General features: G+C 41.1%; 1 protein-coding gene across 5 annotated transcripts; it reads right to left on the reverse strand.

Moving 5' to 3' along the window:
• Positions 1 to 13,697: 13,697 nt before the first annotated feature.
• Positions 13,698 to 56,114, reverse strand: LOC140650567 (chondroitin sulfate proteoglycan 4-like). Of its 5 annotated transcripts, none has more exons than XM_072859072.1 (11): positions 55,419 to 55,658; positions 44,317 to 44,480; positions 43,338 to 43,710; positions 40,141 to 42,047; positions 38,964 to 39,434; positions 37,950 to 38,126; positions 31,649 to 31,847; positions 27,956 to 28,087; positions 23,654 to 23,826; positions 19,775 to 19,958; positions 13,698 to 19,272 (listed from the first exon to the last, which is right to left on the reverse strand). In XM_072859072.1, exons 1-11 carry the CDS (start codon positions 55,501 to 55,503, stop codon positions 17,219 to 17,221), a joined length of 5,919 nt encoding a protein of 1,972 aa, XP_072715173.1. In that variant the 5' UTR covers positions 55,504 to 55,658; the 3' UTR covers positions 13,698 to 17,218. The 5 variants fall into 5 exon arrangements, with proteins under 5 accessions (XP_072715173.1, XP_072715172.1, XP_072715169.1 ...); XM_072859071.1 differs by having other exon boundaries at positions 40,141 to 40,984; positions 41,843 to 43,710; XM_072859068.1 differs by lacking the exon at positions 55,419 to 55,658 and adding an exon at positions 55,987 to 56,114 and having other exon boundaries at positions 40,141 to 43,710.
• Between the last annotated feature and the right edge of the window lie 4,834 nt (positions 56,115 to 60,948).

Genomic DNA, 60,948 nt, shown 5'->3' on the forward strand with positions numbered 1-60,948 from the left:
TGATAACTGCACAGGCGGGACTTGGAAACCCCAGCACACAGCTTCTGGACAGCTAACACAGGAAAATGGAACTTGCCTTTGGAAAAAAATAGAAGCACTGACAAGTTCTTGTGCTTTTGGAATGAAATTTAAAACTCATTTTTCCTGGATGGGAAGAGAACAAATAGAGTCAACAGCAGCTCAATCCAAAGAAGCCAATAGAGTTTTGTTGTTGATATTTTTATGAGCAGACTGCATATATGAAATGAACCACTCTTACGAAAATTGGTTGGATAGTTGCTTTTTTTTTTCAAATTTTGCTCTTCAGCTACAATTGTACCAAACACTCTTTTAACAATCTCTCTTATGTCAGAATACAGCAAAGGGGTGCAAGTTTCAGAAAAAGTGAATAGCATGTAGGCAGTCATCTTTAGTCATTGCATCATTCACCTAAGTCAACAAGGGTGCTCTAGAAATAAATAACTTTAAAAAAAAAAAAAAGAAAACGACTACCTTATTCTCTGTTCACTTTTTAGAGTGCCTTGTTATTTAAGCACTTGGGCAATGATCTTTTCCTGATGTTTTCCACTGTCATTTTTTCCCCGCTGTGTGTCCCTTACATTCTTTAACCCTACATCAGACCACAGAAAAATAAAATTGAAAAGGGGAGGTGCCCGTGGAACAAAAGGGAAAACAAAACACCATGGGTGTGGAGGACAGAGGGAATCTGCAACAGCAGATTCAGTTGTAATTTAGTGTAGTTTGTAGCCTTATCTTTCCAGACTGCCCAGCAAGAGGCCACATTGCCCAACTCGTCGTGTTTCAATGAAAGAGAAACCCATGACTACTGCAACCAGGAAATGTTGACATTATGGAGTTACTAAGAAAACCTGAATGTTAGTCACTCTCCATGTTGGACACACTGCAGGCAAGGTCACAGAAGCTTTACTCACATTAATACCACTGCTTTTTTGTCTTGACAGGATCTATGACAATCAGGCAAAATGCTTTTTTTTGTCAGTGCACAAAATGAAACAGCATTTTCCACAAAAATTTTGAAAAGAAACATGTTGAGCCTGTAGCATGGTTGTATTCTGTGAATAGAGAACGGCTTTATTGCAAGGAAAGGGGCATTGCAGAGAATTGACGGGACAGATTCAGACACGTGTGGGTATCTTCCTCCTCCAGTTGCTACCATTAGTACGCTTCTAATGCCCATGAAGGGACATTGATACTGTATTCAAGAATTCTCTCTTAACATTGAAAAATATGGACAATGAACTGTCTATGAGACTATGTCAAGACTACACCACACTTTGAAAAAGTCATTACTGGAAGCAGCAGTAGCTGGATATATGGAAGACTGAACCAGTTAAATTCAATTAAAGGGAGTTACTATTATAGGCGAGGGCTGTGTAGCATGAACGCATGATGAGAAAAGCACAGTTAGCTGTATAACTTGAGCAGGATTAACAAGGCAAGAAGAGGGATGGAAAAAGGCATGAGCAGGTGTGGGACCTCATACAGTTGTGGTGGTATGGGTGGGTTCTTCCCCCTGTGGTGGGAAAGGAGGGGGTGGGTGCCACTGCAGGCCATGGGACCATGCTGCACGCCTGCTGCACGCCAGGGCAGTTTGCATGAGAGACAGTGAGAATGCGAGTTGCAAAGGCAGTACAGCTGAGCCTGTACACCTGCCTTTGCACCTCAGACTGCTGCTAAGTCCCTTCCAGGGACCTTTGCTTTCAGACCAGTTTTTATTCTCACTCTTATGTTCCCCTATTAGCAGCAACGCATTTTCCAGATCTCCCACCTTCCCAAGACTGGAATATGGCTGAATTCCATTGCTTTATTCAAAATAAAGAACTCCAAAATCCTTTTAAAAACATGAATATAAAACTTCGTGTCAGTTCAGTGAAGAGGAAGATTACTGCTCAGAGTCAAGAAATTTGGGGCAAACAGAAGATAAAGCATAGGTGTTTATTTAGCCATTGTTTTTTGATAGCTTTATTTTTAGGCCCTGAAGATGTGTGCAAATGGTCCCCCCACTAAAGCAGTTTACCTAAAGACATTGACTAAATCAGTGCCAGTTAGATTAGAAGCCAGGATTTCTAAAATTTTGATCTCCATATTTAGCTACCTTTTATTATCTATTTCCTCCTTTTCAGAGCAAGTGATCACAGAGGAACCATAGATCTACAAATTTTGCAAATGATGTTAAAGTTGTGAAAATATTTGGGTTTATATCAAACTGATATGTGAGGAGTGTATGGACAAAATTTGAGTTGCTTCCCTTAACGTTCCTGCATGCTGCTAAGCTTGAATCCTTGAATACTCTGCTCTCTTAATTGATGTTAGAATACAAAATGTCCCTTTTGTTTAAGAAGTCACTAGTGCATCAACTTCAACTGAAGTAAGCATGAGTGAAACAGAAGCTTATATTTTCTTGTGAAAGCAGGTGACCGTCAGTAATTTCTGGGTAATGAAAGGGGTAGGTTTCACGACAGAGAGATCTCAGGCAGAACTAACCACAAGTATGTATCATTCATTATTCACTGTGAAGTTGAGAGGGGAAATCTAGTTTGCCTTTCAAATCTGAAAGCTAAAGATCACATTCAAAATATTTTCAAGTTATTAGTAAAATTAAGGTTCTTACCTCCTCTGCTATAACCCCCCAAATATATAAATACTCTGCTTTGAATATGTACCTCAAAAATACAGCACTTGCCATTACCAATGTAATCTGAGTATTTCAGGGTGTTGAAAAACACCCCATTTGGAGTCGCTTATCTTTCTAACTGAACTGCAAACAGGTTTCTGCTGGGATGGTATTATCATCTAATGACTCTAAGAAGCATAAAACTACTGAATTACTCAATCTAATTTAAATTCCACTCACAGAAAAGGTAGAAAACCCACTACAAATCTGTTCTTGCTCAAAATAATTTTTTGTTGTTGATTTGTGATTTAAAAGTTAAAAGAATTTTCTCAGACCCAATTTTATTTATTTTGCTGACATAACATGCTTATTAAGACACTGCATATTTTTATCCTGGGAAAGGCTCACCATTTTTACTTCTTAGGCTGCAACCTAACAGTGTCCTTCCCCTGTTATTTCCCCTGTTGCAATAATTCGCATTGTTTTCACACTAACAGTTTAACTATCACAATTCAAAATAGCAGTGTTGAAGGATAAGTGAACTTTTTCAAAAGGAATCAGCTTGGTTTTATTTGTATTTTGTCCCATTTAATTTGACAAGTGCATTTATTTCCAGACTAAGAATCTCAGGACAGGCATACAGCACCCATCATGTGGGGCTTAATATTAGAAATACAGCAATACTGAAAAATTGATACTAGGCAGTCTCACAACACTTTTGTCTGGGAAAAAAAAACAAACAAAAAAACAAAAAACAAACCACCAGAAACCCTCCAGAGTTTAATGGTCTAAAAAATTAAATTAAGTCCATTCATTAGGGAAAGGTTACTTAGGATGCATATCCCCCAGACATTCTGGCCTCTTTACCAATTACTCTAGTAATTTCCAATGATACGGACACCTGTTCTCTGGATACACAGTTCAGACTACCATCCTTATTTCACTGAGGACACTAAACAGCAGCCAGACGGCTGCTTATTATAAGCCTTTTAGGAATTTGAACCCGAAGTGAGAAACAAAGTGTGATTTTCTCCATTTTCCAAGAGCGTGAGCTGCATACATACTGTGAAAATGCAGGACAAAACAGCTATAACATTTTCCTCCAGTGTCGTAGACATTTCTTTGCCTTACTCTTTAACGTAAGATAAGAATTTCATTCAGGAACAAATGGCAGTGTCATTTCCTTTTGAAAAGGAATATTAACTTCTTCCTTTTAGAAATGGGGAAGCACCTAAAGCGTCTCCACATTGGGCAGTAGAACTGCTGTGCTCTCGGAGCATGTCACTGTGAGGACCGCCCTTGCTGGGCTTTGCACAGGCAACCGGCTGCAGCCAGATGGTTACTTGACTCTTCCAATAAAAGTATTAGTTAACAAAAGCCTAAGGAAGTATAAGGCAACCCTTCCTGCTCTGCTCTTTCCTCCCAACCCTTTAACTCTCATCCCAAACCAAAGCCTCACTAGACTTTGAGAAAAACATCTGTGGTGACACAGACTGAGTGCACTGGGGCTAACATTTAAAATCTAAGGTATCTTCGGTTAGACTCCAAAATGCCTAGAAGGATACTTATCTAATAGCCTAATTCAAAGAGGTAAAGAGCATACTATAGCTCTTTTGTTATTTTAGGAGAACTGTAGGCACCAGCCTTCCTGTCAGAGCAAGACGTGAGGTAGGCAAGAGCCTAATGATCAACCCACCACCTCAGAAGCCTGTGTATTCAGGCAGGCAGTACACACCACCCCTGGAGCCAGAGACTGGAGATCATTGGGATAGCAGAAAGTGAAGGCCAAGAAGGAGAGACTCCATGTGCTATCCCCAGGAGGATGTGCTCAGGCATCAAGATAAGCCAGCCCGTTCATTTCCCCTTCCCCAAGGAGATGAGGTTGGTAGGATCCCTTTGCTTGGCTGCTGGCATTCCTTTTTTACCTCATTATTTCACCAGGGCACTTCTGCTTGACAAGGCTGGCTTGACCCAATCCTTAAGTTCGCAAATTTTCAGACTTAAGTCTGTTTAAGCCTATTAATGTCTTTGTGTTACAATACATATTTAAGAAAGACTTTCGGGCTCAATTTGAAGACTTCCAAATAAACAAAAGCATGGTGATGTTCCCAAGTACGTTTTTGCAATAGTTAAGCTGTGCACTCAAAAATGTTTCCTGTTATTTCTAAATTTCTTCACAGTCAGCATCAAAGTTCACTCTGCCTTTTTTTGTTACCTGTGTTACCTGTTACCTGTTAACCTTCCATAAGCCATCATCAAGCCAGATCTTGGTCATTCTTTTGTAAAGCAAAATAATTGCAGCTTATTAGTCTTCTCATAAGAGGGAGAGGTTTGATTTCGTCAAATATTCCCCCTCACCAAATCACCGTTTTAGGTTCCTTTCCTACTTCAAAAACTTTTCCGAACATGGACATCAGCACTGAAAAACCTGCTCCTGTTTGATCCCATCAATGCAGTACCGTGATAATACTTCTTCCTTAAGCCACTAGAGCCAAGGATTATCCTCTTGGATCCAAAGCATTGGGCTGCAGATCAGGCTGAACTGGTTTTCTGCTGTCATCTGTAGTAATTTGTAGTTCCTGTTCAGTGTCACTGCTTTTTAGGAGGAGGTAAACTCCAATTTAACTTACAGTCTTTTCCTTCAGCTATAGTTGCGTGTGAAGGTGGTTGGAGGTTTTTCGGAAGCCCAGTCTCCCATTACAACTGAAGTACAGCAAAGAAAAAAGGGGGTCAAAAGGACAAAAAAAAGCCCAATAACTAACAGTACTAGAAGGAAGAGGAGAGGGAGGAGAAACTGTAGCAGCGTACTAATAGCATTTATCGTTGACAATCGCAGGACATGTTTTAAAACATAATTCATCATTCTTCAGTTATCTACAAAACATCATTTTACCAGATTGCTTCCGTGTAGCTGTTTTACACATTTCAGTCTTTCAATATATACAACACTGAAAACTTCTTTGAACTCTGAATTGTTCTTCTTCCTTTCTAGCCTGATTTTCTAAGGGAACAACCCCTGTGCAACTATGCCATCTGCCTGTCTGCTTCCCAACTCCAATTTCAGTGCAACAGCCAGCTTGAGCCAACTTTGAAAGAGGTGCGAAGTTCTCAAAGATGCTAAGTTCTTACAAGTTCATTGAAAATTGGCAGCCAAAAAGAGGAAAGAAGCCCAATTTACTATCTCATGGTGAGTGAAAGACAGACCCAACTCAGCATCTTCTCTATTTGAAGAGGCAGCAGCCATCTGGCCAGTATATGGGCACATTTTGGCTGGTTTGTCAGGACACATGTAGCTCTGAATCAGCCACAGGACATTCTGAAGCTTTTCTGTGTAAATATGCGGGAAGGAGCTGAAGGTGAACCTGAGGAAGGGCAAGACAAGGGCCTATAAAACACACATCCAAGGGAAGCTTCATTCATCTTGCTGCTCCTCATCTTCCAGTGATTCCTCTTAAAGAAATGACCACCTTTTTAATAAGGACAAGGAAAGGAGAACCACTGATAACTTTTGGGCTCGGTGCCAGATCATCAGTGGTTTTAGTTAGGTATTTGACAACAATAAGGAGTATCAGCACAGCTGAGACACTAGGAAACCCCATGAGATCCCACAGAACTCAATGAAGAGATGACGGCATCATACTAGTACACGTTTTGTACCATCTTGTCTCAATGCAGTCATCACCTCACACCATCCTTACCATATGTAAAAGATGACTGTTCAGACTGCATGAAATATTTGAGTTGATTAAATTTTACACCAGCTTCCTATTAAATATTGTTCTTATTTATACTTGATGAGGGGCCTTTCTTTGTGCTTAGTAATATTGTCCCTAACTTATTGGTAGCTTAGACACGTGCAGCTGTTTGTATCACTTTCAGATGAATACAGAACCAGGTTTTGAAATGCCCTGACCTGAGAAACCTGTTGGCAAATAACAAGGGATTTTGAAGTTGAATCCCGCACCCTTATATTATTATTCCTACACTCTTAAAAAGAAGTATTTAATAAAAGTTAGTTCTGCAGCAAGTTCGAGCAGTGTTCTGTGAAGGTTGTCTCCTGCATTTTTAAAAACAAGCCAAACCACCTTCTTGTAAAGTGTTTCCAAAACAGCATGGGTTATAAGAAAAAGTGTGATTTTGTGTTGTACACATCTGAGATAGAGACTCTGTCATGGTAGATTCACATCTGCTGCCAGCTAGGCTCTTTTATCGGATGTTAGAATAATAGTAGAAGCTGGAGCAGCAACAGGGAAACAACTTGTCAAGACAGAGCAGACATAGATGAATATAACTCATCAAAACTTGAAAACAAAGTAAGCATTGTTGCAAAAGCAGTGGGAAAATGTGTCTGTCGGGTAACTGCTGTGTGACAGTAAAATGTCAGAAAATTTGCTTTGCCTGAGAATGCAGAGAAAGATGATATGATTTCTGAGGGACTGTTTATCTGAGAACTGAAAACAAGAAAATAAAAAGTTGTAGAACAATAGGAAAAAAACCTAGTCATTAACATCTAAGGGCAGTTCTCTGGAGAAGAAAATTTATGCAATGCCTTTGTCCTAGAGGATTTGAATGCTTAGACAACACCATGCTGGGAGTCAGTGTCTGTATATAAAAAAATTAAAAATTAAAATTGCAAGCTAGTGAGCTAGACACGCAAACTCATCCACACAGTATGAAGGAGCATTAGATATCTGAAAAAGGTTTTCACAGTAGCTAGTGAAATGTGCCTGGCGCTGCCTGAGCCAACCAGAAGGAAGGAACAAGGTCTGGATCACGAAAGGGAGGTTGGTTCCCAGCCTCAGGCTGCAGGACAGGGCCAGTCTAACACTCAGCACGGTCTCCCAACACTCCTCAGTCAGTGACTCAGGTAACAGGTAAACCAGCTCAGCTGTTTTCCCTAGAAAGCCTGGAAGGTTCCCCTGTAGGGGAACATACTTTTCCCTTGCTCTTTGCACACAGTAATGGAAAGGGCAGAGCATTCACCCGACTTACTGTAGTGTTGACCCTAGTTCTCTGGGGAGCACCCTAAATGATGGTTTAGTCTCCACCTCCTTGTTCAGTCGGTATTTTTGCAAAGAGCACCTATGGCTCACAGCTTTGCACTCTCTCCTGGGAGTGGAGGGGGACACCTTTCTCAGTCAGAGAGGAAGAAGGTTTAAGCCTGGTTTTCCCCAATATTGTACGAATGCCCCAGTCACCATCCCTACCTGCCACCACCAAGTCTTTCCCACAGCGTGTGGGGTTTGCAAACACAGTGGCAAGGAAACATGTCGTTTAGCCAAGGTGTAGGCTAGAGCCAGATCATTTGCTGCCCTGAACTGCCAGCCCTGGCTGCCTACTCCATCACTGAGGAGAGTGTAAATCCAAGGCAAGCCCAAAGAATGGCCATTCTGATTTCGGCATCTTCCGGTCAAACCAGGCACTGCCAGGACTCCAGCTTCTGGAAGTGTTGAAGTTCGCAAATGCTGATGTATGTCATCAGCTGAGCGGGTGCAGTGATACCCAGGTCCTTGCTGTGATTTACCTCAGAGTGAAAGAGCTCACTAGATGTTCTTCCTTTTTATCAGTGGCCATGGCCAACACACTGGATTTCACATGCAGAGCAACATCCTGGTGCCAACAGTGTTTGCTCCCATTACAGCCCCTGTGAGAGATCCCTCTAGTCTAGGTTTGAAGGAGCAAATTGGCACAGAGAAGTCACTTGAACCAGCCAGGCTACAGATCCTCTGTGTAACCATCTGTGTTTCCAACACTTGCGTTATTTTCAAAGGATGTAGGAGTCCTGTGTGTCTGCCCCAAAAGCAAGAGAGGCCATGCCATTTCCTGTGCCTGGGGACTCTTCAAAGGCAGATTGCAGAGACTTTGAGTCAGGCATCTCCTTCTCTCCAAATCACATGCTTGTGTGGAAGCTATTAGTCACTTGTGTCATTCATTCTAGCATGGGATAAAAACTTGAGCTCAGTGGAGTACTTTGTAAATATAAATCTCTCCTAATAAGAAAACAACAACTTCTGTTCCTCTGTGGAAACTGTAAACAAGAAAATAAAATACCTTCTTGAGATACTTGCTAGATCCACCTTTGGTATTTCTTAAGCACGTGCGTAAGTGTAACCAGTTGGATGATTTCCCCATACAGCATCCAAAACACATTTCCAGCTACAGCTGGTCTTCACTTGCTAGAGAAAGACAGTTGTAGTCTCAGTGGACTCTGCACTGGAAGCACAAACAACCAGCCTCATCATTTTTGCTGTCTTTTGTTTATGATATCAATAGCTAAGAAAGAAACAGGTCCGTGTCTCACATCATCAAAAAAGAGTGTGAAGAAGGTAGGGCAAAATATATTTTGCTATTCATTTTAAACTATTCTACAGAGTTACCCATATGTAGCAGGGTTGGTTTGTTTTTTCCCAAAGCAATAAAAGTTGGAGAAGTTGCCAACAGCAGCCATGCTATTCCTTTAAATACAGTTATCAGCTCCAAGAGCTCTGGAGTTACAAAGAGTTTCAACCATTTGAAGTACTAGAAACTTTCTGTTCCAAAAGCTATGTACTGGAATGCCTTCTCATCAAACTTTCCCATAAACTAAAGAAACACATATTGGTGACTTGTGACCAGTGAGCATTAAACCATGTAAAAGTTCCATAACAGGGACAAGTAAATCTCCTAGACAGTCAGACTTGTTTGAAGAAAATTACAACATCCATAACTGACAACAACATAAACTGTCACGGAGGTAAGGGGCAAAGCTGGGTTCAGGTATGTACATCCATCCTATATAGATTGTAGCTCTAACACCTGGGAGGTGATGCACTGTTTACAACTAAACTATTACAATTGCTCTTGGCAGAGGCTGTGATTTATGTATGTGCTTACATATTCTTGTTCTGGATTTGTGTTTCCTAAAAAAGAAAGAATTTTTTTATTTTAAAAAAAAGGAAGTTAAAACTCTAAAGCAGAAGGTGGGTATGTCTAGGTTTCTTAGCAAAGTACTGCCCTCTGCTCACAGGTGCCAGCCTGAGAATTTCCCAGCAGGGTGGAAGTGGGGAATCAGTGAAACCAGAGCAGAGCTCCGCTACCTGACAGCCCCTGAGAGCAACCCCTTCTTCTGCAGCTCTCCTTCATCAAGCTGCAAGAGACGACCTCTCCCTGATGGCTGAAGCAGTGCAGAGAGGCTGGGCGGAGTGAAAGCTCTCACCCTCTGTCTGTGAAATAGCCTGGTATAACACGAAATAGGCTGCCAAATGACCAAGGTCTGCCCACCACAGGGCATGCTGCAGCTGAGCTGAGTGTTGGGGGAACAAGCAGCTGCTTCCCGAGCTGTGGCACCACTGAGGGGCATCACGAACCCACCGTTTTAGAAATTTTCAGGCTTTCTGGAGAACCAGTGAAATGGAAATTGGTATAATGTGTCTTTAAGTGTAACTTGTGGGTTCAGATTAGAGTAGGCCACAACACAGATCAGTGGTGACCAACTGTAACCACCCTGTTGGCTCTTGAGTGACACGCACAGAAGTACTGAGCTTCTGAGGGCAGATCCCATACTCAGAACCAAGGACTGCCAAAGAGACATCTCCAAATCCCAGAAATTAGCACCACAGGAAAGACTAAATGAACCTAAGCCCTACAGCCAGGAGCAAGGTGATTTAGGGAAGGAAAATGGGCAACTTGTCTCACTGATGGTTATACTGCAGCATTCCTAGCAGCATATAGAACCTGGGATGGACAATGCAGATTGACTAAGAGATGCTATGACTTAGGCAGTTGTTTGTTCTTCTAGCTGATTCATCCCACTACCACTTACTTCTGCACCTGGTCTAATCTTAGTCCTAGAGCTGCTCTTCAACAGTATTTTGTGCAGCCATGTGTAAATGAGATCAGTCCTCAAGCTACTTTCATTTCTTTCAAGGACTAAGCTCAGGTCCATCTTTATTTTGCATTAGTTAGCTCAGTGCTCACAATCAAGACCTCTGTTGCCTTACTTATAAATACCTGTCAGTGCCTGCAGATAGATAACTGGATTTACCATTAATCATTAATTCTGATTACAATCAGTCAAAACCTCTGGCAAGTTCACCCTGTTCCTTTCTGCACTTTGACCAAGACACTAGGAACATTGCAGCTCTATTTTTAAGGCAATATTAATGCCAACAGGCTTTAACATCTGAGTTACACCCTAGGCAACTCGGCTCAGCCAGACTGGGCGATGGTTATATAAGGACGGATTTTAGTGATCTGATCTGATGAATCCCCGCAACTGGACTTCTTGACAGGCAGCCACCCTTGACAGGCAGCCACCTTTGTCAGTCAACATTCTAAATGTCCATGCCACAGGAGATTCACTTCTACTAGATCGCCTGCCAGCTGCAGAGGGAAGCAGAAGAAAAAGCAAACTGAGCTTCTCCCCCCCAAGCACAACTCTCCCCTCTAATGGGAACAAAACTCGTCATCCTGATTCTTGCTTTTCCCTTTCTCTGGCAGTGAGGTGAGCTCCCCCGGCAGCATGGTGGATCATAGCCCGCTTCCCAGAGGCACAGCCCAGCATGTCACCTCTGCCTTTCAAACAAGCCCATGGGTCTGCTTCCACATGACCTTCCCTTGTTTTCAGAAACTCCATCTAACCCCAGAGAACTTATCCCTGTCCCATCCTCCTACCTTCCCCTGCCTCTGTAACCAACCTCTTCCTCAGCACCCCTGCTAGCAAAGCAGCTTCCCTGGTGGCTTTGCATGTCTCAAACCAACTTCCTATGTGAACCCTTACGGATTCATTTTCATTTACATGCACTTGAATATTTATTTGTATATGAAATATGAACTTTTGATTCCTCCAATTATCTTTTATTCTCTCAAGAATTTCCTCATCAGTGTGCTTTCCTGCACCATACATAAAAGCTGCTATGCAAGATGTTGTTGTACGGTGTATTAGCTGGACCAAATCACTGTGATCAGTCACACACTATAAATTGCACATACTTATTCTGATCTATTGCCTGTGTTCTTGCAGGAAGTTCTGATGCTCAGTACCATCCCATACCAATGCTCAATCTGCTCAGTCTTCATTTTTCCCCAACAAATTTATGATACTTGATGCCCCTCTCACTGTGATGCCATGCAAAGGTTTTGCAGCTAAAACCTCAGTCTGCAAACAACTTCGTGTCTAAGTAGTGGTTACCAGCACGTATAAATTAGCATTACCACAAAAATAACGAAGCAGCAAGACTGGAAATGAGGAAATGATCATGTAAAACAAGCATTTCACCATACAGAGTCTCCCTACAAACAGATGTGAAACTATGGATTTCACCAGTTGTGATGAAAGAACATTTTGTTCTGGGACTGCATTTGGGATATGCAAGCTCTGGCAGGAATTATTTAGCTTGAAACGAGTGAAGATAAATTAATAGAGTTTCCATTGAATATGCCAGGACAATTATTTTCAGCCCATACAAAAATATTCACAGAATGTACTTCAACTTAACATCACAAGGACTGACTTGAAAAAAATGGTGCAAGCAGGATGGAAGCCTGTAGCTCAGGACATGCAAGTAGATTCACTGCTGAATTGGGCCTTGCAGGTAGTAACAGGCTACTGCAGCAAAAGTTGTATCTGGTCCTTGCTAATATTTTAATAAAAGGAAAACCATAAAAGGTTTATGACCATTTCTGTGCTTTCTTTTCTTCCCAAACTAACATTTTCTGAGTTGTAGGAGGGCTGGGGCAGGAGGACATGACCCCGAGACCGAGCTCCGCTACAGCTGATGCAGATTTTTGCACTCAGGATGCTGAGTCACAGTGTGGGAGTCACTGCTCCACTGGGCCACCAGCATTTCTGAAGTCTCAAGAAAAAAGTTCCTTATCTCAAGTCACAGGAACAACCACAAACCAGCTAAGTTCTGATTAATAAAAAATCAAAATCAGGTCAAACAATGCATTTGGTGTGAGGCTGGAGTGAGTGCATTTTTTTGATCGAGAATAAAAGATAACCTGAAGATTTTTAGAGGTGAAAAAAAATCAGATTTTTTTAATGACAAAAGACCACTAATGTATTAACATTTAAGAATTTGATAATTTAAAATCTTCTGAGCATGTGCAGTTAAATAACAGAAAAACTTACTGAAATAAACCCAGTGCAGTCCTGTTTGAGCAAGTTCAAATCAATGCATTTATTTTGTTACACGCATGCAAGTGCTGAACACAGCCAGGCAGATGCATATAACATGTCTCTCCTTTTCCAGCCTGTGCTGGTTTTTGCTGGGGTAGAGTTAGTTTTCTCCATAGTATCTAGCATGGGGCTATGGTTTGGATTTGCACTGAAAACAGTGTTGATAACAGAGGGATGTTTTAGTTGTTGCTGAGCAGTGCTTACACAGAGTCAAGGCCTTTTCTGCTCCTCACCCCACCCCACCAGCGAGGAGGCTGGGGGTGCACAAGGAGTTGGGAGGGAACACGGCTGGGACAGCTGACCCCAGCTGACCAAAGGGATATTCCACACCATATGGCGTCATGCTCAGCATGTAAACTAGGGGGAAGAAGAAGGAATGGGGGGACGTTCGGAGTGATGGCGTTTGTCTTCCCAAGTCACCGTTAGGCGTGACAGAGCCCTGCTTTCCTGGAGATGGCTGAACACCTGCCTGCCCATGGGAAGGAGTGAAGGAATTCCTTGTTTTGCTTTGCTCGTGTGCGCAGCTTTTGCTTTCCCTGTTAAGCTGTCTTTATCTCAACCCACGAGTTTTCTCACTTTTCTGCTTCTCTCCCCCATCCCACCGGGGGTGAGTGAGGCAGCGGCTGTGTGGGGCTTAGTTGCCGGCTAGGGTTAAACAGCCGACATGCATTATGTTACATGTCATATGGCACGACACGGCCAAACGCATTATGTTAGAGGCACAACGCTGGGCACAGCACAACAGCAATCTCAGCACATGCGCAATTTAAAAACTAAACATCAGAAAACTTGGAAGAACGCTGTTACTGGCAATGGGATCCTGTTGTGTTTCTGCACCAACCGCAGTACTTTACAAGTCTTTAAAGAAAGCACAAAAACATACGTGTGTGGATTATAAACAAAACAGTTTATTGATTTTATCTATGTTTTCAAGGCACTTTCATGCTGCAGTTTAGAACTCCATTTGGTAAGAAAAGGAATCCTTCATAAATGCCACCTTCACTAAATAAAACACAAAACTTGAAGGTTAAGTGAAACAACCAAAAAATTCAAACCAGACCCTGACCATAAACTATGTATGTTCCTGGAATCACAAAAAGAATCCATAAGGAGAAAATGTTTTTCTTGGGGATTTTCTCGATTGATTGTTATTTAGGAAACACAGGACGGGATTCATCCCAATGAGTTTTTACCATCTCAAAGCTGGACTTCTAGCTAAGCCAGTGACCTCAGCTCATCCAGAATTGACTCTCTCACCTGTATTTAGTATCTATGTAAGAACAAGATGAACTGTCCTCTGCCAGAGACTATTCTGTATTGTCCACAGGGAAAGCTTACATTAATGCAATCAGAATTTTTTTTTTTTCCTGGGGATTCAGGGTAGGATATTAAAGCAAAATCCATATGTAGTTATCAGTTACAATATGACCGCTGCATTTTGTATGAAACCCAGTAATCACTGATACAAAACAAAGCAAAACCCTCAATGCTTTAAAAATTGAGCCCAATCCTCGAAATACAATTCCATAATGCCTAATCTAGTTGAAATGAACATCAATTGTCAGCCAAAAGCATTTTGGAAACAGAGAACAAGAGTTCAGCCCACGATGCTGAAGCCAAAAAAGCCAGCACAAATTCCACCACCTTTTCTGTATTTTTCATGTACGATTTCTTGCTCAGAGCATGCAAATGCTGAAACTCAAGAATTCCCATTCAATTGTGAGTTCTAATTGCATTGCTATTTTTTTTACTCACTTGGTATTATGTTGTGGTGTTGTTTTTTACGATTGCCAGCACTACAGCAGCCCTATGTTCCATCTCCACTGCACACTGAGCACTGCAACTTTGGGCACACCCGTCTTTACAATGATATGTTTAGCAAAATCTCATTAAGCACACACTTCACTTCCATATTTCTGTTCAGCCTGCTGTGGGTCCACAGTGTGGATTTTGTCACCAGACTCCAGCAGCTTTCAGCATTGCGATATTTTGCTATGGAAATGGAGGCATATAGCTTGGTCTCCTGATAGGTATTAGAGTATGACACCTCTCTTGCTGTTGACAGGAAGATCTCGGTGGTAAGGAAATGCGAGACAGGCTTCTTTAAGTGTCAGGAAAGTGTTGGATTATAATTCTTTACTCCTCCTTGGAGTGAGGCCTTGGAAGAGGTGTAAAGGGATCAGGTTCCTGCTACCGGCTAGAAGGCATCAAAGGCAGGCTGTAGCGAATGCTTTGCTGACAGCTGGGACCTGGAGGAAGCTGCTGTCTGCTTGGTGTTAGCAGAAGAGGTCTCAGGAAATGGCAAAAGACATACAGCTGCACTTCCACAAAGGACACTGGGGTGTCCCTGAGATGGCTGGCAGCACCACCTCTCTGGCTGAGAGTTTCTAAAAACAGTCCCAAAGACTTTTCTGGAAAAGCAGAAAAGGTCTACAATGCAGATCTGCAGCGATCCACCTGGGATACCTGAACACCCCAGCCTTTTACACTGACCGCACTGCTTGAATTCAAACCTGCTCATGCTGGCATCAGGGAAAAATGGTAATGACAGAGAAATAAAAACTGTGTATCAGGGTTCAAATACATTTTAGCTTAGGCATATAAAGGGTTCATATCTTTAGTCTCTAGTGCTCCATTAACTTGACTAACTGAAGATGTGGCTTGCATATTTTCCACTGACGTGGACTACTCTCCTTGAAGTGGGCCCTGAAAAATGCATTGCTTCAAAACGCACCACAACCACGGCTGTCCATGGCAGAGGTGGTAAAGATGAGAAAGACTACCCCACGGCTCCTGTGTTTAGCTCCCAGAACACAGCAGTAAGCGGAGACTTAGTTTGTCTCTCCTCATGGGTGAAAATTTCCCATAAGTGAAATATAAAAATGACAGAAACACAACTCATCAACAACAAAAAAATCATCCACAACAAAGTAGTGTGAAATGAATAGCACCAAGGATGTTGAGGCCCATACATTTGTTCTATAAAAGTGAAAACTGCAGTACCTAGGCTCCAACAAAAATGTTATTCCAGTGTTAACTGAGTGCAGAGCTGACACCATCCTGACCCTGAGCATGGTGTTTTTACAGAGAAGCTAACTGGAAGCTGTAACCGGACAAAAATACAAAAATAGATGATAAGTTAGTGGTTAGTAAGACACTGGTTATGATCACAGCACCACTCCCTTGAAGTCAATTCATTCTCTGAAGTCAACAAGAATTTTGCTGTTGTCCTCAGTGGAAAAAAGACTGGACCTTAACAGGAGACTGCACATCACTATTGAGCTTGGATTTCCAGAAATACAAAAACATTCCCTTTGCAGAGAAATTATTGCACATTTTACAACCAGAGCAAAATTAGAGTAGGTAGTACTTGTCTTATAGTGTGTAAGGCACATGTGTTCAGTGTTCTGGGAGGTGAAGGGGATTCTGTGAAACTTCAGAAGGGGATACATACTTCCGTGCAGGACTGTTTCTGTCAGCAGCTCCACAACACACAATAGTATGCAGCAGAGGACTCGATTCTACTGTCATCTGCTTGAACACCCAGACTCCAGAGAAAGTTGTGCTTGCTGCACTGAAAGCAGAATTTAGCCCTTTGTCAGGAGCAGGAAATTTTGATATGTACTTCTAGAGGTCACCTAGGCCTAAAGATAATTCAGGAGACAGGCTGACTGGCAGACACACGGTTTTTGCTATGTGGATTAGAGATCATGGATGCGTTTTACCATTCTGCAGACATTAAAGGCTAGAGTTCGGTATCAAATGAGGAAAAAGAAAAACAGAAGAATGAACATCTCACAGTATTTTACCAGAATCCTTATATAGTGTCACTGCTGTACTATTGTTGCTGAGTTGAATTCTAGATTTCCAGTTCAGTGACGCGGATGAACACCTGCCAAAATAATCACAGCTTTGTTTCTTTAGTACTGGCCTCTGAACAACCTTCGGGGTCAAAATGACATTATTGAGATTACCACCTTGGCAATTACTTACAGAAACAGTTGAAAGTTCTTCAAAGAGAAGTGGTGGTTCAGGAAAGAATACAAGACCTTTATAGCAAACTTGGTTATTCAAAAACAGTAATTATATTAAAAATATATAATCCATGACAGAACATTCTATTTTACCCCTGTCATGGGAAATAAAAAATATTGCATACACAGGGTGCACTCAAAATCTATGGGGCCAAATTCTGCACTGAATTAAGTAGGAATTTTGCTGAAGTACCAACTGGAAATCCTATTTTATGGCCACTGTAATCAGCAAGATTTTTATTATTATTAATTCACAGGTATTTGGATTTCATCTAACAGTGCATCATTTGATCTATAATAAATAAGTGTATTAAAGAACAAACTGTATGTCAACAATGTATACTCTCTTTTCCATACTACGTCAATTAGCATGACCAAAACTGGCCATAATTACACCCAGTATTGATTGCGCTTCAAAGTTGGGTTTGTTTTTCGACAATACTGGATCATTTCAGGATCAAGGTTTAACCAGCTGTTTTGCAGAGACCGTTCTGCAGTCGGAGAAACCACTGCAGGAAGCAGCTGTTCATGTCTTACTGCCGTGAATGTTGAGGCTGTACTTCTCTCAACCATCTTCAGGAGAGGAGTCACTGTAACACTGGGTACAGTCAAGCTCCGTTCCAAACATCGATCTGGACTACTGAGGACTGCATCTGTTTGACTTTTGATGAGCGGTTTTGTCTTCTCTTTCTTCTGACACATTAGCAAAATGCACACAGAAAAAACAGCAACAATGAGTAGCACAGACACCAGGACCAGGGGGACAATGATGTACCAAGGGTTGCTGCTTTCACCTGCTTGCTCTCTGGGACTCCTGACATTAACCTGGGTTGTGGTCCTACTCCCTGCAGATCCACTTGTCCCCATTGCCAGATTTAGCAATGGACCTTCCTCATGTAGATTTCCCCAGCGATTCTGCCCTGGCCACATGGTTGATCCAGTCTTCTGTGGTGCTACTGTAGGCTCTTCATTCTGAGAGGAGGCTGGTGCCTCATCCTGTGAGGTAGTGTGAATCTTTAAAGTGGTAGTGCTGGTTATGGAAGGCACTTCGGCTGTAAAACCCTGCACCAGTGGAGGACTGTATGGCACGATGGAATACTGAAAACAGCCAACAGCAGGCTGCACAGCATCTGCCCTGAGTATAAATGTGAATGAGTCATTTAACAGATCAATGCCCGTCATATTCGTATCTATGTCTAGAAGCACAACACCACTATCAATGTCAGCCTGGGTGAATGTCTGAATATCTTCGAACACTGCATCATTCACAAACCTTTTCTTTACAATCCTTCCATGAGATGGAGGCACTATCACCTCAAATCTAGGATTACTATTTGTCAAATTAGCTAGCTCAGAAGCATCCAGGTCACTGCTTCTGAATTTATAAGCTGCTTGATTTGAAACCTGCATGTCAGGCACAACTTGTACTAAAGGCTTCACTGTGATGTTCAGCACTTGTCCTGTTAGATTACCTTCTGCAGTGAAGAGCATGAACTCCAGTACTTCTTTGGACGCAGTGAGATTTGTCAGGTGGTAAGACAGCCTTCCTGAGTACAAATCTGCCTGCTCAAATTTAGTAACCTGCTCATTTCCAACCATCAGGTGCCCATATTTGAGGGGCTGAGTTATTTCATACATGATATTAGTGCTTTTTCCATTTGTGACAGCTGAAAGCTGCATGTTAGTAATAGTGACAGATGTCTGGCCCTGTGGAAGTGCAACATTAGTAAGGTTGACCAGGACAAGAGAGATTGGTATGACTTCAAGACTGAAGACTTTGTATAAAGGGCGATGTTTACCATCAGTCACACTGAAATAAAACACCCCAGAAGATGAACTTCCATCCTGTACAAACCAAACTTTACCACTGTCGACATCAGCTTGTGTGAAATCCTTTATAGAAACACTAAGATTGCTTTTCATTGCTAAATAACCATTATTGGGGTTGCTAACAATGGTGTATTTGAGCTCAGCTGGGGCATTATCTAGGTCTTCAACTTTCAGATTCTCTGACCCCAGTACTGACACATCTCCCTGCAGGACTTTCAAGTGCAGCCTTTTAGTCTTCAGTTCTGGAGCCTGGTCATTCACTGGAACAACAGTGATATTAAACATCTCCTCCAAAACTTCGCCATGAGGCTTTGTTGCAGACTTGCTCTTTAAGTTTAACCAAACAGCAAAAGTGAAATTGTCATTAAGCGATTCGGAATTATCATGTACATACACAACTCCAAATTTGTTCAGTATGTACTGGGAGAAGTTAGGTTTTTCTTTGGTAACATTTCTTTCTCCAACAACAATCATGCCATGTTGGGGTAAAGATACAACTTGATACCAGACTTCATACATGGAGCGCTGTACCTCAGGTAGCTTAATCAATAGATTTGAAGCATCTAAATTTATTTTGTTGATTAATACTCTACCTCCTTCCTGGACTATGGCACCTAGCAGAAAAGAAAAGAGAATCTTAGAAATTTACTCTTTTATAGTTTGCAATGTTTCAGAAATTAGATATCGGACACTGATGATGCTCAGAAAAGTTTCTCCTTCATGGCATCCTTGATTTCCATATGTCATGGCTAAAAATATATTACCACTATTTTTAAAATAGTCACATATACGAGACAAGATTTTCTGTTGATACTTACATTAAGATTAAAGAAATATCATTATCTCAAAGCTTCTGACAGTGTTTTCACCTACCGTTACAGCAAAATGGAGAATACCCACTACAGAAGTAGGAATTATCAAACACAGGTAGTAAATCTCATTTTTAAATACGCAGTGATGCAGTTTTCCAAGCTACTATCTACACTACACTCTGTGACAAAAGTATTCTGGTCATTTGTTACTACAGAGAAAGTAGCCTTTGTTTTTTCACATTTGTTCATTGGAACTCTGACAGATCCAAAACAATTTGGAGCCCAAACAGTACAGCATCTTTACCTGTATTTGCCAGAAGACGACTGTTCCGATCATGCCTGGTAATTTCATACGAAATGACAATATCAAACACCTGGAGGTCCAGCGCTGATGGTGGAGAGAAGACAGTAAATGTAAAGAAATCTTCTGCACTCCAGCCAGCTGACTCGGCATGTAAGTGCTCATACATGATCACGCCTTCATCCACCTGTTTAGGGTAAAGAAAAGCCATAGGTATAAGAGGAGAATAATTTTAAAAACAGAAGTGTAAAGAGAGAAAAAAAAAAATCTGAAGAACATTGTTCAAGAGCGCCCTTTGTACCTTAGTCCATGCACAGCACGTATGTAACTTACATTGACATTATCTTGCATTTCTCTTTCTCTGAAGATAGACTCTGTGTTGCCAGACAAGCATACTTGAAGGTAGGTGAAATGTTGCTGTGCATGAATGCTTAGTAAAGGCCTTATGTGAGGAACAGAGATATAAAACATTGAGAAACTTATCTCAAACTAGCAATGGTAATGGTGAACAGGAGCTCAGCTGGACTGTATCTTTAGTGAATCGGAGTATCATATGTCTAGGGTTTTTTCTTTATAAGGATACCAGCAGGGCTGGAGTCATTGTCCTGAAAAAGCATATGAAAGATTGAAGGCTTGAAAAGGACTTTGATGAGGTGTTTCATGGCAAACAGCAAAAGATACCTGGTAAGAGACTACGGAAACCACAAGGAGGTCCAATAACCATTGAAATAAATGCTCACTTATAACCAAAGAGCTCATGGGATTACTTAGTGGAAAATTTCTACATCACAGCAAGAAGGGGATTCCTAAGAGACACGAAGGAACCTGGCTTGCGCTACACCTGCTTTCACTGACCTTGCAGACTGTCATATTCAAGAGAATCCTATCAGTCCCACCATGAGGATTTAAGCTTCAAAGCAGAACACTGCAGTAAATCTTCAGAGAAACACATACAAGACACAACCATTTATCTCTTTAAGCCCCAAAGCAAAAGGCAGTATTTTCAGACTAGGATTCTCATCAGTTGGAACTACACCCGAACTTTAAGATCAATACCATAATACATTGAAACAAGAATAGGATACCTAATAACCACAAGACTAGAACACTTACTAATTCTCATCCAGTAGATTCAGTGTCTGGTCTGCTTGATAATTCACTCACTGACCTGGAGAGAACACAGCTATACCTATTAAATCCTTGCTAACCTCCCAGGCAACTACTGACCTGGCTTGCATGTGTTAGTTTATAATTACCAAAGAGATCCCTGTCTGAGATGGTGCCAGTTCTAAGTTTACTATTTGTAACACACTCTACACAACTCGCAAACACTCTGAAGGAACTCATTAGCACACGTTCCCATCACATATGCTTGAAAGGTGTGGAAAAAAAACCAAAAACCAAAAAAGCCCCTGCTGCTATCACGGATGAAGCACTTCAGCACTACAGAATCAGAGCTGTGACTAGAGAGCACACTGGTCCTGAAACTACTGCAACAACCCCCACTGAGATCACTAGGGAAACAGGGCTTTCAGGGTCAGTTTTCTCGGAACCAAATCCCATCTTATTGTCTAAAAAATTCAGACTGATGTGGTAAAATCCTATATGCGTATCTCCAGGTTTATGCTTTCCCTATACTGATTTAATTCTTAATGGCTATTATAGGCTAAAACAAACAAAATTGATAATAAAAGCATGTCTCTAGGAATTCAAGTTGGAGAAAGCAAATTTTTGTAACAGGAACAGGCACAATATGCATCCTTTAAATTCAACGGCATTTAGTATCAATCTTACTAGTATTATCTTTTTTTACTTGCAAGCCCATGCTAATATCTGGGCTGAGAAAAGAATGGAATTGGTGAGGATTTCTGTGTTTACCTCTGTAATGACTTTAAATATAATGAAGAAATTGTGGCTTGCTGCAAGATGAAAATACTTCGAAGACACCATAGAAAGTACTAGCAGAGAAAAAAAACCCCAAACATCATGTTGAAAACTACTGTGTTATTCAAGTGTGTTTAATGTGCAATTAGTTTTCTTATATTGGCTGAACAACTGTCTGTGAAAAAATTTCTTGGAATGCAATAATGATTTCAATTCTTTTTTTTCTTTTTTTGTTTGGCAATGAAGCAATAAACCACAGGGCACAGGGAAGAGTTCACCACCACAGCAAAAGTGCTAACTACTTTTATAAGCTAGCTGCATAGTACTTTTCAGAAGTGAAATTTCAAGTTCCACAATACAGAATGAAGTCAATGAAAATGCAAAGAATTAAACTAATGCAGAATATTTTCAATTCAAATCAGATCTACAAGCTTCTTATTACCAAACAGAAATTGAATGCCTTACTCTCCATTACATGGAGAATATACAATGTTTGTAATATCAATGTCATTTTCTCACTGATATTTAATTTCATGTGGCTACAACATGCTAGACAATGAAAGTTTATTTAGGATCTCTTTTCTCTCCTTTATACCTCATTCTCTACCAGAATAAACAGCAAGCTGGTTAGGATACCTTAATTCTACCTGCAATGTCACTTAGCTCTACTTGTTTGAAGTGAAAATGGCCAATACAAATACCTCGGACAGAGAAGAAAAGCATACACATTATTACAGCTCAAATCCTTACACAATTTACAAAGTTCAAAGGAAAGTTAGCAGCTACACATTAGAAAGAACTAAAGCTATAGAGAATAGGTGGCATGTTCTGACATGGCACTGTCTGATAAACATATGTGAAGATCATATCCATAGGCAAAAAGAGTGAAACTTCAAAACCTTAGCTGAAAGATTTTCTGTCTGACATGCTTAACTGTTTCATCTAATGTTCATAAAAATCACACATTTTAGGAATAGAAGGGAACAGTGTCATTATACAGTTCATCTCCCTCATAATGTAAGACAAAACTCAGCAACTATTGCAAGACCAATAACATAATAGGATTATAACATAGTTTTAAGAGAAACATTCTGTGCTCATCTTGGTTTATAAAGTTCAAGTGGAGATTCATTCCACCACAGTCCTTGGTCAGGTTGTTTCAAAGTTCAATGATAACTAATAAAAATGTTAACCTTTCTTCCAGGTTTTATTGGTCAAGTTTCAGTTTCTGACCAATACATTTTCTCATTCCTTCATACAGTAAATCAAACAGCCACTTTTCAAATCTGTAAATGCGTAAATCTGTACGACCAAATTATCTCTTAAGTTTTCCTCCTGCAAAGTCAGGACATTGAGCTCCTTTTATCTCCCCCGCTTAGATTTTCTGAGAATAACTTACTGCACGCAGAGCACACAGTTATATTCAGATTCTGCACACAGACATAAGTCATTTCTTTTCAGTTGCAAACAAATGTTTTCCATCAAGTTACATGAGCTGCCACGTTTTAGTCATTCAAGTATGAGACCCTGTATCACAGTTAAGATTCTTTAAACACTTAATATCACAGCCAATCAAGTCAATAAAAGTCCTCTTGGGGACACCCATGAGGACTGTGTACAGCTGAAATGAATCTGATACTTGGACTTTTCATAGAGCAAAAGGCTATTCCTTCTGCCAAAAACTAAAGGCTTCCAACCTTGGACTGCTCGTTAATGGCACCAGAACAGTTCTTCTTGAAAAATACTGTTACAAGCAAAACAGCGAAAATTGCCAAGACCCTGCTAGTATCCAAGCAGAGGGGAACAAAGGCTCCTCTTGCGTTCATTACTAGATGCCAGATATCTAATGACACAGCAAATCTGGGTGATTGCACTGATGGGTCACATATGCCTGGTTACTTAACAGATATAAATGGATCAGACAAAGAACAAGCAACTGAGATGGCCTTTGAAGTAATAATCTACCCCTGAACTAGTTATTATAAAGTAAATGCTTACCATAGACTGCGTAAAACTGAGGATTTCCTGAGCGGTATTATCAGAATTTACTCTGATCAGCCTTCCAAGTTTTGGGAAAGTTACAATCATAAAGGTTATAGTTCTGTTTCCTGCATTGGTCACATCATTGGTTACAGCTTTCAGATCATGTCGTGAAATAGGTTTCCTGGAACCTAAAAAATGTCTATTATAAGTAACACAGATTTGCAACAGCAATTTTACCCAAAGGGTAAGTTTTGTATGCACAACTCACCTTCTCATCTAGGTATTGTACTTAGCATTTTAATAACATTTTATAACGTCAGCAGGTTTGCCCTTTATCTAGTTACCTTCTAATTACAACTCTTCCATAGCTTTTTGAATCAAAGCGCCCAACAGTAGGATGTACCTTTGTTTTACAGAAATGAAAAAAATGCAGTTCTCTTCAGCACATGTAATCACTAAATACTAGCTTCTGCAAAACCAACCCAGAGTAAGGAGTAGAGCATGTATAAGAAGACCTGTTCCTATATTACATGCCTAGAACTGAATTCAAACTCCCGTTGAAGTCATTATTGTTAATGTTTTTGGTAATCCCAGTTGCCCACAGAAGGCAAGGTGATTTGGCAGGCAGAAGCCTTAACACAGCAAAGTTTCTAGTGAACACACAAACCAAGATTGATTATTACCAGAAGCTTGAACCACACTTTATCGATATGAAAGATGATTTTCATAAAATGAAATTAAAAACTAAATACTGAATTAAACAAATTAGGAAGAACATCACACAACAGAAATAACGGCCTGAACTGAAATAATACATTATAAAGATGGATGGACACTGAGGGGTAACAAAATCCTTGTAATACATAGAACCACACTAACCAGTACCTTCTGGCTTAACTATTATAAAGATTATAAAGAGCTTTCTGGCATTTAGTCAAACCAAGACAATCTTTGACATAGCTGTGACAAAACCAAACCTAGTAATTTCCTAAAAGAAAAAAGAAGTTTTATTTGGCTTCTTTTAGATGCAGTTTCACGGTACACACTCAGCAAACTAAATCTCATGTTTAATGATACCTTTGGAGGAGCAATAGATTCCCATAACCCTATTCCCCCTGCCTCCACTTCTGTCTCCATTTTTACATTTTCTTTTTTTCTTGAGCAACAAGCTATAGGTATCAATATATTATTTCAGATACTAGCAGTATACATCCTTGGAGTCTGAATTACCAATCCATCTTCAATAAAGCGTACTGTTTATACAGGAATAACACAAAATAACATGTAACATGTTCCTGCTATAATATTCAGAAGAAAAAATATGGTAAGCAAACTGAAGAATAGGGCTGTTTTGCAAGCCATTACTAACGTCAGGATTCTGCCTGTTTACATGTAGTTGTGCCCTGGTTCACACCACATCTACTCTGAAACAGAGTTGTTCTAATGAAATGAGATCTCTGGCTCTGCCTGTTTTACCCTTTTTACCTTTCCATGCCTCTCTGTCTCCATATGGCTTTGAAAAGTGAAGCAGTCCCTCAGGTCTAGAAAAATTCTCCCACACTATATCTAATTCAAGAAGTCTCCCTCCTCCTCCTCTCTCTTCCCTTTTTTGTGTGACAGGCAGACAGGGAAGCACAACCTTGTGCATACAGCAGATGTGGTCAGGAATGTACAACTGAGAGCAACAGTTAATCAGACCACATGTATCTGAAAACACAGTTATTTCTCAATAACCTCCTACTTATGCAAATCAGGCCTCATTGCCTTAACAGAGTAAGACAGAGTAACTCTCAAACATGGTCACACTGTAGTGATGGAAGTGACCACTCCAGTTTTTCATAACCATAGCAGGTTATTCCACCACCACCATCACAGTGCAGGAATATGGGGACAGAAGATGTGTGTCACAGAGCCCCCATTTGTTCCTAACAGACCTGAGCTCACTCATTGCGCACCACAGGCTGAAGTACAGTCTAGAGCCACAGACAATAAAGTCACGCTTTCCTGTAAAATGGGATCCTCCCCCAAGCATAACCTTCTCCTTCACCCACTTCTGTCCTGAGACTTGAGAACCAGTTCCAGCACCCACAGTAGTTCTGCTCTGGTCTGACACATCAACAGGGAGAGGAAGGTTATTTGCCACCCAACAGACGGGGTGAAGGAAAGAGAAATGAGAACACTGCCTGCTTGTTCCCAAACATCAGAGAGATCACAAAACCAAGCCCACCCAAACACAGGGGAAAGGAACAGAGATGGGGGAGGAAGACACACAACAAGGACGGGTCATGCAGAGTAGGGCCAACCTAATCCATACAAGTAGAATGCAACAGCATAAGGCCATTATCGGTACCTCATAATTCTGGTATCCATTTTTACTGCCTAGATTTAGGATTTGGAAAGTGCTTCAGCATGAGCATTCTACCTATCACTAAACAGTTATGAATCATCTCATCTACTGACTGCTTAGACAGCTCTGCTTCCGAATATCTACAAGTCAGGCTGCCTCTCCTTCTTAAAGAGCAATTCAGCTCATTCCTTCTTTGAGCAATTGCTTCCCTGAAGAGAGCAAATCCTCACATTGTACATATCTAGCATACGTAAGAAAAAATTCATATATCTAGCAGTCAATTTACTGAGCACACTGAACAAAACAAGCTTCTGTTGAACAGAAAAAAAAATCCATAAATTGTATAAATAAATCTGGTATATCCAACACAAAAGAAGACAGCAGTACATGTTCTTATAAAATTGCAGAACAATATGCTTGAGAGAATAGTTTATACCCAGTCATGAAGACATGGAAATTCTTCATGATATATTCAATTTTTACTTCCCTAGAGAGAAGATTCCTCAAGTTGTCTCAAAATTAACTTTTCCTGCAGTGCTATAAAATATAACAGGACACTGGCTATTGTTCTTACGTATATTAACCATTTGGCACCATCACTGTTGTAATAGTAATTTCATGATGAGCAAGTACAGCTGAAACCCATACAGCTCCAGAACGTCTTTAAAAAGTATCATAGGTGAAAAAGCTAGTAATACTTTTTAACACCAAAATGGAATTTTGCTAACCGAAAGTAAGTGAGAATTCAGGAAAAACTGTAGGCTTAGATGAATACAGCTTGCAGTGCTGAAAGAAATATTGTATTTTGCAAACTGGAGAACTGATAGACAGTCGAGAGACTTTACCTTCTATGGAAGTATCAGGCATACTTTTCTTACAATTATCTTTGGCTCAAGATAGAATTCCTGTAAATCTCTGTGCCTGAGGCAACCTTACACACCAAAATCACAGACTAATAAGCTTTGTAACTGGATTTATGTGAATCCCATTTATATCGACTGAATTAGAAGATCATACTGCTACAATCTCATTTTTTGTTGCCTGTGTTTAAGTGGCTTTTGTTGCAAGCCTTTGCTTATACAACTTATATACAGGAAGTTTAAGAAAGTAAAGTGCTCCTTTTCTGTATCAAATTACTAAATCAAGGTACAGATTAATGCCTATAGAGCTTTACCAGTTCTCAACCTCTCTCTGGCTGTACAGATCATGTTCAGAGCAAAAAGAAGATAGCACAACCAGAAGTGTGATGCAGGACATTGCTGAGAGAAGACTAATCTTCCTTTCTCCTTTAATCCTGCAATTAATGTTAGATTACTAACTCAATGAGGGATTACCCTTGCCAATGCGAAGCAGTAAATGGCTCTGATGAGACCCTCTTAATACATCAACTCCTGCAGGAATAGGATTTCATTAAAAAAATACTCAGCTGCTGATCCAACTAGTTCCAAACACAAAAACACAAATCAAAGTTTTCAGTCCTTCTGATTCATCAGTGAGTTTGTGCAGCTCTCCATAACTCAGCTCAAAAAACAAGGAAGTGAACTAGCAATCTGGTGAGTTTACATGTGCTATTCAGAATCCCACAGACACAAGCTTCACTCTGCTTTTACCAGGCAAAATCACAACCAGCTAAGACACCTCTAAATATATGAATACAATACAGAGCTTTTAAACAAATCTGAATGGGGAACGTTCAGAGCTTAGGCAGACAGTGTTATTGTCACACTGTGCTTATATATTTCACTGCCAATTCCATGATTCCAAGCACATGCGCTTATCAAAAAGTTAGACTATAAAACAATAAAGCAATACGTTGTTTGAGAAAACATAACTATTCTTTTAAAAATCAGACAGATAGATGTTCCCAGGTACGGTTTTCTATAGTTTAGCCAGCTAGCTATCTGACAAATAACCATGTATTATGCAATTTTTTCAAGTGGATGAAATCATTATAATCTTTAAAAACAGACCTGGAAAGACTCTGAGTCCTTTGTTCACTTCAAGGCTAATGACTAGTGTCCGAGCTGTGATGCTAAAAATCTGTCGAGGTGCAAAGTTCAAACCATCTGTTACCTGAAAGTTGAAGCCTCCAGACATTGCTCCTGTAGAAAACAAAAATGTAAATTCATTCTTGTATTATTCTATTTATCATCCAAAACAAACAAACATACACTGGACACCTTTTGCTCTTGGCTACAGTGAAATATATCCAAAGTCATCCTGAAGCAATTTTTGATCAGTACCTTTGTATTTTAATTAGAATTAAATAAATTAATAATGCAGAGAACACCTTCCCAATGAAGAACTACTGGCTGTTGCTTACACTGAAGGCCAGACATCCCTTAGATGTAAATTAGGAGAGTGCCCCTTCCTTTGTTTCTTCACTGACCGCAGTGGAGTTGAAACCAAGTTAAACTTGAGGAGACAATGACTCCCAAATTTCCTACTCCTTTTATATCTTAGGAGGGACCAAAACACTTAAGCAGTCACATTTTGACAAAGAAGGAATTTGGGGAGAAAAACAACTAGGATGTTCTTTCATTTTGATTTACATTTAAAGGACTGAATCAACCCTCAGGTTGTTTCCTTCGCCTCTTCACTCCACTTCAGCTTTGCTGAAGAGCATATGTTGTCACAGCTTAAGCTATTTCAGAGGTTATGCGTACTCATAACAAATGCACATTTTTTTCCTTAATCTTAGGACCTGTATGTACTTTGGCACAAGTGACAGCAAAATACCTCCAGGAGTCTGAGTGGATTCCCATAAAAATACATCTGGGAACTGACTTACGGAGGTGTACAGAGCTTCCTAAATCCCGAGTTGAGTAGAGGTTCCCCAGATTGTTTAATTAGGTAGAAAGAGAGAATGAAACATTGAAATATTAACTGTTGCAAAGTTACCATTGCTCTTCTACTTGCTTTGCCCAATCTAGCCATGTGATCTTGCTACATGTATATCCTGAAAGTGCGAGGGTGCTATGTACCTTCACTTAAAGATCAGCACTCCTGGCCTAACTATAAATTAACATATCAGAAGAATCAAATGTGGGTTCTGAGATTATAATTAACAACTACCCTAGGCAATGCTCTTATATCCAGCCAGGCACTGAAGCAGCTCTGGAAGATCAGGTCATTTTATTTTAAAAACTTTTATTCTCTGATGTTTTCTGTTGATAAAAATGCATAAGTAGTTGCGCATTTAAAAAAGGCATTGAGGAGTCTACTATTTGCCTTGGGTTGGGAAAAAAAGGCTTACTTAGCCTCACTTGCTTTTTTGGCTAACACTAGTCAACTGCCTGATTGACACAGACATTTTGTCATTGGCAGAGTCAGGAACAGAACTAAATCCTGAAGTGCTGCTTGGGTGGAGCATGTATCATTTAATCACAATTAATTTTTAAAGGCATATCTGATCAGAGGTGATTAAAAGAACACCAGAAAGAGGACTGTAAAAACTGCACTGCAAAGACACAGAGACTTCAGAACCAACAAGAGTTCAATTCAGCACTGCCCTAAGGAAAACACTGGCAGGATTTAAGGGCAGACCCCATGCTGCGAAAGCGGGATGGGAACACCCTGGAGTGAAGCAAGGGTGGAAAAGGGAAGGAATTCTCACACTGAAAGAGGAGTACAGAAAAGGAAAGGTATGTTCTGGTTGCGCGTTTATGCTGGTGACAGAATAATCAGGGATTACAGAGGAAACGAACACCAAATTTAGGGAGAAAAGATGAGAAAAAAGAGGGAGATGTGCAACTCGCAGCACAGAACAAGCAGCACAACGTAACTCACAAGGCTGAGCAAAGATGAAGGGAAAATTATATGAAGTTTAATGTTAGAGGCATAAAAGCAAAGTACGGTAGTACTTTCTTTGGCAGTACAAAAGACTCTGAGGATAGAGAGTCACTGCCATGTACAGATGTAAAAGATCTGTGGTGCCATGAGGAGCAGCCAGGGGATGGAAGAGCTGCCCCAGCCAAGAAGATGGTGTTCTTCCCCTTGGAAGGGGTCAGAGTGAGTAGGAAGAGTAGACGCCAGGCTGTGGAGAACATGAAGTGGGGGTACTTCCCAGGAGGAGCCCAAGAAGCTAGCACACACTAGAAGACTGATGACAGGGGACAGAGCAGCTGAAGAGAAAAGGGGTAAAAAGCTGAATGACAGCAACCAGGTAAGGGAAGGCCCCAGGACAAGGCTGGGAGCAAGAAGATGACAGTAACAAGTCTACTTCTAGCAACAGCCCAAGATAAAGGAGGAAAGACAATCACAGACTGAGAAAGCAAAGAAGCAAAATGTCCAAAGTACTTTCTGAAACACTGGAGGCCATGAGGCTGAGCGGACGGCAGATCCAGAGCAGCTGCAAGAGCTGACACATGACCTGGGCAATTTCACATTTCAAATTTACTGTACCACCCACACTCCCACTCACTGGAAAATGAAATTTGCTTTTCTTTTTGCTTTTATTAATCAAGACTCACTTCGTAAGGCTACAGATATGCATTTGCCCTTTCTGGAACACAGAGTGGATTCCTTTCCTCACACTGAGACTACCACCACCCTACCACCATAGGGGTTTTTACATTTCAAAGTCTCCCTTGGAACAATTTAAACAGCTTGGCTCACTTTTGCCATGCTCTTGACCTTTCACTTCCTGACCAAATCATTTGAGCAGGATACTTACAGCTCACCAGCAGCTGCTTGTAAAGCAATTTCAGCAATATATATGCACTCTGCAAGACAGTGCATTGGAAGTCAGAGCACTTGAACCTGCACCAAGCCTCACGAAGACACAGCACAGATCTGGAGTGACTGCTGCACCCAAGGGAGCACTGGAAATAATTCCAGCCTGCCTCAGGGCTGGCAAGACGGTGCTGTTACTCTTACATCTCCTTCCCCAAAACTGATTTATTCCTTCTTTAGCACCTCCTTTCTTCTTTCAGCTGAGGTAACATGGTAATAGAGCTGGGGCAGGAGAAAAGCAGCTGTCGCCCTGTAAAAGCTGCACCTCTTCCGCTGGCTGGAACCCCACTGGGATCTTCATTCCTGCAGCTTCCCAGTACTGCCACTCAAGGATGAATGAAGCTGCCCTGACTTCTTTTTTTATTGCCCACACATTCTCTCCATAGCAGCAGCACAAATAACCCAATCTCTAGCTCTGGCCACTGGCAGAAAAGAGTCAATGGTTAAAGCTGAATTCCTTCACAGCCTGAAAGGGAGGTTGACATCACCCAGATGACCCATAACTTCATTGCCCAGAGGTCCTCAGGAACACAACTACACTGTGGCAGGTATCCGAGAGACTGTTGGTCCATGAATAGCTCTGCACTGTAGCAAGACAGAAAGGCTTCAGGAGATGCTCAGTACAATAGTCAAAAAAATGGATTTCATATCTCTGAAAGCTGCAAGGCAACGCTGCCCTACTGCAAACCTGCATTCAGAAAGAAGGCTGCTACCAACTGAACCACTAATACATCAAGGTTTCTTCATGAGCACACACTTAAGCAGTCATCAGACCCTTTCCTGTTTAGTTTGTGAGATCATGTATCACATAACCAGTACTCTGAGATTTTTGTGACATTAAAAGGAGATCTTCAAAGGATTACAAACACAAATATACTGAATAGGAGCAGTATTTTGGTAACAAAGGTGCTATTTTTGAAACCACATACCATTGTGTACAAACACCAGCTGCCCTTCAATTATATGAGCCTGGGTAAAACTAAGGATGCTCTTGTTTGGAGAAGACTTCAGAGCCAAGTGCCCATTGCTAGGTGGAGTAATGGAATATATCAGTTCTGATGGCGAGGAGTCCTTGTCTTCTGCACAGAGGTCATCAATTGTTATTTCTGTCACTGAACCCACCCAGACCTAGAAAAGCGAAAATAAAAAAAAATAGTAATAATAAAGAAAATGCATACAAAAGAAAATCGGGGGGAGGGAAACCTTCAAAGAAAAAGAAAGAATAAAGATTTGTGCTGTGTAACACTAACAGCTATGACAGGTTTCCTTACCGTTCATCCAAATTTCTGCTCATGGACTGGAATAGTTAATATTGGCAAATGTTTTTCAAAAAACGAGATGACAAAACAATACAAGCAAACACACCCTACACCAGTTTGAATTCTAGACAGCTGCAGCACAAGTGCTCTATTTGTCAGGCACTACCTAAACTCTTACAAACATAAGAAAACTGTATTTTGATAACTGAGTCAAGGAGCTCCTTTCCAACACATACACATGAATATTAGTGTCATGTACTTCACAGCAGGCAAGGCATTCAATATGCTCTACTTTCACGAGCAGAAAAGAAAAAAGAAAAACAGCCTGGGGACAGCATAATCGCTAATACAAATGGAACCCTTCTTGTAGCTGCACTATTTCCTTCTAACAACACGTACTAAAGGCCCTTTTTTAGTGCACCAAACAACCCACAGAGGTGCTCAGTCCAGTGGGAGATGAAGGAATCAACACCTTCAACCACTGCTTAGCCCTTTGCAAGGTCATGCTTCCGGACAAAAGAGCTAACTAGTATTTGGAAAGATGGTATAAAACCCATTACTTAATTCTAGTAAATCTAAATGCCTTTTTTTTTTTTTAGCTTAAGATACGCACAAACTGCAAGATCCTTCTTTCAAGCAGAAAGGACTGCTATCTGAGCTTCATCCATATCTCACTGGATAATTTCTTTTTTGGAAACAATAAGGAACAGTCCGTTTTACTCTTCATCTTTGCTGTATTTAGTTGGAATTACAGACAAAAGTACTAACAAATAACAATACATATTTGTCTCAACATGAAATTAAATTCCTAAATATTCAGTACATCAATACCAATTCTTTCCATGCAGAGTTTATGTAGTGTACAATCTTAAGAGCCTGAGCCTTTAAAAACCTCAGCTTGAGCTTCAAAACGCATCCCGCATCGTCCCTTCCTGTACTCCTAGCGTCCTAGTACACTTAACAAATACCTGGTAAGAACATCACACCAAATGGTTGAAGAGGAAATGTGATCCTTGACAAAGGGCATTTTACCTCTGCCAAAACAAAATATCAGCAATCACAGATTTTTCCCTAAGTATTAATTTTACTTTTTAATAAAAACCATGGAAAAAAACCTTTTAGAGCCACTGGGATTTTTGCCACAACATTTCAATAGAGGAAAGATTTCAGACTACTTTGTGTCACAAAATACGTGCCATGGAAAACGAGATACTAAAATGAAATTATATGTGTTTTCTAATTAGAAAAAAAAATTGAAAAAGAAGTTGTGTTACATTTTATAATAGAAAATACCTTGCAAGCAGGAAATAGCTATTTTCTCCCTTGAAATATATATTTGTCTGTAATGTAATTACTACTATCAAAGTTTGATAAAAGACGCCACCTGTGAAAACACAGGATTGGTACCTAATAGCACAGGCTGAATTACTGATCAGCATCAAATAAGCACATCAGTGTCCCTGGTTTTGTACCAAGACCCTTTAACTCATTGCAGTAGCACTTGATTCAGATTATTCCACACAGAAAATAAAAGGTCACATACAGAATATGCAAAAACATAAGAAAGGACTATGCAAACATGCTATTACAAATGACTCATTAAACGTCCAAAGAGAAAAAATTTTGAAACTTTACTAAAGGAAAAAGTGAGCTGTTTTTCTATAAAGCCAGTGTTTATTTCTATTGTTCCAGCACACTAACACACAATGCTTTTTAAAGTGCTGTACATGCTGAGGTGCTTCATGACCTGCAATACGATCCTTGAGGAATGAAAGAAGATCCAAGAGCTGAAAAGGGCTGTAGGGAAGTGGACTCAGAACATTGCAAATACTGTACAAGTGGCTTATTTTCCACATCTGGGATCAAGTCCTCCCTGAAGAGCACCATGAAAACTGTATCTGAACTTCCAGGATGTAGCATTACACTAATTTTGCATGTGCCTAACACATTCCACAGGCATGGTCCAAGAAAAAGGTTCATGACCCTGCCTGCTGGGAAATAATCCATTCTGCTCTACTTACAGCATTCAGCTTATCAGTATCTCCTTGCATGCTACATATCCTCCTAGACACTCTATATTCACAGCCATTTTAATACTCTGGTGAGTGATGTAAAGAAAAAAAAAAATCTGTTTGAATTTGTTTTTTTTTAAAAAAAATCTAATTCTAGGAAAATACAGCCCTCTTGTGGCAACAGAAGGATACAGCCATTTCACAGCATCACTACCTATAAATATATTTAAAAGCATACATAAACACAGCAAATAATGCCAGGATAGTGATTTTCTTAAAAATATCCTATTTCCCTTCCCCATTCCCATCCCAGAAAAAAAAATGACCATAGAACCTGTGGAAATTTTAGGAAATTATACCTAAAATGCTGTATAGTTTCTAAATAAACATATCCCTCATGCACTTACTGTTATAATGGAAAGGCTTTCAATGAAATGCAAGGATTACTAGCGTACATTACAGAAGCTCTCAGGACAGTAGAATTTTCTTATCTCATACGTTATGTTAATATAAATACTTCAGCAGGTCATAAATTTGCAGGGGAAAAAAACAAAAAACCCCCAAACAAATGACCAAACCCCTAAAAACTTCACTTACTTTCACTTCCTAGAGAAAAATCAGAAACAACTCCCAAAATGTTTGGTTGTTTGTCCTCCTGAAACTCCTCCCATGGTGTTCATAACCTCAATGGTATTCATAAACTCCATAACAACAGACAAGGTTGTTTGAAGAAGGGATGTTATGGATGCCCCAGAAGTGAGGGAGCTAGAGTTGAAGGACTCATTCAGCATCTGTGCACATGTTCAACAGTTTCTTGCATTTGGCCAGAAGTCCCGTGACAAAGGCCAAAATTAACTTTCATATAGCCACACCAACATCACTGGCCACGTAATGCAGGTTTTCACAGAAGCTGTTTCTCAACAGCAGATGCCAAAAGCTAACCTATTTTTCAGTTGTTCAGCAGTTCTTTCTAACTCTTTATATTGAGATCTGTGAAACTTCTGAGGTGCTAAACTTCAGTCAACTCAAATGGTCTTACGGGACCTCAATTTTCACAGTACTGGTCCCTCATTTTACACTTTCATACATTTCATACATTTCCAACCTTTCAAAAGATACAAAAGAGCTACTGCCTTTTCAAAAGCAACACACAGTTTATTACTCATCATTCACCACTAGCAATGTCCTTGAGGAGCACAGACTGCTTGGCTAGAACATGGGGCCAGCAGGTATCACCATACACAGGAATGCCCAGCTCATCTCAATATTTAGCAGGACTAAGAAAAATCCATTTTCTCCCACCTACTTGGGATGTGCAAGTTTGCTTTGAAGAAGGATCATCTCAGTGTATTCCTCCTAGTATATAACTCGACTGCCAGCTTTGTTTTTAGTCTGCACATGAATCCAACATATATGTGCATATTAGTATCCACTCATGACAAAAATAAAGGTTATTTCTCAGCAATAGCTTATGCATGACCAGCAAAACCACAGGCACAAAGGCCACATCTTGGTTCTGGGTATGCAAACTGCCTCCCCAGCAGAGAGGAGCAACTTTGGCTAGGTTAAGCTGTGTTATCATTGTTCTGGGGAAGCCTACACTTACAGATAATTTTAGAAAAATCCATATGCTGCACTGCAGTACACTGCACAGCCTCAGTTCTGTTAACAGACTGCAGCTCAATGCCAGCAATGCACCAGAAGGGAGACACAGAAAAATTTCTGACTGGACATATATCCCTCTCGTCTGTGACTAGACAAACATTACTGCATGCTGTGCTGATGTCTGTAAAGTACCTCTGTAATTACTTTAACCAGGGAAGGTTTTACTCTGTACCACCCAAATGCTTGTGAAGTGAGTCTGCCCTTCTGCCAGCAATGTCTGCGCAGGTCAGGGTATCTTGTGTTGTGGGCACCTGCAGATTATCATGGATTACCTGCTGTCACTGTGAAGCTGCACAGTACTACCACTATCGCTGTTTAAAGATTATGTCTTTTCTCATGTGAAAAGGCTAAATACACAACATAAGGTTATGATCATCTTTACAGTAATCCATTCTCCCGCTGCAACACACAATTAAACATGTAAATTTAAATGCATGTTTTAGGTGCCACCAATTTGTGAACTGCATCATACAGCACTGGGGATGATGCAGCCTCAAAATACCTTGTTTAGCATCTTTCAAACCTATTCCTAAATATCTTCTCTGTCTTGATGCCTCTCAGCTGGTTTACTGTGGCCACAGGTTCATTAGCTGACCCATATCCATTTCACTCTGCTTTTCAGAGTCACCTGATTTGTTTTTACTCTTCAGATCTCAGATTGGAAGCCTGTACACACGGGGGCTTTTTGGTTTACATGAGCACAGTGTCCATAATAAATTGGTTCTGGTTACTGAGTGCTGCTATAAGACAAACAAAGAACAATCCTATAAATAAAGAAATAAATAAATCTGAAAAAGCACTGAAACTGAAGTGACAGTAGTGACTTTTTTCGAAGATCAAAATATTAAAAGGCCAGCTATGGTTATTAAGAGCAAAAGGTAGCATCAGTCAACAATTTAAAAATTTTCTTCAGGAATTTGAGGGGCACTGAGTTAGAAACAAGTTAGCATGTCCTTTTTTTAGCTCACAGTATCACACAGTAATAGCTTCAGTGTTTGCACTAATATTTTTATGACCTCTAACAGCCTAGATTTTCACAGACTGCATTGTATTATTCTTATCAGGAACTATTAAAGAAGAGAACATTCCTGTTTTGTATCAGAAATACGCAACACGCAGTCAATTCTCTAATGAAGTGCCAGTAAGAATACTGCTCTCTTCTCTTGTCCCATCCCACCAGGGATCCGGGGAGGAGCATGCAGCAGAACGCACCTCAGCAGGTCTGACCCTTCAGTACAATTAATGGCAAGAGGCACAGGGTCTGAAGGCTGTGCAAAGACAACAGTGAGATGTTTGCACCCTCATCATCACTACTCTTGGTACTTTTCTAAGCTACACTGTTCATTAACAGCCCTCAATACGCCCTAGCAAACAACACTAAAACACAACAATGATCCAGGTGCAAGCCATCCCACCCCACAAGGCCTACGTCAGTCCAAGAGACTTCACATATCTTTAAGATTAAAGGAAAGCTCAGTCAGCCTTCTAGATAAACTTTACATTGCAACAGCAGAAAATGTTCTTCATGATGGGTAGAATCTCCCTAATCACACATTACCCTCCCTTCATTAACACTAATTTATTTAAATCCCAGGACCACCATTTATTATATCGACTATCCCACCAGTTACAAACCTAACACCCTGTTAATGAAGGTGCATTAAACGGTTGTCCTGGTTTCGGCTGGGATAGAGTTGATTTCCTTCCTAGTGGCTGGTGTAGTGCTGTGTTTTGGGTTTTAGTACAACACGCTGATGTTTTGGCTGTTGCTGAGCGGTATTTACACTGGTCAAGGACTTTCTTCAGCTCCCCATGCTCTGCCAGGTGCCCAAGAAGCTGGGAGGGGGCACAGCCAGGATTGTTGATCCAAACTGACCAAAGGGCTATTCCATACCATATGACGTCATGCTCAGTATATAAAGCTGGGGAAGAAGAAGGAAGGGGGGGATGTTCGGAGTGATGGCGTTCGTCTTCCCAAGTAACCGTTACGCGTGACGGAGCCCTGCTTTCCTGGAGATGGCTGAACACCTGCCTGCCCATGGGAAGGAGTGAATGAATTCCTCGCTTCACTTTGCTCGCACGTGCGGCTTTTGCTTTCCCTATTAAACTGTCCTTATCTCAACCCACGAGTGTTCTCACTTTTACTCTTCCAGTTCTCTTCCCCATCCCACCGCGGGGGTGGGGGGAGTGAGCGAGCAGCTGTGTGGTGCTTAGTTGCCATCTGGGGCTAAACCACGACATCGGTATCATAGGTTAGAAATCATTTTAACATTTCAAAATGTTGACAAACATACCTGAAGAATTCTGTTAACTTTTATAACAGGAGCTTCATCATTTACTGCAGTAACTGTTACAAATACAGTTTGGGGCAAGCTTTGTTTCCACAATTCCGTGTTATTTACTATCACAGTAAAATTGTCCATCAGTTCCTCACTGTCATCATGAACATAGTAGATTAATTCTTGTTCCACCTGAAAAATATAACAAACTGAAGAACTAAAGAGGCTAAAAGAAAATGAAGGCCACATTAAAAAAATAAAAATAGTCAAGTGTAGTCATGCCCCTCTGTATTTATTGCCTCAACTTTTTATGAGTTCTAAGACTTTATTTATGCTCATATCTGATCTGTACCTCTATCTTTGCTCTGTCCACAACAGCAAATTTTATAGCTCCTCTAGCCAGAATATCTTATCTTGCCAGTCTTGGCATTCCCCCTTCCCCCGAAGGGAAAATGGAAAATCCAATCCCACTACACTTACCACACTGTTTCCTGGAATCTATAAACTGAATACAGTATTAGTAGATGCCGCCTTATGATATAGTTTTGCTTCTTAGAGCTAAAAGACTGAAAATTAGCTTATTATGCATATACTGGCTCTCTGTGAGCAAAGACATGACCTAAAAAAATATTTTTTTTCCACTTTCCTCCTTCTTCAATCTACACACTACTTCCTCTGGTCTTTTCAAAATGTACCCACAGTCTGTCTGTCTTGGGTTTCCAGAGCATCAACAACTCTGCCTGAGTATGAGTGGCCCATCAGTCTACTGTGATTATAGCACACTAGTCTGTGTGACCAGTGGCTCACAAGGAAGTGAAGTCGTTCACCACAGCAATGAGGCACCCTCCCTCCCCACCCTAAATGACCAGCTAGCAACCTCAGAAAGATCTTCGGTACAAGGCCAGAATAAAGCTCAGACTCACACATCTTACCACCTCCCAACAAATCGTCCCGCTGCAGGCAAAAATTACCTTTTAGCAATACAAAGAATTAATTGTGACTACAGCAAAGCAGATCTAAACGCATTACCTGTTTTCTGGTAAATGTGGTTAACTTTATTCCAGGAACACGAGAGTTTTCAACATACCCATGTTTTGGCTGCTCAATTAAAATAAATTCACAGCTGAGTCCTGCAAAGTGTCTACTAGAAATTTTTAGATAGTCTTCCACCAGGGCTTTTGAGCCCCCTTCAATTACTGTGAAGTTCTGTACTTCCAGAGGAATCATTCTGGGGATGATGTCTACAGAGATCTCTATTCCACTCACTGTTCGGACACCGTTGGTCACATCCAGAGAAAAATGGTCATCTAGTTGGTCAGAAACCATCTGCACATACTGAACTTTGCCCTCATCAACATCTTGCTGTGTGAAGCTCAAAACTGGCCTTTGGTCAGCACCAAGATAACTTTCTTCTGAGGAAAACTTCCGAATGTATCCATGTACTGGAAGCTGTCTTACTGTGAACACAATCTCAGATGGAGAACTGTTTTCATGAACAACCTTAAATTTAAAAACATACCCCAAAATTATTTAAACAGAAATGGGAGAAATTCTTTAGTTCTCTTCTGAACTTTTCACTTTAACCCTTGGACAGTCTGCCTAATTAATTGGCATTTCTTGTTTGGGTTAGGATTTTGGCAGGATTTCGGCAGCACAGCCATGTGCTGCTGGAGGCCCCTTGCGGTGGTTACTGAAAGGCTACACACAAGCAACGGGGAGGAAAACATTAACCAAAGAGAAATGACCTCAGGTTTGTGACTGTTTTTAAAATTTTGGATGCAATGCTCAGACAGTGTTAATTGGGCTAGCTCCAAACTGAATGAAACAAAATCCTTTCTTCCTTGGCATTTCCCACCAGCTCAACTAAGAAAGATATATGAACATTAAGTACATACAATTGTCATAACTAAAAGAAATACAGAAATGCAGCATCTCCAAATCTTAACTTTCTCAAGCATGAATATGTAACAGAGTCAAAGACTATGAGCAGTCTTTTTCTTTAACATAACCCACTTCTTTTCTAGAAATGGAAACTTGCTAGTGTTAGTCTCTCCAGAATTAAGCATCCAGAATGCAGTCATGTTAGTGAAAACCAAAAGGAGTTATAGAATAGAAGACAGAGAGACTAAAGACATTGCAATGGCTGAGAAAGCAGTGAAGAAAAATTGCTAGGAGATTGGAGAAATGGACACCACGGTTTACTTACCTGCAGTTTTCCTTTACTGATTTTAACTGGGTTTCCTTCTTCAACTAGGAGATTGTTTTTGTTCACAACCCTTGGTGGCCACTGATGACTTTCCAAATGGATGCGAACATGCACTCCAGCATCCAGATGGACATCTCTAGCATGGACCGTAAAGTTAAATGTGTCACTAAGGTTGTTGCTGTCATCATGCCTGTAGGTCACATACCCCTTTATCAGATCAAGTTGAGTAAAGGAATCCATCAGTAGATTATTTACATATATTCTTCCATATTTTGGGAAAGAGAATATCTCATATGTAATCTCATGATCATTTCTGATGTCTTGGTTTGTAATAGCACTTAGGTTAGCTGTTGTAACAGTTTCCTCTTTTCCTTTTTGAACCAACAAGCCTGTATTATTTGCCAACCTAACATAAGGATCAGTGGCACTAACTTCTAGAAGCAAAGAGGTATAGTGCTTGCCATCTGTCACAAAGAGCACAAAACGCCCAAAATCTGCACCACGGTGTATAAAAAGGACTTGCTTTTGCTCCAGGTCCACTTGTTTGAATTGGTAGAGTCTGTGCAAAGTATCATTTGTTAGCACCAAGTCCCCATTGGAAATGCCACGTCTAGTATATAGCAACTGTCCATCATCAAAATCAGAATCAGGATCATGATAGCAAAGATCTGCCAAAGTTAATAATCGCTGCCCATTTCTCACTACGTTAAATACCTTATCAATTACACGTACTGGTTTCTCATCATTCTTCAGTTGGACAGAAATGTTGAATCTAATTTCTACTGACAAAGGTTCCGCTTCTGGATCAAAGTTTGCCCACTTTCCTGACTCTTCACTGGAAACTCTGACAAGAAATTCATCAAATGCTGTCTCAGAATCATCATGCATGTACATAAGGCGCTTATCAGTTATATCTTTGTTAGTGAAAGTAGTGATATTGTCATTACTCTCGAATGAGCCTGAAAAATTAATGAGTTTCAATTTCCCATGCTTAGGAAACTGTATAACTTTATATTGGAAAGTTTTATTATCCGGTGTTTGCACAAACAATTTTGTGCTTGTTATTAACTCTCCTTCACCTTCAGTAACAGTTAGGCCACTGTTAATCAAAATAATGTTTCTGAAATCTGACTTGATGTAGACTTCAAAGTCATATAAATTTGATTCCAGATACTTTGTAGAAATGAGGAATCTAAATGAATCATGATTGTCTTCATGGTATCTGCTGATTAATTCATATGCCACTTTTTGATCAGTAATATCTTTTTGGCTAAAGATCGAATCTTTTTTCAGAGGCTGGTCATTAAGCAGTATTTGTCCATTCTTTGGTAGGGACAGCAATCTAAAATGAAGCTCATCTTCAGGTATTTCTAGGTCCACAATCACAGCAAAAAGATTATCTGAATTCAAGTACTTCTTTTTTGATTTTTCAATTTCTAGAGGAGCATGTTTCAATAAACTGTACCTTAACCATTTCACTTTGATTGGAAAGACATGCTCTTCACTGATTCTGTTTCCTATGCTAACTTTGAATTTAAACTCGTCAGTAACATTTTCCAGCTGAATTTCTTTAAAAGTGCTACAGTATCTCACACGGCTGCGCTGCACAGAGCGTTGAGAAAAAGAGTTGACTCGCTTCCATTCCCCCCTTGAATGCTGCCTTTGGATTTCCCCAAACTGGGGTGGCCCTGTGATCTCATACCGTATCTCCAGCTCCTGGAGGTTGGCATTTGTTTCAACTGCCAGATGCCTAGGTGTGATCAGAGCTGTAACACCTTGGAGTAGTTTTATTCCAGAGTTGTTGACAACCCTGTAATCCAAAGGAACTGCCATGACACGTAACACAACAGTGTTGCTCACTTTCTCACCATCACTCGCCCTCAGAACAATCCTTGAGTTCTTGACGCCTGTGTGGACAAAGAAAACAGTGCCTTCTCTTAAGTCCTCATTAGAAAAAGTAGTAATAGCTTTTCCAGGATGCTTTGAATTTTCTAAAAACCCTGCATCTGCATTCAGATTTCCAAGCACTGAAAGACTGAGATCCACAGGATCTGTATCCTTATCTAGAACTTTTATCAGATCACTAGTCAAACGTTTCTTTGAGTTCTCTAAGAGAAGAAGCAAGTTTCCCTCAGGAAGTGTGATCTCAGGTGCATCATTTACTGGAGTGACAGTAATGCTAAACACATGCTGCTCATTTCCTTGCAAATATGGAGGCACAATCTTCTCACTGCTGGTAGAAATGGAGAAATTAAAATAATCGTAAGTGTCCTCAGAGCCACCATGGACATAAAGAATCTTTTCTTGCCACACGTCCTGCATAGTAAATATATTTACCTCCTGTGCTGGTTCAACATCTAGTTTCAAGTCTCCATGAGAGGGTGGTTCCTTTATTTCAAAAATAATTTGTGATTGATTAATCCCTAATTTCTGAAAGTCCAAGTTGACTTTAATATGTTTAGATTTGAGTGAAGCTTGTCCACCCTCTAGCACAATCAAGTTACTTAGAACTAAAAGGTGGCTTTTGTCTTCCTTGCCCAGAGAGACAGAGCGTTCAGGGGAAATGGCAAATGTTGGAGCTGCTTTCACAGTCGGGTTCTTTACAGCCATCTCTAAAGAAAGATTTGTATTAAAAGCACTCTCCATTTCACACCCAGCTGAAATGTCCTTTGTTACCAGAACATTCTTCAGCGATTTCTTTTCTGAATTGGCTTTCAGATCTCTTAAGCAACCTTTGAAGGACCCTCCTCTGGCATACTTCCCAGACACTGAAGTTAGCTCTAACTTAATCACTTCTGATCGTGTACTGTCATCTACACCACCTACAAAGAGAGACCCCTTCAGAAGCGGGAGCTTGCTGTGGGGAGGCAATGATTTTTTCACAGTTTCTTCATCCAATGTCAGCTGCAAATATTCTGCAGTAAACTTCAGTCCAACGTAGTGCCAATGACTATCATTGACAGACCTACGAGAGGAAAGTTGGGTTCTACTTTTATGTTTTCCAACATAGGCTTTAATTAATCCATCTTCCATTTCCATTGCAATGAAATCTCCTGCTTGCCCAGGATGGTAAAGCAGCAAGCCACGTGCAGCTGAGGTTTGCAACATATACTCCAAGATTCCCGCACCATCAACATTCCATGATGGGAAAGAAACATAGGATCTGGAACTGAAGAAACTAATGGGTTCATCTTCACCTGCGAAGAATTCATCACTGCATCCCACCGAAACTTCATGGACATTTTTAAAGCCAGGAGAAGGTCTCAGAGGTATTAGAACATCTAGCTGATTGAATGACACATCATCAATACATCCTCGGAAACTGGGCAGTGCTCCAATAAGGTAGGGAACGTCAAGTTTACTAGTACCACCTACATAGAATCCATAATCAATATTTAATTCATAGAGAATTCCAGGCATTTTTGCACTAGTTCTATCATGTTTATCAATTACCAATGTGACATTATCATGTTCATGATGTAGTTCAACCAGGTGCCAAGCTAAATCATTCAGCTGAGATCTTTGCTGAGAATGCAGTACTCGTTCCCCCACGCCAAAGTTAATTCTCAACTGCAAGAGACAGAATTTTAACTATCAAAACCCAAACTGGTATTTTTCACAATCATATATTAATATATCATTAATAGATTAATTTTCATAAATTTTCATATTAAGTAATTTATTAAATATAATTGAAAAAATAAAATCCCACTAAAATTTTGTGTAAGTTTACTTGCCATCACAAATATGACTCGAATAATTACAGAAGAGGGAATGGACTCCTCTGCAGTTCTGCTAGGATCAACAAATCCTGAGAAATCAAGTGACAATGATCTTTCAAGAACTTACCTTGCAGAAAAACTATTATTTGGAGCCAAACATTTTCTATGATGTTAACATCATCAAATCTGAAATTTGGCCTTTACTGAACCTCATGCTTTGAACACAATGATCTTGATTTTAAGATCTAGAGATCTCAAAGGCTTCTGGAAGCCAATTTTAATAACTATCATTGTAAGAAATAAATACCGTATTTTGAAATTATCAATTATATTATGTGATTTTCCCATTTTTTTTAAACATAAACTTTGAGAATTGTTATAGACAGCAGCTTGAAGACAAACACTAAACAATACAGGCTATACATATCTTTTTAGCTGTAGTTATAAACCATACCTGTAAATTTCCTGAGCATAGCTCCATTAAACAATAATCCTTCTTCCCAGCTGCAAGAAAAAGCAGTCCATGCGGCTTGCTTGTTCGAAACCGCAACTGTAAGGATGTTTGAGAGGATGCTTCTGCCATGTTCAACTCCACAAAGCTATCACCATAAAATGATACTGAAAGAAAGAAAGGAAAACAAACAAGAGACTTAGTCACACACACACAAAAATCTCTTTTTCTTATCTACAGCAAAATATATATAAAAAAACTTACATTAACTCTCTATATACCTATTGATATATGAATGAAAATAGATCTCAGATATCACCAGTCCAAGTAACCGGATAAGAGACCAACAGCTATACCAGTATGGACAAGGAGTTAATATACCGCAGTATTCTACCTCCAACAGTGATGACACGGAATCTTAAGAACAGTGCAATCATATTTAGTACTTTCCTTCAAATACTCTTCCAATTATCTTTTTGTTTCAGGTGTTTTCCTGAGCTTGTTGCAGTCAGTCTATTTTGTAACTGCCAAAGGATTTCTCTCTGAAGTACTCCTCTAGTTTCTCTTTGGAAACTTCTTCATCTACAACATGCTCTTACACCCCCGTCAGAGACATCCTCTGTCATCTCTGATGAGAAGACCCACAGGTCTCCTACCATCTGCATGATTCTTTCGTATGTTCTCATCCATCTCTTTTCCAGGCTGAAGTGTCCTCTTGTTTCATGTATGCAGCCTCCAAGTGCCCCTGCTGCCCTGTTGCCCAGTCACTCAGTTCTGTACAGGCCTCCTGCAATCCTTCACTCTCTTCTCCCCTCTTTACTGCCTTGAAGAACAGTAACACCAGCAAACTTTCTCATTTGACTACTCACTGCCTTTACCATCCCTGTTATTACTATACTGAACAGCACAGATCCCAAGACCAAATCCTCAAAAACTCTGCTGGTAACTTCCCTCCTACACAAAAAAAAAAAAAAAAAAAAAAAAAATCATGTAGCCCTCCTCCTATCTTTTAATCCATTACTTAATATACAAAGCCCTGTGTTCCTATCCAATGGCTGCTCAAAAGCCTTTGAAGTAAAACTTTACCAAAAGCCTTTTGGGAATCTAAATCTTAGACACCTTTCCCGCCCCCATCAAGAAAACTCCAAGAGGTTTGTAAAGCAGAACTTATCTTTAAAGAAATCCTACTGACTCTTCCCAAGTTGATCCTACTTACTTCTGTGACTTTTATCCTTTGCTACAATATCTATAAATTTGAATGGTATGGATGTCAGGCTTACAGTCCTCTGGTCATTCTTGTTTTAAACCCTGGCATAAAATTTGCCACCCTCCAGGCTTCAGGTACCCAGGGAGTTTAAAGCATGAGATGACATTTTACCCTTAGCAAGTAAGGAATTTCATCCCTGAGATTTTTTTAGGTCAACCCCTCTCATCCCCCCCCAAAAAAAGGAATTTCAGTTTGGGAATCTTCCCAATTAGCAGTAAAAACCATTTTGTTTAGCTTCTCTGCAGTATCCATGCCCTTTCTGAGTGCTTCTTTTATACTGATAACTTAATCAACTGGCTGCACAGACCGTCTGCAGGGTTTATGTTCTTGATGTACTTAAGAAGGATTTAGTAAAAGCTTTGATTCCTTCAGCTAGCTGATCCTTGACCTTTTTTTCTTCCCCCAGGCCTGTCTATTTTCATATTACATCTGCCAGGGTTTATGATGCTTTCAGCTGTGTTTGGACACAACTCTTTAAGGATGCCACCAGTTAAATATCTATTTTGCAGCTTTTAGCTTCATTCTGAGACAACTTTCTCATTTTAACACAGTTCTCTTTAAAATTAAGCATAACTGCAGAGGACTTCTGAGGTTTAATTGTTCCTGTCTCTACATTAGCTGTCCCTCTGCTGAATCTAGCACACTCTGATGACTCTTAAAAAGTGTGGCTTTAATTCAGACTCGGAACTGGATTCTGCACATTACAAGGTACCAAATCAAAAGTCTCATTCACCAGCTGTTTCATGAAACAATCACTAATAGTATCTAAAAATTTGCTGTAGTATCCATAAAAATTTTAGGTGGCTTTCCCAAGAATAAGATTTCAGCAAACCCCACAGCCAAAAGCTATGTAATAGCATGTTATGTTAAGTACCCAGAGAAACACAAGAAAGATTTTTAGACTACTGAAGTACACTTACTTCTTTCAAAGGAAGAGTCACTACTGTGCATAGAAAAATTGGCTTCAAGTTGAACAAAAAGGAATTCTTCCCCACCAGCTTATGTCTAGCATAAAAGAAGCTTTCATCAAATAGCTCTAATATGCCTTATAGGTCTTCCATGAAATCTATACAGTAAGAGAATCAATGCCGTTTTTTGTATATAGAAATGTTACTACTGTGGTGTTAATAAAGACCGACCTCCCTTTTAAAGCAAGTATTGGAATCACAGAACTAGAGACAAATCCCCAATATAAGTGAGGACTAAAATTTACCTATAAGCCAGGAAACAGGTTAAATGTTTATCATTTTTATATTATGGTAAATTCATATCATGGCAGTGGCTGGGACTGTCACTGTTCTATCTACCGTACAGATAGACTACAGGAGATTGCCCCTACCCTATAGTGCTTTGGACCCAGTAACACAGGTAAGGAAGAAGAGTCCCCTGACCTCCATCTCAGCAAATGAAGCACTGAAATACCATCTTCCTCAACATCATAGGAAGCATAACCTAGCTGTCTGAAATAACCTGTCTTAATCAAAAGATTACTCCATTTCCTTCAGCCATTGTAGAAACATCAGAACATCAATATAGTGTTATGGGTACAAGAAGGTTCCACCTCAAGAAGACAGACCCTTCTCCTCACCCTGCTGAGACTCCAAGAAGCAGTTAAGTTTGTTTTGCTATATTATATCCTAGCACCCCTACGGAACTGGTAAGTAAGAGATTTCACTACAATTTTATCAGTGAAGTTCCTCAGAACTTAACAAATGAAATCCAAAGCTTTCACAGATGTTAATGTCCTGAAAGTTTCATTATGATCACTGTAACACAGCCCCCAAATTTCATTAGTGAATTTCTGAATCAAAACTAATGACTGCTGATGGAACCTGAAAATAACTTTTAAAGACATCAAATTCTCATTAGACTCAAATATGTGGGGAAAAATCATTGGATTTTGGGGGAAGCAATCAAGCAGAAAGATAAACTTATCCATAGATTACTAAGCGCAATTTAGAATAACTAGAAATAAAGTTGCAGAGTTAATATTTTGCAGTGTGCCACTGGGAAATAGTTTGGTGTTTATACTAAACATGAATTTCCTGGAAAAGGAAAAAGAAATGTAAGTTAAAGCTTTTGCCTTCCATAAAACACTTCAGAGTCAGAGTCCATCACTGAAGGTGGGGCAGGAAACAACATCAGCCTAGGCACTGATCCAGCATTAAATGAGATCTTGGGCCAAGACCACCTACAGTGCCTTGGCGTGATTTCTGCTTCAGTACCCACCAAACAAAGAAGCATGTTATCACAGTATAGGAATCAAGTTCCTCTAGAGCAGACAATTCTAGAATGATTTCTGGCTGAAACCGTGTTAGGAGTGACCTCAAAATGAATCTGGTGCCAAGCTTTTGAAAAGGGGACATTTTGTCCCGGACCATCTGATGTCAGTCATACCATTATGGAAAGTAAGTGGAGTTCAACCAACAATACCAGCCTTGAAGCTCCCCTGCTACTGCAACAGGTGAATTCAGCATTTCATGTAGGGAACGATTCCTTCAGATTGCCTGGGCAGACAATCTATTCTGTAACAGCTCTATGCCTCAAAGGGAAAAGACAGGTGTAAGCAGCTGAGAATAAGAGCCAGATCTATGTCCGCTATAACATCTCTTCATAGACAAAGATACACAAAGGCTTAAAAAAAAATAGAGGCATAATCACTTGGGATGCCAATTTAAAGGCCTGTTCAACCCAAGTTACTGTCTAATTTGTGGTTCCCATCTCTCTTCCTTCTCCCTTACAGCCAACCCTCAACTCTGACTAGAAGTACCACATTGCAACTATAAATCCCTCCTAATATTTCCATCATAACAGATAACATTTATATAGGAAGTGTAAGTTTTGACAATTTTGTTGCAAGTAATTTTACTGAAGATTCCTGACCAGCAAAGTCCACAACATCTTTCTTAGAAGTAACCATGAGAAACCAGGCCAGGCACAGCAAAAGCCTTCATAATCACAAAGCAAAAGGTTCTTCACTCGTCATGCAGTGGTGGCATTAGGCTGGCATTTTATCCTTTTGTCCAGCTTTCATTCTCTAGTGTTAACAACATCATTAAATTCAACTAACAGCTACACATTGAATAATTTTTCTCTTGGTTTCTGTATGCAAAGTGCAAAGCAGTAAAAGCCTTACCTCTTCTCCATTGCCAAAACTAACAACCCCAGAAATACATCTACAAGAAACCAAACTCAGACTCACTACACAGTTATCACAAGCTATGCACATCCATCCAACAACAAAATCAAGACTAAAAAGCTAACTGAAATAATGGATTTTTTTCTTTTTTCTCTTTTTTTCTGACAGTATTTCTCATTTCAGACTAGATTATGTATCTTCTCAGCAATGCATAGTGATCTTCAAATCACAATTTCACACTCACTTCTTAATTGGAAGTAATTTAATGCAGACTTCATATCTGCTCAACTCCTTTTGGTCTCCACTGTGGACAGGAAACAGCTGAAGCTCCACATATCTCAACCCCTTCCTTCTTTGGATCCCTTTTACACCTTCTTCCCAAAGAAAGTCATACAGAAAGGCTTTCCCTACTGTGCCTGAACCAGTAACCCAGAAAGACTTTTACACTCATGTAATCCATAAAGGTCTTTGCATTTATGCCAGATGAAAAAGAGAAGAGGGGCATTTTACCAGATCCCTTCCCTACCCCTAATATTCACCCTTTTATACAAAAAAATTGAAATACATAATTTGATCTTCAAGCAGAAGAGAAAAATTATATAGTTCCCACATAAGAGAGTATTTGGACAATGTTTTTGTCTTCAAAACGTTCAGGAGATATCAGTCCCAGGGCCTTTTAAAGATAATGTTTTGTCCAGAAGCCTATAGTGTAAGGAAAAACAACATAGATAACACTTAAAAGTATAGTCAGACATCCTGAATCCTTCTGATGTAGACAAAAACATTTGTCTACTTTTCATACCTAATATATTGATCTTCTGTTTTCAACACTACAATAAATGCCATTAGGTGACAGAATTACTGCTGCTCAGACAAACTGTTGCCATGTAGCCTGCTAATTTTCTGTGAAAACAACTATATGTGACTTGTTTTACGGGGGGCAGGGGGCAGAAGTCATGCAATCTATTACACTACCTAGTCATTAAAGATAAAATCATAAAAGTAAAGGATTAAATCTAACATTGCCCATGTATTTTCAGTCAGGATCCTCTCCAAACTCCAGAACTGCCATACCAGGAGGCGTTGTTGGCTTGTTTGCTGTCCATTGGAAAGACAAGAGTCACTTCTGTGCCACAGTAACTCCTCAGCTGAGACCACAGTCCTTGCAGTGGCCTCAGTAACAATCTGTATCAGTGAGCTCCACAGGCTGGCTGTATAAAAAGGAATTAAAAGAAGGGCGGGGGGGGGCGGGGAGGGGATCGCATTCACTGGTTTTGAACCTGCCATCTTACCGTCTACTGTTGTCATGTGCTGCAATGCTATCTAGGAGCCCCAAACACAGAGAAGGTCCTTATCTGCTAGATGTTTGATGCACATCCCTCCCAAGATACTCCAACTGTACAATGTCCCTTCAAGAAAATAAAGTTACTTCTCTTTCTATATGAAGAACGCAAAGTCAAAATAAAGGCTAATTCATCTGTCCTAACAGCACACTCAGACAAAGTGCAACAAGCGCATACAACATCAGTTGTTGGTGAGGTACTGGCTTCACGACCTCTACTGTATCTAGAGGCGACACCTGTTTTGGTTATTTGAATAAGCTTCCCATTGTCCATCTGAGATTTGCACCTTGAAGGTTTGTCCCCTGCAGCTCATTCACAAAAGTGTAACAGGAACAGAAATTAACCGGCACAGGTTGCTCAGATAAATATTAATCTTCCACATGATAGTGGTTTTCCATCTGTCTGTTGACAATTCAGGTATGTTTTTGACCCTCTACTATTTTGGATGTTCAAGCAGAAGCTCTGCCTAAGAGTGAAGCCTGCTTCTCCCTGTGACCTCTCCTTTTGTAGAGCAGACTTTTTCACACTGCTATTAGACTACTAAGCACATTCTGAGAGAGCTCACTTCAGGGCTGTAGAAAAACCCAAGTGGTATAACTTTGCTCCCCCTCTCTGCCTTTCTCCCTCCTTTCTCAAAACAGAGCAGTTGTTTTTCGTACTGACACATTTCTTTTAGTACTACCAAGTCCTTTAGGGTGCTCCAGTGAGAGGTGGAGGGGTTGTGCAATCTAGAGATGAAGGCAGGTTTCCATATAGTAAAAATACTTTCAGGAGATATAAAAGTACAGCTTGAAGCCTCATGAAGTGCCCTCATGCTCTAGACGCTAGGCAAGCAATGAGAGATGCCTTGAGTCGCAAATAGCTTCTGCTGTAACTAAGATAAAATATGCAGGTCCCAATGAATGAAGATGCAGGTCCCAACTTTGTTCCCCTAAACCACACAAAAAACCAGCACGCAACCTCCAACATAATATAATAGGAAGACTTTCCCTTGGGATAGGATTTGAGTGATGGAAACAAATGTTCAGAGCCTAGTAATACCAAATATAAATAAGCTGTTGTGATATTAATAACTTTTAAAAGCTTTGTTTACTCTGGTTGTACAGCTCAAGTGGAGACAGATGAAAAAGGGAGAGAACATTAGTGAAAAGAGTACCAAATTCCAGGTACCCAACATAACAAGCTTTTAACAACCCCCTGCCAGAAAAAAGGCAGAATGGGGGATTAAAGAATACATTTGCAATTATTTCACGGGCTCACATCCCGCACTGTAAACATGCTTTGAGCTGTCCCACAGAACCAAACCATTTCTCTAGCTCCCTCCAGCTAACAGAACTTTGCACCCAGGTCCAAGACTTCACCTACTGCACCACCAGAACAGCTCTCAGTCCTCTCCAAAGTGAATTCCCTACTGTGCTCTACAAATACTGCCTCTACTCCTACAAAAGTTTGTAGCTTTAGCATGCTTCAGTTTTGTGCTGAGGAACTTAGCTGGAACCATTTATCAGAACAACTGAGCCGAAGTGACTCTTTCACCTGCTGCAAGTATCTGTTCCGAATTTTTGTGATTTGTACATTTATTTCCCTATCCAGTTGTATTTCCTTCTTTCATCTTGAATCTGCCAGTAATATGTTTGAAACCATTGTGACTATAGGAGAATCCTATCTTCAGAGTATATAAAAATATTTTGGAGAAATAGATATTGGGTTCTAGCACTTGCACAGAATTACTTTAAAAGTGATTAATTTATACTAAAGCTTCTGAAATAAACTTCTCCAAGTCATATGAAAAAGATGCTATGAAGATAGGATAAAAAGAATAATTCATTATATGAAGCTGTCCTAACTGAAAAATAATTCTTTCAGGCAAAATATCTTACATGGCTAACATTCTGTTGAAACTTTGGGAAGGTCTGCATATACTTTATAGCACATCAGTGATAAAAATCACCTTTTTTTAAAATACAATTGACATAGTAAAACAAATGGCCATAAGTTTCATGGAGTTGTCAGGAGCTGCATATTCCAGAAATAAAGATCATCAGTTATAGTGATTCAAAGCTCAAGTAAACTAGAAGTTAGAAAAATAAAATTTGACAGCAATTACTTTTTTAAAGTAATTTCATATCTGCTTTTTTACTGCTGAAGAGCACTGAAGAATTAGATTGGTAACTGATTTTTCTCAAGTTTCTGACTGAAATCTGACCTCATGTTAGAAAACCTTACAGTTTGTGTGACTGCCCATTAAAACTGGATTGAATGGGCTTTAAAGTACTAACTAGAACTTCATGAGCATGATGAAATGAAGACTGCTCTTACAAACGTGTAATCTGGTGCTGATGATAGTCCTGTCTTTTACAATGAATTTCAATGCCTCCTGCTTTTGGGGGGGAAGGAAAAAGTGAAGACTGCCTCCCTTCAGCCTGATTCAGCAGCAATTACTAACAATCACCTGGGGAAAAAACCTTTCAGAAAATATATCCTCATAAATAAAAATGCACTCATGGCTTCTTCATTTTCTCTTACAGCTAGAAGGAACTATATTTTCAATGTTCCTTTTTTAACTCAGTACTTGCTGCATCACAGATACTATCAAATTCAACTGGTGAGACTGAAAAGGATTACCAGTACCACAGAATACCTTAGGTAATATGGTTTGCTTACACATCTTACACTTTCCAAAACACAGTGCTGATGCTTCATAAAACAGGAGTTTTGTTAATGAAGCTTTACCACAAGGACGAAGAACAGAAATAATGCAGCAGAATGACAGAAAGAAAACACAGAACCAAAATAGGACACTTCATAATGAAAAAATACTACTTCCATCTTTGTCCTCTTATCTAAGCTGGTAGCAGATGACATCAACAGCACATAAGGGATACGGGAAAAATGGAAGTGGAAAAGGGAGCTGCCAGATTCACTGGGAATGCCCTTTAAGGCTAACGTAGCCATTATTCAAAAGAGAATTCTCAGGGTTGATTCACACTTTCTCAGAGTAGGATTTACAGTGAGATTTTGTGGGTACATCAAACATTGTGAGAATCTGTAAAGCCTCTTACACAGTGAGGAACATCCTTGTGTTGCATCTACAAATGCTTTACACCAGATAAGATGATGTTTAAAGGTCCCTTCCAACCCAAAACATTCCATGATTCTATGATTCCCAGATAAAAGATAGTCCTGTAGTTAACCCACTGAACATCAAATGAACAGAGCTGATGTTAATTTCTGGTTCTATCACAGAAACATACTGAAGAGTTGGGAAAACCACTTAACACCTAATTTCAGTTCACTGCCCATAAGAAGCTGTTAGTGCTTTCTTTTCCTTCCAGCCTTCCACTGGTTTTCCATTTCACGCTACGATTTTTGGGAGCAGGAACCTTCTATCTCTGGGTACGGCTATAGCTATAGCAGCAGCTGGAGTAAGAAAGGAGAGCTGGAGTTTAACAAGCTCACCTGGTAGTGATGCCAGTCCACATGGCCCAGCAGAGCTCAGCTTGAAGGCAGCTCAGCCACAGAATCACAGAATCATATAGGTTGGAAAAGACCTTTAAGATCATCAAGTCCAACCGTAAACCTAACACTACCAAGACCACCACTATAGCATGTCCCTAAGCACCTCAAAGTCGAAGCATCCTGCACTGCTGCACCTCAGTTAGCACAAGCAGCAGGCTGTGTTGCTGACACCCCTACCTTGCAGTTTAGAAAGGTACCCTCTGGCTCTGGCTTTGCCTTGCACTGCCTGCAGCGCCGGGGATGGAGGACACTACTGCAGCTGCAAGGCATGAAGTGGTTTGTCAGCTTCACGTTTTCAAAGCAGTACTGGTTGGCCTAACATTACTGCCAGCAAAATCAATGACAAAACCCTTTGTCATGACATTTAAGACAATGCTACTATTACTAGAGAAATTTCAGTGGCAATCAGATCTCCCTGACATCCTTGATAGCTCTGAGACATCTCTATGAGCAATAAAAAAATCCCCCCCTACCCTGCATGCAGACTTTTTGTTCACAAAACCAGTGAGAACACCACTTAGACCTCCACACATTGAAATTCTCTCATGGAAAGACAAAAGAGGCATGTTTAATTTATAATATCTGAAATTAATCCTGTAAGAAAAATTACCAATTCAGCCTTGATTAATCTCTGAAGAACTGAAAACTATTTTTTAAAGTTACAATTAAATATTAGGAGTTCGTTTCTAACTAGTCTTCTCATCTAGTGAAAACAGCCACCATACAATCACAGAAACCGACAAGCCACTCAACATTTCTCAAGAAAGGGAGTTACAGCAATCAGTTCGTATCAGGTGGGACTGCAAAGAGTACAAAAAAGCACACTCTCCTTCTGTCTGCTGGTCCATTATTTAAAAAAGGTATTTAAATAATAAACTTGATTACCAGTCTTTGACGCTCTAATTATAATTTACTTGAAGATATACCACAAGAAGAAAAAGAAATTTCCAGCTCAAGTTTCTGGCTGTCCCAATGGTGTTGGTGACTGCCCAAGACCTGCACCTTAACATGCATCAGCATCAGTGAGAGCTGCAGGCCCTTGGCATGTCTGAAAAGCCAGACATAAGACAGCTGACTCCAGATGCCTAAAGAACAGATACCCACAGTTGCCGGCTGATACCTAACATCAGGACTGCTAGTTCACATGCACGCCAAAGCAGGGGAAGGAATCACAGGGAATATTCTTCCACCAGCCTTAACGTCTTCTTCGTGACACTTTACAGTTATGATTGTAAAAAAAGGGGGGTTTCATCCAGGGGGGTTGCTTTGGTTTTGTTTGTATTAGAAAGTCTAGCTATGTCAAGTCCCAGCATCTCCACTGTAGGAGGGGAAGCAGGCTCAAACGCCAGCTGACAGGCACGGCCTTCATTTTAAAGGAAGGGGACACCTACACCTTCACAAAAATGCCTGCTGTCCCAGCCACCCGTGAGGCCGCCTTCAGCGGCGCCAGCCGAGAGCGGCAAAGCACCAGCTCTCCGAGCAGCCCGCCAGCCACCCAGCTCCGCCGCGCAGCCCGGCGGCTCCTGCCCCACGCCGAGGGGCTGCTGCGGCGGCTGCCGGGCCTCACCCGCCGGCGGCTGGGCCCACGGCGCTCCCCGCCACGCCGCCTTCCGCCGGGCCGGGGCAGCGGGGCACACTGCGGGCGGGCTGCTCCCTTTCGCGGGGCCGCTTCAGCGCTCAGGCGAGCCCCACCGCAGCGCGGCAGCGGGAGCCGGGGGCTGCCGCTCCGTCAGCCCCGGGCCGCCCTTTCCCCCGCCCGGCGCAGGTGCCTTCCGGCCGCCCGACCCGCAGGCCGGCGGCGTCTCCCGCCATGGCGGCGCCCCCCGGGCAGCCCTACCTGCGACAGCCGGCCGGCCGGCGGCCAGCAGCAGCGCCAGCAGCAGCAGAGCGGCGGGCACGCTGGCCCCCCGCCCGCCCGCCATGCCGCTGCCGCGGCGGGGCCGGAGCCGCAGCCCGACCGGGCACCACCACCACCACCGGCGGCAGCGGCGGCGGGGCCGGGGCGCGGCGCGGCCCTGGGGAGCGGCGGGAGCGCGTCACCGCCCCGGCCCCGCTGGCGGCTCCCGCGGGGCCCCCGGCCCGGCGCTCCCCGCCCGCTGCCCGGGCCGGCCTCCTCCCTCCCCCCTCACAGCGCAGCTGCTCCCGCGTCCCGCCCCACGTTCCAGAAACACCAGCCTGGCACGGGAGACGGGGCAGCGCGCCTTCCCGCAGTCCCGGGCCGCGCCGCGGGGGAGCAGCGGCCGTTCAGCCCTCCCCGGCGGCTGCCTGCCCCGTGGCGGGTGCCTCCGGGGCAGCGCAGGGCCCGGAGGGGCCCCGCGGGGCGCCGGGACTCGTACACAATGGCCACGTTAGCCACGAGTTAGGCTGTGCGGCCAGGCCAGGCTGCTCGGGGGTTTGTTGCTCACGTCTTAAAAAACCTCCGAGGACAGAGGCCCGAGAGCGTCCCTGGGCAGCCTGCCCCAGGGACAGGCCTGACTCTCCCCACGGCTGTAGTTTTGTCTTCGCGTCCGACGAGAGCTGCCCAGTTGTCGTTTGTAGCTGTTGTCAGTCGTTCACCCTCTGTGCACCCGCTCAGTGTCCTGTCCGTCGGCAGGAGGCTGCTCTGAGGTGCCCCCAAAGCTTTCCCTTCTGCTGGCCGGAGCAGCCCCGTCCCTCGTAGTATTTGCATACTGTGCATAAAGAAATACTTCCTTATGGAAGAAATATGTAACGGGTGGACAAAGCATTAGGAGCAGAAACTGAGATGATTATAACCAGTACAGGACCTAAATTAGACAAAGTTCTGCATTTCACACCTCATTATTGGTGTCCTGTGCTTGAAAGCACAAGGTTTCCATTTAAAAATGTTTTAAAGAGTGCACTTGAACCACTCGTGTATAAGCCACTCACCGTACTTAATTCAAATATGCAGACACGCCTTCAGCTACATACATCATCTGTGCCAGGAACGGCCTTGCAGTCATAAAATTTTCTCTGATGTTATCAGCTGGCAGGGTGCATTGCAATGTGTCTCAACAGGTCGGTTATTTTTTTAACTTGTTACTCCCTTACACATAGGACTGGAATTTGTGACCTGAAATCTGACACTAAGCAAGCAGAGCAAGTAACCGAGATAATATTCCAAAACTGCAGAAAGAAGAAAAATGGTGATGGCATGAATCTCTTTTCTGGGTCAGCCGTCTGGTTCTTCTCTTCCTTTGAGGTTTGCAGTCATCATTTAGTCTACATTTTCCTTAGCAATTTTTGGCAGGCTTTGCTGTCTTTATGGGTTTAGAATAATGTACATGGTGGGAGGGGGGATCCATGCCCAGAGGGAAATCACGAGGAGTGATCTTCACCCAGATACCACTTAACAGCTTTATTAAAGATGTCAAAGGCAGAGGCCTAATAAACTTCATTCTCTTCAGACTGGCACTCGAAGAAGATTTGCAAAAACCTGCAGAAGGAATTGTAGAAAAGCATCAGTCTAAGATGTGAACAAGAAGGGCAAAAAATGGATTTAATGTGGCATAACAATCGGTAATGTGACTGAGTCTGGAAAAGCAGACCTCCAGGTGTGCGGCAGTGAAACTCAGTGCTGCAGCAGGGAAGCCTAGGGAAAAATTTTGCCTTTGCACATTCATGTGTTGCACAGGTTTGACTTAATGTATCCCCACCTAGGAGTATTTGGCTTCCCTAACCCTGTGCAGAGAAGTTTGCCATGAGAGTCCTTGGATATACCTCAAAAGGGACAGCATCACTGGCACTGTAGGCCTTGGGAAGTAATATTCAAAACCACAACAGGAAAAAAATAGTGCAGCGAGATGCTAGGATGAGAGGCAGGAGGTAGGTAAATGGGAGTATCCCATACGTAATGAGGTGTTATAGGGCTAAATGCAGAGATAGTGGGACAGGGAGTGCGAGACCCCCAGTATCACATGCAGGGTTGGTGAGGCCACATGCAGGATGCTGTGCAAGCAGGGGCACTTCCATGCTGGACTGGATCGCTAGCCGGAGGACTGAGTTCAGAGAACACAAATCAGTGATGTGATTGGAGGTATCACACTGGACACAGAGCTACCAAACTTTTGTGAAAATGAGATTTTTTTTTTAAATACCTCGTGATTCATGGTATAGGATGAAATTTGGGAATACAATGCATTTATTTTCAGGTATGTGAAACTTAGAATCTATTCCACATTGTAGCTACACTGATACAGTCACAAAAATGTAATCAGTTAATTAATATCTTGTGAGTAACTCAGCAGTCACTGAACTAATATTTTCCTTAAACAAAGTAATCTTTTTTTTAGTATGCTCATTTCAAAATTACCTCTCATCCAAAGAAAGGCAATCCCCTCTGACACAAGAGAAGGGACTGACAGAGCTGGGATTGTTCAGCCTGGAGAAGAGAAGGCTCAAGCGCATCTCATCGGTGCCTATGAACAGGTGATGGGAGCATGTGAAGACTTCTTAGAGGTATCCAGTGAAAGGACAAGAGCTAATCGGCACAAACTGAAATACAGGAAATCTCATTTAAACACGAAAATCTGCCTCACATTGGGGGTGGTCAAGCACTGGAACAGGTTGCCCAGACAGGCTGTGGGGTCTCCATCCTTGTTCATATTCAAAACTTGACAGGACACAGCCCTAAGCAACCTTCTGTAGATGACCCTACTTTGAGCAGAGGGGTTGTACTGGACAATCTCCAGAGGTGCCTTCCCACTTCAACTGTTCTGTGATGCTGTGACTCAGACTGAAATCTCCATAGTCATTTAAAACAAACATTAAAAGACTTCTGAGAAGAGAAGGGCCACCACATCTTGAGAAAGGCCTAAATGGCCTATAGCTTTAAGCCATGTTTTCTTAAGTCATTCAGGAGTTTCCAACCCTGAGCCCTACTTGCTTTCAGCAGGACTTACATTTCTTAAGGAATGTAAATCTGAATTTTTCTTTGTTTCTGCAGTTCCCGGGGGGAGGGGGTTGGGGGTTTTTATCATCTTTGGCTTTTATTACTCAAGGATTTCTTATGTCTTGAAAGCATGACAGGGCTTGTTTCCTAAACAAAAAATCCTGGTAATGCGGTCAGACAGGCAGAAATCCAGTATGTTAGTTGTTCTAGTTTGTGTTCTTTCTTCTTCCCCTGTTCCTGTATGCCAGCTGCATATCCAGTAGTCAACCTCAGTGCTGAGTACTTCTGTGCAAATGTGAAAAATCATTCAGCTACTTGACAGATTCTTTCCTATTAATGATGGAGATCTGTTTGTTTGCATCTGACAGCCTATCAGCCTATTAGTTAATGCAGAATGCATGATCTTCCTGACCACTATAATACCCTACACATCAGTTTCTTTTTATCGGATTTGGTTGGAGAAAGGTTCCACTGAGAAGAAAGGAGTTGCATGTGGTACCAGAAACCACTTTAGAGATCAGTTTCTACTCAGTTTTCAACCAACAATACTCTTTGCAAATTGCTGCTGCAGCCAAGACTTCCTTAAGGTTCCCATAGGCTTTCAACCAATTTAAAAAAATGAAAACTCTCCACATGTTTTGAAACAACCTCTATCAGATTTCTTTGGTTTTGGTTAAATTATGCTGAAATTACTGTTGTGGATAAGTAACAAACACTCAGAAGACATGCCGGGATAATTCTGATGAGAAAGATTGAATGCTGGCTGCAAGCAGTCAGGAGAGGTCCTCTGCGAATAATGTAAAGATCTCCAGCTAAATAGAAGAAATTTATAGTCTTTAGATAAAGCAGTATTAACCCAACATTCATTGCATTAAAATGACATTTTAATTTGACATCTTAATTTTAATTTAACACTGTATCAGATGGCAAATACTCAACTTGGGTTTCCTGAGTGGAGGGGCAGCATGATGGACCAAAGCTTCTTAACATCTCAGGTACAAATGAGGAGTTAGGGATGTAGTCTTCATCGAAAGCAAACACAAACCTGCAGTGGTCCATGCAGATCCCCAAAGAGCCTGGCTGTAATGACACTAGAGGGAGTCCTGATGCTGCAAGAAAATTTTTTTCCTGTAACAATTTCTTAAGTCAACAGTGCCTTATAAATGAAAATGTTCTTGAAATAGAGCTTCTGGAGAAAATGAAAGAGCCACTCAATTCACATGGGATCAAACAGTATTCAAGTTCTATATTCCAAGTTTTCCAATGATTTATTAAGCAAGCCAAGTGAATTTTTAAAAGGCCATTGTTAATAAGGACTTTATTTTTCCAGTAAAGAGAATATTTAAAGTCAGCATTCAACACTGAGTAAAAGAATGAGTAAAAGAATCTCTTACTTTATTGTTCTGGTAATTTAAATTACAAGGGCCCTGTTCTACAAAATCTGTGCTCTTCTTGTGATTCATCATTGAAGACTTAAAAGGTAGACCACGTGGTCCTGAGTTTTCAAATTAGACAACTGAATTTTTACTGAAGTCAATGGCAGCTGTCAACGTTCAGCATCTTGAAGTTCAGGCTACACATTTGCAATAAAAATAGGTTTCCCAAAAGTGCCTAGATGCATCCCACATGTTACTGTGGGATGCTCGTCCATGCATGTTCCTAAACCACTTTAACAATTTTGAAAATTGCAGGTATCTGAAAGAGAAATTCATATGCATGCAAGAACTGGCAGTCCTCAGTAGCTCAGAATGATAGTTTATCCTGTGCCACTGGGACTGGGAATACAGCTTGTGCTGTGGGTGATCATAACATGCAAGCTTAAAGCAAGGCAAGGCTCTCTGCTCTGAATGAAGGAGGAGGATGGCATTGGCATTCACTAGGGATCCAAATGCTTCCTTTCTTTCCCTTGCTGGCCCATGCCTCAAACCAAGACCTCTTAGCCTGTTTCAGGAATTCACCATACAAACCCTGTCCTTTCCAAGATATCACAGAATGAGTGCTCAGCTCTTGCTCCTGTCCTGATGTTGGGTGAGCTCTATCAGAGAGCTCTGAGATTGCATTCGGGAACAGGTCATCCAGGAAACTAAAATCTTCCTCTTTTTCAACCAGAGTGGCACAGTCTTACGGACTCAGCACAGGAGGCTGCAGCTGCTATTAGGAGGAAGAGGTTTGACTGTTGAAGGACCCAAAGAAGATTGGTGGGCTGACACTGGTAGGTAGTGGTGCCCTTTACCTGCATGGCCATAGCGTGCCTTTGAGAAGAAGCTGCTAAGTGATAGTCCTTACTGGGCTGCTCACATGGCCAGCCCAATGGAGATCCCCAGTGTAGTAATGTTACCAGGGCAAGAGGAAAATCACAGCCATGTAAGCAGGCCAAATACTGCATTTTCTCCCTGGAGCTATCCATGAAGTAAAGGCTTAGGCATGCTCCTTCTTCCCTTTTTTTCCCTGTGGGTGGTAAGGCCCGTTACATCAG

This window comes from Ciconia boyciana, chromosome 4, assembly GCF_034638445.1.
Source record: "Ciconia boyciana chromosome 4, ASM3463844v1, whole genome shotgun sequence".
Lineage (NCBI taxonomy): Eukaryota > Metazoa > Chordata > Aves > Ciconiiformes > Ciconiidae > Ciconia > Ciconia boyciana.

What these genes read in the sequence shown, in the direction of transcription:
- LOC140650567 (XM_072859067.1), bottom strand. Translation starts at nt 55,503, where the DNA reads ATGGCGGGCGGGCGGGGGGCCAGCGTGCCCGCCGCTCTGCTGCTGCTG. An exon ending in CGGCCGGCCGGCTGTCGCAG is followed by an intron (nt 44,481 to 55,418) that starts GTAGGGCTGCCC and finishes TCTTTCTTTCAG; the next exon opens with TATCATTTTATGGTGATAGC. An exon ending in TATGCTCAGGAAATTTACAG is followed by an intron (nt 43,711 to 44,316) that starts GTATGGTTTATA and finishes TGTCTCTTGCAG; the next exon opens with TTGAGAATTAACTTTGGCGT.